This window comes from Arachis hypogaea, chromosome 6, assembly GCF_003086295.3.
Source record: "Arachis hypogaea cultivar Tifrunner chromosome 6, arahy.Tifrunner.gnm2.J5K5, whole genome shotgun sequence".
Taxonomy (NCBI): Eukaryota; Viridiplantae; Streptophyta; class Magnoliopsida; order Fabales; family Fabaceae; genus Arachis; species Arachis hypogaea.
In genome coordinates, this window is record NC_092041.1 from 72,584,527 (window position 1) to 72,656,615 (window position 72,089).

The 72,089-nt window shown below is 38.0% G+C and overlaps 2 protein-coding genes across 3 annotated transcripts; both read left to right on the forward strand.

Annotated features, from left to right (window-relative positions):
• Positions 1-21,043: 21,043 nt before the first annotated feature.
• Positions 21,044-27,992, forward strand: LOC112696700 (rho GTPase-activating protein 4). Its single transcript, XM_025749533.3, has 5 exons — positions 21,044-24,518; positions 25,493-25,613; positions 25,846-25,965; positions 26,209-26,439; positions 26,975-27,992. Exons 1-5 carry the CDS (start codon positions 24,085-24,087, stop codon positions 27,608-27,610), a joined length of 1,542 nt encoding a protein of 513 aa, XP_025605318.1. The 5' UTR covers positions 21,044-24,084; the 3' UTR covers positions 27,611-27,992.
• A 227-nt stretch (positions 27,993-28,219) lies between these two features.
• LOC112696699 (signal recognition particle subunit SRP54, chloroplastic) lies at positions 28,220-33,688 on the forward strand. Of its 2 annotated transcripts, none has more exons than XM_025749529.3 (15): positions 28,220-28,760; positions 28,880-29,012; positions 29,327-29,394; positions 29,481-29,582; positions 30,017-30,169; positions 30,276-30,353; positions 30,529-30,654; positions 30,763-30,865; positions 31,044-31,144; positions 31,515-31,652; positions 31,734-31,877; positions 32,090-32,165; positions 32,566-32,651; positions 32,780-32,905; positions 33,225-33,688. In XM_025749529.3, the coding sequence occupies exons 1-15, from the start codon at positions 28,560-28,562 to the stop codon at positions 33,666-33,668; spliced, it is 2,079 nt and encodes a 692-aa protein (XP_025605314.1). In that variant the 5' UTR covers positions 28,220-28,559; the 3' UTR covers positions 33,669-33,688. The 2 variants fall into 2 exon arrangements, with proteins under 2 accessions (XP_025605314.1, XP_025605315.1); XM_025749530.2 differs by having other exon boundaries at positions 33,230-33,645.
• The last annotated feature ends 38,401 nt before the right edge of the window (positions 33,689-72,089 follow it).

A 72,089-nucleotide genomic window follows, 5' to 3' on the forward strand; every position in this document is an offset into this window, starting at 1 on the left:
TCTTATTTCACTACTATAAGTATAAGTATACATTGTTTTCATGTATAGAATATATAGAATAATACTACACATTCAAATTTTTTTATAAACTAAATTTAACCAAGTTAAATAATAAGATTTAAAATAATATTAGTCATAACTAATTTTTATTATAAACTATCAGTGCTCTTTAATTTAATATTATTTTAAACTATAAATTTTTATTATTTATAATTTTATTGTTACTTATAATTAATTTTTTATTTATTTTGTCTTTCTTAATAAGATCACAATTTATATTATACAAAAATTTGATAATAAATGTAGTATATAATAATTACAATTACAAAAATTTTACAAAATCAAATAAAAAATAAAATTTTTTATACAAAACAAAAATATAGTAAATCAAAGAATAAAAAAAAAACTCATACAAATAAGAAACAATAAAAATTTTATAAAACCAACAACATATATCATATAAACAAAAAATATGAAAGAGAGTACTAAAAATAATAAAGAAAATTAAAATATTCACCTTATTAGTGATTGAAACAGATTTTGATGAAAAAAATTAGAACGAAGAACTACGAAGACCAGTAATGGTTACTGGTATTTTTTTTATAGAAGAAAATGAAGGGTAGAGTTGGTAGAAAAAAAAATAAATTTCTCATCTAATTTTTCAACAGTAACCAGCCATCATGAACATTAACGTAGAAACAACAAATTTCAGCTTAACGTGAACGTGGAATTAGAGGTGGCGTTTAGAGGAATAAAAAGTTGCCAAACATAAAGATGAAGCGTTTAAGAGACGTACTTCTCTCTTCTCCATGGCATTTGCTAAACACACCCTTTAGTTAATAAAAAAAATAGCATGTGAGTGAATCGGACAAAAAGAAAGAAAACGTATAGGTAGGCAATGTGAACAATGGATATGTTGGAGGTTCAATTTAATAGGTATGCATGTGATTATGTTCATTATTTTTAATTGGATTTACTCATGCACAATTAACAATGATTGGATGTTCAATTCATTAGGCGCGTAGATGGTTATTCTAATGTTAAGGTTTAGGAGATAATTTAGAGTAGAATATTTTTTTACTTTATTAGGTCAATTCTAAAACTTATTGTTCACATTATTTACAAAAATCAATGTCTACCTAACAAAATCGAAATAAAAAATCAATAACAAATTGATAAACTAATTGAACTATTAGTAGTTAATAAATTTAAAATAATAAAATCTAAAAATAAATGTTTTTTGAATATATATATATTTTATATATAAATATATTATTTTATTATATTCATTGGATTGGATGTCAGTTAAAGTTTTAAATTTTGAATTTGTAACATTATTTATTTAATAATCAATAAATTATAATTCAAAGGAAATAATTTTTTTATTTCTATTTAGAGGAATTTACTTGTTGCACAAAAAGTTTAGCAACGAATATTTTAAATATAAATTGAAATCCCCCAATAAGTTATTGTGATTTTGGTTTATATGTTAAAATCCTCCTTACTTGGTGGGATTAATTTGTAATTTTTAAAATTTTAAATTACATTTATTTAAAAATTAAGACCTATAAATACAAAAAGTAAAAATACAATGAAGTGTCTTCTTTTTTCTTTCTTACTTATAGATCTTATAAAAAATATTTTTAATATATTAAATATATTAAAACAATTTGTTATCATTATACTATTAAATTATATTTCTTAAAATACAAAATAGTTACTTTTTTAACAATTTAATTATGATACAATGTTAATTAAATCGATTTTATATATGTATCCAATTACGTAATGTCATATCAACAAAAATAATTATTTTTTATATTAAATGCGTTTATTATATAATTAAACAAGAGTTCAATCTTAATATATTAATACTGTAAAATATTCTATATAATTATTCAATTATATTCGTTATTTTAAATTATTATTTATATAATTAATATAAAATAAAATTATTTTTGTTAATATAACATTATATAATTAAACATATATACAATTTTTTTTCTAAAAGACAGTGGATTATTTTATTTCAAATGAAAGAACATATTTTGTCCAAAATTTAGGACTACACAAAAGAAAGTGTCTCCCATCCTTCGCTTAAATATTAGCGAGGCATAATAAAAGAATGAAACTAAGAAGAAAGCAAAGTTAGAATTAGGTTGGGGTTTCAGTGGATAAGTGGTGCGGTATTTTATAACCCACAAACTAATCAGCAAGTGCACCGGGTCGTACCAAGTAATACTTTACGTGAGTAAGGGTCAATCCCACGAGGATTGATGGACTAAGCAACAATGGTTAAGTGATTGGTTTAGTTAGACAAACAGAAAAGAGTGTTTTGGTATTCAAAGAGCATTAAACAGTAAATTAAAAATTTCAGAAAGCAAGTAGCAATGAGTTGGGAATAAAATATGAAGAAAACAGTTAAGGCTTCAGAGTTATCTATTTTCCGGATTAATTTTTCTTACTAATTATTTTAATCATGCAAGATTTAATTCATGGCAAACTATATGTGACTAGACCCTAATTCCTTAGACCTTCCTAGTCTCCTCTAAAATTCATCAACTGTCAATTCCTTGGTCAATTAATTCCAATTAGAAGGTGATGATCAAATTCCAGTTTATATGCCACAAGAATCCTAATTATCCAAAAATAAGGGGATTATATATCACGTATCCTGTTAAATACAAACAATTAGAAATTCAGGATAATATGTTTTCAAGCTGTTGTTCAAATATAGAACTTTTCCAAGTTATACAAGAACTCAATGAGAACATGGGTCATACTTCCGTTCCACCCAAATTCATAAAATAAAGAACAAAAACAATTATTGAAATATAAATCAAAACACGAATTAAATTAGAAAGATCAAACGAATCAATCCATACAAATAGACAGAGCTCCTAACCTTAACAATGAAGGATTAGTTGCTCATGGTTCAGAGAAAAAAACTAGGATTGTAAATTGGAATGGAATAATGTTGTGTTGGAATCACCTTGTTGGTATTCCTTTTATAATTAAACCTAATCAATTTAAAATCTATCTAAAACTAAAATAGTATCTTTTCCTAAAATAAGATTTGAGTTTAAATTCAAATTAATTAACAAGTCTTCAGCTGATGGGTGGGGACCACTTGTTTTGTCCATTATGCAGTTTTTAATCTGTGTTTTCTGAGCTGAAAACTGGGTCAAAAACAGCCCAGAAAATCGCTCCCAGCGTTTTTTGCATTTTTTTACACGTGACGCATGTCACGCGTACGCGTTAGTCATGCGTACACATCGCTAGTCTTCTTCTCAAGTCATGCAGACGCGTCGGTCACGTGTACGCATCGTTGAGAAATCTTCAAATCACGTGTACGCGTCTCTCCAAATCACGCGTACGCGTCGCTCCTTGCTGCCATCTCCTTTGATTCTTGTGCTGCAGAAAGTCCATCAAATTCTGCCGAATGCTACCTAAAATAAACAAAATTGCAAAAGACTCAAAGTAGCATCTATATTGGCTAAAAGATAATTAATTCTTTATTAAACTCAACAAATTAGATGCAAATTCACTAGGAAAAGACAGGAAAGATGCTCACGCATTAATAAGTTTACAAGTTCCTGATTTTGTTTGGTAGCTTTGCCAGAAGTTCTTTAGGATTCATAGAGTGGCGTTCGAACATCCTCCTACAACTTTCTTTTCATATATGCCAGGCAATAATCAATGCAAAATAGGCCGAGTTCTTACTCACAGATCGGTTATCCGGGGCAACAATTTGGAATCTCCACCAATAAAAAAAGGAGATGAAGTTCGGATTTGGGGTCAGGTGCGCTATTGGACTCTTGCTCCATGTTTTTGAAGCATATAGACAGTTGAAGATGCAATGTAACAAGGATTCTAGTTCATCATTGCAAATGGGACAAGTTGGTGAAGTATTTGGGAATCACTAATTTATGAGTTGCATGACGGGGAGTTTTCCATGGAGGGACTTCCACCTGAATACCTGAATCTTATGTGGGGATGTCAGACTCCAAATGAAATTAAATATTTTCGGTTGTTGCATGATATTTTGACAAAATTCTAGAGAAACATGGTGGAAAAGGTAAGCAACTCTATATCCTGAAGCTACATCATATATCTTGAATCTGTTGAGTGTCCATTAAATTTCATCCTCCCCTTCTACCGGTACTGTAGATAGAATTCTCTGAGCAACATCTTGGGAGAATATTGAATTAATTAGGGAATTAGGGACTGATTCCATTGCTTATGTGTAGAGAACAGATCACGAACTAGGAAGATTGAATGTCCAGTTTGGGACTGACTTGGAAGAGCTGGTACTGAGAATGGATACGGAGGTGGGAGCCATGGATCTCTAAAGAATCGGATTGCTGTTCCAGAACTAACTCTCCAATTTAACCCCTTTTCAACGACACTTCTACCTGCAAGGATACTCCTCCATTCCCAAGAAGGTAAGGACCCCAACTCTGCATCTAGAATAGAATTATATCTGAAATATTTTTCTTTTAAGATTCTAGATAATAAAGAATCAGGATTAGTGGTAATTCTCTAACATTGTTTACCTAGGAAAGCCAAATTTTTTGCAGGTAGGTCTTTAAAGCCAAGCCCTCCTTCTTTCTTAGCCCTTGTTATTGTATCCCAACTAATCCAAACCATACAACATTCCGCAGCTTATTGACCCCACCAGAATTGATTAAGAATGCCATGGATTTCTATGATTAGATTATTTGGAAGTCTGAAACAAGATAGGGTATATATCGGGATCGCTTCTCCTACTGCCCTTAGTAATACTTGTCTTCCTCCATTAGACAAAAGACATCGTTTCTAGCCTTGGACCTTTTTGATAACCCTTTCTTTGATAGCAAAAAAGGTAGCCTTTTTCAATTTAATTACTAAAGAAGGTAGTCCCAAATACTTGTCTTGAGCTTTAATGTGTGAAATATTCATGGTAATAGCAAGTGATGTGCGTATATCATGAGGAGTGCTATTACTGAAGAAGATTGCAGATTTATTAAGGTTAACTTTTTTGCTACTGAAACTTTCAAAGTCCCTTAATAAATCTAAGATCCACCCACAATTGTCTTCTGATGCCTTACATAATAATATAGAATCATCTACAAAAGGTAAATGATTAACCTTCGAACATCTTCTAGTAATCTGGATCCCTTGAATGTGCTAATTTTGCTCTACTTTGTGTAGCAAGAAGGAGAGGCCTTCTGCACAAAATAGAAAAAGAAAAGGAGATAGAGGGTCATCCTGATGGATGCCTCTATTTGGTTTAAAAAAAACTGTATGGTTGGTATTTCACAACTGGTGCACGAAATTGCAATCACACTTTTGCAATCCGCACAACTAACCAGCAAGTGCACTGGGTCGTCCAAGTAATACCTTACGTGAATAAGGGTCGATCCCACGGAGATTGTTGATTTGAAGCAAGCTATGTTATTTTATTATTCTTAGTTAGGAGATCAATTATAATTATCAGTTTGAATTACAAAAAAAAAAATAGAAGAGCGTGAAATAATTACTTGTTGTGCAATAATAGAGAATATGTTGGAGTTTTGGAGATGCTTTGTCTTTTGAATTCCTGTAATGTAATATTCAACTCATGCAAAAGTGCAAAGTTCCTTCCATGGCAAGCTCTATGTAGGGTGTCACCGTTGTCAATGGTTACTTCCCATCCTCTCAGTGAAAATGGTCCAAATGCTATGTCACAGCACGGCTAATCAGCTGTTGGTTCTCGATCATGTCGGAATAGAATCCATTGATTCTTTTGCATTTGTCATCACGCCCAACACTCGCGAGTTTGAAGCTCGTCACAGTCATCCAATCCCAGAATCCTACTCGGAATACCACAGACAAGGTTTAGACTTTCCGGATTCTCATGAATGTCGCCATCAATTCTAGCTTATACCACGAAGATTCTGATTAAGGAATCTAAGAGATAATAATTCAATCTGATATAGAACGGAGGTGGTTGTCAGACACACGTTCATGAATTGAGGAAGGTGATGAGTGTCACGGATCACCACCTTCTCTATAGTTAAGCGCGAATGAACATCTTAGATAGGAATACGCATGTTTGAATGGAAAAATATAAATAATTGCATTAATTCATCGAGACGCTGCAGAGCTCCTCACCCCCAACAATGGAGTTTAGAGACTCATGCCATCAAAGAGTATAAAATTCAGATCTAAAAATGTCATGAGATACAAAATAAGTCTCTAAAAGTTGTTTAAATACTAAACTAGTAACCTAGGTTTACAGAAAATGGATAGACTAAGATAATTGGTGCAGAAATCCACTTCTGGGGCCCACTTGGTGTGTGCTGGGGCTGAGAATTAAGCTTATCACATGCCTGGGCTGTTTCTGGAGTTGAACGCCAGATTGTAACGTGTTTTTGGCGTTGAACTCCAACTTGTAACCTGTTTCTGGTGCTAGATGCCAGACTGCAACACGGAACTGGCGTTGAACGCCAGTTTACGTCATCTATATTCATGCAAAGTATGAACTATTATATATTGCTGGAAAGCCCTGGATGTCTAATTTCCAACCCAATTGAGAGCGCGCCAATTGGATTTCTGTAGCTCCAAAAAATCCATTCCGAGTGCAGGGAGGTCAGAATCTAACAGCATCAGCAGTCCTTTTTCAGCTTAAATCAGATTTTTGCTCAGCTCTCTCAATTTCAGCCAGAAAATACCTGAAATCACAGAAAAACACACAAACTCATAGTAAAGTCCAGAAATATGATTTTTGCTTAAAAACTAATAAAATTCTATTAAAAACTAATTAAAATATGCTAAAATCTATATGAAATTACCCCCAAAAAGCGTATAAAATATCCGCTCATCAAAACACCAAACTTAAACTGTTGCTTGTCCTCAAGCAACTAGATAAATAAAAGAGGATAACAAGAAATCAAGAAGCAATAATATCTCAGAGTTTTAAGTGAAGCTCAGATTCTAATTAGATGAGCGGGGCTAGTAGCTTTTTGCTTCCAAACAGTTTTGACATCTCACTTTATCCTTTGAAATTTAGAATGATTGGCATCCATAGGAACTCAGAATTCAGATAGTATTATTGATTCTCTTAGTTTAGTATGTTGATTCTTGAACACAGCTACTTTATGAGTCTTGGACTCTTGGCCGTGGCCCTAAGCACTTTGTTTTCCAGTATTACCACCGGATACATAAATGCCACAGACACATAACTGGGTGAACCTTTTCAGATTGTGACTTAGCTTTGCTCAAGTCCCCAATTAGAGGTGTCCAGAGTTCTTAAGCACACTCTTTTGCCTTGGATCACGACTTTAACCACTCAGTCTCAAGCTTTTCACTTGGACCTGCATGCCACAAGCACATGGTTAGGGACAGCTTGATTTAGCCGCTTAGGCCTGGATTTATTTCCTTGGGCCCTCCTATCTATTGATGCTCAAAGCCTTGGATCCTTTTCACCCTTGCCTTTTGGTTTAAAGGGCTATTGGCTTTTTCTACCTCTTGCTTTTTTTTTTCGCAAGCTTGTTTTTTTTTTCACTGCTTTTTCTTGCTTCAAGAATCAATTTCATGATTTTTCATATTATCAATAACATTTTTCTTGTTCATCATTCTTTCAGGAGCCAAAAATTTTAATATTTAAAAAATTCAATATAAAAAAATATGCACTGTTCAAGCATTCATTCAGAAGACGAAAAGTATTGCCACCACATATAACTAATTAGAATTTTTCTTATTAAGAACTCGAAAATTAAATTGCCTCTTTATTATAAAAATCTACTATTTTATTCATGTTTGATGATGATGAGAAAAATAAATTATAACTTAATTAGAAATAAAATCAAAATAGAGATACTAATTACTACTACTAATATATAACTTCTAAGGTAAATTCATAATAAGAACAATTATCACAGAGTTAAGGCAAGGATTAGGACTCAACAACCTTTATTTTAGGAAGTGGATGTTCCTCTAGTCTGTGGGGTGCTTGGTCATTCAATAGATAATTTCTGATGCTTCAGTTCCTTCAAGTTAAATCCTTGCTCTTCCTGTTCCCTTAGGTGCCATGATCTTGATGAGTTTTAGCTCAGTGATCATGGCAAATCACACCAAACTTAGAGGTTTGCTTGTCCTCAGGCAAAAGAAAGGAAATGAGAGGAGTAGAAGGAGAGGCAATTTCGAAATTCAAAAGATATGATGAGTTGAAAAAGATATGAGAAGAAATTAAAAAGAATTGAAAAGAATTTAAAAAGATAGATGAGTTTTGAAAAAGATTTGAAAAAGAGTTGAATTGGATTGGAAAAAGATTTGTGTTTATGGATTAAGATACATTTGATATTTTTTTTAAAAAGGGATTTTAGAAATTAGGATTAAAATTTTTGGAATTGAAGGATGAGAGTTTGTAACATGTTTATGCAAGAAATCATGAATTGAAACATAAAAAATTAAAAATTAAAAAATGTGAAGTAAAAACGATTTTGCCTCCTCCCTACCATCCTGGCGTTAAACACCCAAACGCTGCATGTTTTGGGCGTTTAACGCCCATGTGCAGCTTCTCCTGGGCGTTCAACGCCCATCTATTGCTTCTTTCTGGCGTTGAACGCCAGGAACTCCTTTGTCACTGGGCGTTTTTCTGAATGCCCAGGACGCTGCAAATCTGGCGTTGAACGCCCAGAAGGTGCTTCTTTCTGACGTTCAACGCCCAAATGGCTATCCTTACTGGCGTTGAACGCCCAGTAGGTGTTTCTTTTGGGCGTTCAACGCCCAAAACAGCTTTTACTGGCTTTTTCACACCAGTGAGCTTCCTTTTTTGCTATTTTATCCCCTGATTCTTTCTGTAACTCTGTGAACTTAAGCAGTTGCTATTTTGCCTTGAAGATACTTGACATATACCTGTAAAAATTAATTAATTAACAAATAAGCTTTGTAAATGGCTGGGTTGCCTCCCAACAAGCACTTCTTTATTGTCTTTAGCTGGACTATTACTGAGCTTTATTTAAGTCTCAATTTTGAGCATTCTTACTCAAAATTGCTGTCAAGATAATGTTTGACTCTTTTTCTATTAACAATGAACTTTTTGTTAGAATCATTATCCTGCAGCTCTACGTATCCATTTGGTGACACACTTGTAATCACATATGGTCCTCTCCACTGGGACTTCAATTTCCCGGGAAATAATGTGAGCCTAGAATTAAACAGCAGAACTTTCTGCCCTGGCTCAAAGACTCTGGATGACAATTTCTTATCATGCCATCTTTTTGCTTTCTCTTTGTAAATTTTTGCATTCTCGAAAGCATTGAGTCTAAATTCCTCTAGCTCATTTAACTGGAGCAATCGTTTTTCTCCAGCTAACTTGGCATCAAGGTTTAGGAATCTGGTTGCCCAGTAGGCCTTATGTTCTGGTTCCACTGGCAAGTGACATGCCTTTCCATACACAAGTTGGTATGGAGAGGTCCCTATAGGGGTCTTGAATGCTGTTCTGTATGCCCACAGAGCATCATCCAAGCTTCTTGCCCAATCCCTTCTACAGTTAATCACAGTTCGTTCCGGGATTCTTTTAAGTTCTCTATTAGAGACTTCAGCTTGTCCATTTGTCTGTGGATGATATGGAGTGGCCACCCTGTGGCTAACTCCATATCGAACCAAAGCAGAGTAAAGCTGTTTATTGCAGAAATGAGTGCCCCCATCACTGATTAATACTCTAGGGATACCACATCTGCTGAAGATGTGTCTTTGGAGGAATTTCAGCACTGTCTTAGTATCATTAGTGGGTGTTGCTATAGCTTCTACCCATTTGGATATATAATCCACTGCCACCAGAATATAAGTGTTTGAGTATGATGGTGGGAATGGCCCCATGAAGTCAATACCCCATACATCAAACAACTCGATCTCCAAGATTCCTTGTTGAGGCATGGCATAACTGTGAGGCAAATTGCCAGATATTTGGCAACTGTCACAATTGAGTACAAATACTCGGGTGTCTTTATAGAGAGTAGGCCAGTAGAAGTCACATTGGAGGACTCTTGTTCTGTTCGCTCACTTCCAAAATGTCCTCCATACTGTGATCTATGGCAGTGCCAGAGGATCTTCTGTGCTTCTTCTTTAGGCACACATCTACGGATTATTCCGTCTGCACATCTCTTGAAGAGATATGATTCATCCCAAAGATAGTACTTTGCATCTGTGATCAATTTCTTTGATTGCTGCCTACTGTACTCTCTGGGTATGAACCTCACTGCCTTGTAGTTTGCAATGTCTGCAAACCATGGCACTTCCTGGATGGGAAAGAGTTACTAATCCAGAAAGGTTTCAGAGATCTCAATAAGAGGGAGGGACGTCCCTTCTACTGGTTCTATTCGGGACAGGTGATCTGTTACTTGGTTCTCTGTCCCTTTTCTGTCTCTTATTTCTATATCAAACTCTTGCAGAAGCAACACCCATCTTATGAGTCTGGGTTTTGAATCCTGCTTTGTGAGTAGATATTTAAGAGCAGCATGATCAGTGTACACAATCACTTTTGATCCTACTAAATAGGATCTAAACTTGTCAATGGCGTAAACCACTGCAAGCAACTCTTTTTCTGTGGTTGTGTAATTCTTCTGTGCGTCATTTAAAACACGACTGGCATAGTAAATGACGTGCAGAAGCTTGTCATGCCTTTGTCCCAACACTGCACCAATGGCATGGTCACTGGCATCACACATTAATTCAAATGGTAATGTCCAGTCTGGTGCAGAGATGACTGGTGCTGTGACCAGCTTAGCTTTCAGAGTCTCAAACACCTGCAGACACTCCTGATCAAAGATAAATGGCATGCCGGCAGCTAGCAAATTACTTAGAGGTTTGGCGATTTTTGAAAAATCCTTTATAAACCTCCTATAGAATCCTGCATACCCCAGAAAGCTTCTGATTGCCTTAACATTGGCTGGTTGTGGTAATTTTTCAATTACCTCTACCTTAGCTTGATCCACTTCTATTTCCTTGTTCGAAATTTTGTGTCCAAGGATAATTCCTTCAGTCACCATAAAGTGACATTTCTCCCAATTTAAAACCAGGTTAGTCTCTTGGTACCTCTTTATAACAAGTGCTAGATGGTCAAGACAGGAGCTGAATGAGTCTCCAAATACTGAGAAGTCATCCATGAAGACTTCCAAAAATTTTTCTACCATATCAGAGAAAATTGAGAGCATGCACCTTTGAAAGATTGTAGGTGCATTGCACAGACCAAATGGCATCCTTCTGTATGCAAATACTCCAGATGGACATGTGAATGCTATTTTCTCTTGATCCTGGGGATCTGCTGCAATTTTATTATAACCTGAATATCCATCCAGGAAGCAGTAGTATTCATGACCTGCTAGTCTTTCTAGCATCTGGTCTTTGAATGGTAAAGGAAAATGATCCTTTCTGGTAGTTGTATTGAGCCTTCTGTAATCAATATACATATGCCACCCTGTAACTGTTCTTGTAGGAAACAGTTCATTTTTTTCATTATGGACCAATGTCATGCCGCCTTTCTTAGGGATGACTTGGACAGGGCTTACCCAGGGGCTATCAGAAATGGGATAAATAATCACAACCTCTAGTAATTTAGTGACCTCCTTTTGCACTACCTCCTTCATGGCTGGATTCAGCCGCCTTTGTGGTTGAACCACTGGCTTAGCGTCACCCTCCAATAAAATCTTGTGCATGCATCTAGCTGGGCTAATGCCCTTAAGATCACTAATGGACCACCCAAGAGCTATCTTGTGTGTCTTTAGCACTTGAATTAGTGCTTCCTCTTCCTGTGGCTCTAAGGTAGAGCTTATGATTACTGGAAAGGTATCACCTTCTCCCAGAAATGCATATTTCAGGGATGGTGGTAATGGTTTGAGTTCGGGTTTAGGAGGTTTCTTCTCTTCCTAAGGGATATTCAGAGATTCTATTATTCTCTCTGATTCCTCCAGAACAGGCTGAACACCTTTAAAGATATCCTCCAGCTCTGATTTGAGACTCTCAGCCATATTGACTTCTTTTACCAGAGAGTCAATAATATCAACGCTCATGCAGTCATTTTGGATGTCTGGATACTGCATGGCTTTGACAACATTCAACTTGAACTCATCCTCATTGACTCTCAGGGTTACTTCCCCTTTTTGAACATCAATGAGGGTTCGGCCAGTTGCTAGGAAAGGTCTTCCCAGAATGAGAGTTGCACTCTTATGCTCCTCCATTTCCAGCACCATAAAGTCAGTGGGAAAGGCAAATGACCCAACCTTGACAATCATGTCTTCAATCACGCTTGATGGGTATTTAATGGAGCCATCAACAAGTTGGAGACATATCTGGGTTGGTTTAACTTCATCAGTCAACCCAAGCTTTTTGATAGTAGCTGCAGGTATTAGGTTAATACTTACCCCAAGATCACATAGAGCTTGCTTGGTACAAGTACCTTCTAATGTGCATGGTATCATGAAGCTTCTCGGATCTTTAAGCTTCTCAAGTAAGCTTTTCAGAATGACTGCACTGCATTCTTTAGTGAGGTAAATTTTTTCAGTTTCCCTCCAATCCTTCTTATGACTTAAGATCTCTTTCATGAACTTAGCATAAGAGGGTATTTGCTCAAGTGCCTCTGCAAACAGAATCTTTATTTCAAGAGTCCTGAGATAGTCTGCAAAGCGGGCAAATTGCTTATCCTATTCCGCTTGGCGGAGTTTCTGAGAATAAGGTATTTTGGCTTTGTATTCCTCAACCTTAGTTGCTGCAGATTTATTGCCTACAGATGTGGGTTGAGAAGCCTTTTTAGATGGGTTATTATCAGCACTTGTATATGTCTGATCCCTCACTGGTATTTGAATGCCAGGGGTGGAAGCTGGAGTGGCGTTAGACGCTAACTCCTTACTTGCTTCTGGCATCTGAACGCTAGAACTGTGCTCCCTTTGGGCGTTCAACGCCAACTCTTTGCTTGTTTCTGGCGTTGAACGCCAGGACTGAGCATGGTTTAGGTGTTCAACGCCAGCTTTCCACCCATTTTCTGGCGTTTGAGTGCCAGAATTATTCCTCTCTGGGCTCTTACTGTCCTCAGATGGATTTTGGGTAGTTTGCTCATTCCTTGGCTTCCTGCTACCTTGAAGTGAGGTATTTAACGTTTTCCCACTTCTTAATTGAACTGTTTGGCATTCTTTTGTTATTTGTTTTGATAACTGCTGTTCTGTTTGCTTCAATTGCACTTCCATATTCATATTAGCCATTCTTGTTTCTTGTAATATCTCTTTGAATTTGGCTAACTGTTTTGTTAGAAAATCCAATTGCTGATTGAATTCTATAACTTGTTCTGAAGGGCTCATTTCAGCAGTTACTGTTTTAGCCTTTTCTTTCATGGAAGGTTCACTACTTCGGTACATATGTTGATTTCTGGCAACTATATCAATGAGCTCTTGTGCTTCTTCTATTGTCTTTCTCATGTGTATAGATCCACCAGTTGAGTGGTCTAGAGAAATCTGAGCTCTTTCTGTAAGCCCATAGTAGAAGATGTCTAACTGCACCCACTCTAAAAACATTTCAGAAGGGCATTTTCTTAGCATCTCTCTGTATCTCTCCCAGGCATCATAGAGAGATTCATTATCTCCTTGTTTGAAGTCTTTGCTGATTGAATTCTGTAACTTGTTCTAAAGGGCTCATTTCAGCAGTTACTGTTTTAGCCTCTTCTTTCATGGAAGGTTCACTACTTAGGTACAGATGTTGATTTCTGACAACTGTATCAATGAGCTTTTGTGCTTCTTCTATTGTCTTTCTCATGTGTATAGATCCACCAGATGAGTGGTCTAGAGAAATATGAGCTCTTTCTGTAAGCCCATAGTAGAAGATGTCTAACTGCACCCACTCTAAAAATATTTCAGAGGGGCATTTTCTTAGCATCTCTCTGTATCTCTCCCAGGCATCATAGAGAGATTCATTATCTCCTTGTTTGAAGCCTTGGATGCTCAGCCTTAGAAGTGTCATCCGTTTCGGAGGAAAATAGTGATTTAGAAATTTTTCTGACAGCTGTTTCCATGTCTTTATACTATCCTTAGGTTGGTTATTTAACCACCTCTTAGCTTGGTCTTTTACAGCAAATGGGAACAGTAATAGCCTGTAGACATCCTGATCTACCTCCTTATCATGTATTGTGTCAGCAATTTGTAAAAACTGTGCCAGAAACTCTGTAGGTTCTTCTTGTGGAAGACCAAAATACTAGCAACTTTGCTGCACCATGATAATGAGCTGAGGATTCAACTCAAAACTACTAACTCCAATGGAGGGTATACATATACTACTCCCATATGAAGCAGTAATGGGGTTAGCATATGACCCCAGAGTCCTTCTGGACTGTTCATTTCCACTTATGTCCATGTTGGAGTAAAGGAGATGATATGGATGTAAATATTATTTATTTTATTATATATAAAATTTATTTTTGAAATAATAAAATAAAATAAAATAAGATAAAATAAAAACGAAATAAAAATAAAAAATTTTAAAATGTTTTGTGAAGATTTTCGAAAAAATTGAGGAGAGAGAAAGTGGTTAGGATATTTTTGAAAAAGATAATAAAATATTATTATTATTTTTTTTAAATCTTAAAAGGATAAGATTTGAAAAATTTTGAAATTGAAATCTGAATTTTTTATTAAAAAAATTTCGAAAAAGTAGTTTAAAAATAGTTAGAAAAGATATTTTTTTAAATTTTGAATTTTATGATGAAACAGAAAAACACACAAAAGACACAAGACTTAAAATTTTTAGATCTAATACTCCTTGTTTTCGAAAATTTTGGAGGGAAAACACCAAGGAACACCAAACATAAAAATTTTAAGATCAAAACATAAAGAAGACTCAAGAACACTTTGAAGATTCACAAGAACACCAAGAACAAAAGAAAGAACACCAAACTTAAAATTTTTGGGAAAACTAAAATAAATTTTTGAAAATTATAAAAAGATTAACAAGAAGATACCAAACCTAAAGTTTGGCACAAGAATTAATCAAAGAAAAATTATTTTTGAAAAAGTTTTAAAAAGAAGATACCCAATTGCCAAGAACATAAGCCAACGCTCTAGCCAACTGAGCTATAAATATAACGTGTTTTAAAGATGTATTATTTTTATAGATAAAAATAATTTTTTTTAAAACTAATATTTTGAAAAAGCACAAGAGAAACAAGAAAAGACACAGAACAAGACAAACCAAAGATCAAATAAGAAAAATTGACAAGAACAATTTTAAGATCAAGGAAAAACAAAGAACACTAATTCGAAAATTTAAAGGAAAATACAAGATATGCAATTTACACCAAACTTAGAACAAGACACTAAACCCATGAAAAATTAAAAATTAATAAGGACAAGTAATATTTTCGAAAAATTTTTGAAGAGAAATTAAAGGACTCAAATTTAATGACTCTATAGCATCAATACTATTGGTGCACGAAATTGTGATCACTACAACTTCGCACAACTAACCAGCAAGTGTACTGGGTCGTCCAAGTAATAAACCTTACGCGAGTAAGGGTCGATCCCACAGAGATTGTTGCTATGAAGCAAGCTATGGTCACCTTGTAAATCTTAGTCAGGAAAACTCAAATGGATATGAATGATGAATAAAACATAAAGATAAAGATAGAGATACTTATGTAATTCATTGGTGAGAATTTCAGATAAGCGTATGAAGATGCTGGGTCCCTTCCGTCTCTCTGCTTTCCTACTGTCTTCATCCAATCCTTCTTACTCCTTTCCATGGCAAGCTGTATGCAAGGGTTTCACCGTTGTCAGTGGCTACCTCCCATCCTCTCAGTGGAAATGTTCAACGCACCCTGTCACGGCACGGCTATCCATCTGTCGGTTCTCAATCAGGCCGGAATAGAATCCAGTGATTCTTTTGCGTCTGTCACTAACGCCCCGCCCTCAGGAGTTTGAAGCTCGTCACAGTCATTCAATCATTGAATCCTACTCAGAATACCACAGAAAAGGTTTAGACCTTCCGGATTCTCTTGAATGCCGCCATCAGTTCTAGCTTATACCACGAAGACTCTGATCTCACGGAATGGCTGGCTCGGTTGTCAGGCGATCAACCATGCGTCGTGTATCAGGAATCCAAGAGATATTCACCCAATCTAAGGTAGAACGGAGGTGGTTGTCAGGCACACGTTCATAGGTGAGAATGATGATGAGTGTCACGGATCATAAGATGAAAATACAAGGTGTGTAGAGCTCCACACCTTAATCTATGGTGTGTAGAAACTCCACCGTTGAAAATACATAAGTGATAGTGTGATCATTGGCCTCGGCCCCAGAGAGGGAACCAGAAGAACCAAGATCTGATCTAAGAACTAGCTGTCCAAAGATCCAAAGATGATCTAGAGATCTAAAGTGATCAAAAGATGAAAATACAATAGTAAAAGGTCCTATATATAGAGAACTAGTAGCCTAGGGTTTACAGAGATGAGTAAATGACATAAAAATCCACTTCCGGGCCCACTTGGTGTGTGCTTGGGCTGAGCATTGAAGCATTTTCGTGTAGAGACTCTTCTTGGAGTTAAACGCCAGCTTTGGTGCCAGTTTGGGCGTTTAACTCCCATCCTTGTGCCAGTTCCGGCGTTTAACGCTGGAAATTCTGAGGGTGACTTTGAACGCCAGTTTGGGCCATCAAATCTTGGGCAAAGTATGAACTATCATATATTGCTGGAAAGCCCAGGATGTCTACTTTCCAACGCCGTTGAGAGCGCGCCAATTGGGCTTCTGTAGCTCCAGAAAATCCACTTCGAGTGCAGGGAGGTCAGAATCCAACAGCATCTGCAGTCCTTTTTAGTCTCTGAATCAGATTTTTGCTCAGGTCCCTCAATTTCAGCCAGAAAATATCTGAAATCACAGAAAAACACACAAACTCATAGTAAAGTCCAGAAAAGTGAATTTTAACTAAAAACTAATAAAAATATACTAAAAACTAACTAGATCATACTAAAAACATACTAAAAACAATGCCAAAAAGCATACAAATTATCCGCTCATCAACTATATTCCTAATCTAAGCAACAAAATAAACCTTTAGTTGTTCAAACTCGAACAATCCCCGGCAACGGCGCCAAAAACTTGGTGCACGAAATTGCAATCACACTTTTGCAATCCGCACAACTAACCAGCAAGTGCACTGGGTCGTCCAAGTAATACCTTACGTGAATAAGGGTCGATCCCACAGAGATTGTTGATTTGAAGCAAGCTAAGTTTATTTTATTATTCTTAGTCAGGAGATCAATTATAATTATCAGTTTGAATTATTAAAAAAATAGAAGAGCGTGAAATAATTACTTGTTGTGCAACAATGGAGAATATGTTGGAGTTTTGGAGATGCTTTGTCTTCTGAATTCCTGTAATGTAATATTCAACTCATGCAAAAGTGCAAAGTTCCTTCCATGGCAAGCTCTATGTAGGGTGTCACCGTTGTCAATGGCTACTTCCCATCCTCTCAGTGAAAATGGTCCAAATACTCTGTCACAGCACGGCTAATCAGCTGTTGGTTCTCGATCATGTCGGAATAGAATCCATTGATTCTTTTGCGTTTGTCATCACGCCCAACACTCGTGAGTTTGAAGCTCGTCACAGTCATCCAATTCCAGAATCCTACTCGGAATACCACAGAGAAGGTTTAGACTTTCCGGATTCTCATGAATGTCGCCATCAATTCTAGCTTATACCACGAAGATTCTGATTAAGGAATCTAAGAGATACTCATTCAATCTGATATAGAATGGAGGTGGTTGTCAGACACACGTTCATGGATTGAGGAAGGTGATGAGTGTCACGGATCACCACCTTCTCTATAGTTAAGCGCGAATGAACATCTTAGATAGGAATACGCATGTTTGAATGGAAAAATATAAATAATTGCATTAATTCATCGAGACGCTGCAGAGCTCCTCACCCCCCAACAATGGAGTTTAGAGACTCATGCCGTCAAAGAGTATAAATTCAGATCTAAAAATGTCATGAGATACAAAATAAGTCTCTAAAAGTTGTTTAAATACTAAACTAGTAACCTAGGTTTACGGAAATTGAGTAGACTAAGATAATTGGTGCAGAAATTCACTTCTGGGGCCCACTTGGTGTGTGCTGGGCTGAGACTTAAGCTTCTCACGTGCCTGGGATGTTTCTGGAGTTGAACGCCAGGTTGTAACGTGTTTTTGGCATTGAACTCCAACTTGTAACCTGTTTCTGACGCTGGACGCCAGACTGCAATATGAAACGGGCATTGAACGTCAGTTTACGTCATCTATCTTCACGCAAAGTATGAACTATTATATATTGCTGGATGTCTACTTTCCAACCCAATTGAGAGCGTGACAATTGGACTCCTGTAGCTCCAAAAAATCCATTCCGAGTGCAGGGAGGTCAGAATCTAACAGCATCAGTAGTCCTTTTTCAGCCTATATCAGATTTTTGCTCAGCTCCCTCAATTTCAGCCAGAAAATACCTGAAATCACAGAAAAATACACAAACTCATAGTAAAGTCCAGAAATATGATTTTTGCTTAAAAACTAATAAAATTCTATTAAAAACTAATTAAAACATGCTAAAATCTATATGAAATTACCCCCAAAAAGCGTATAAAATATCCGCTCATCAACAACCACAGAGTAAGAAACCGTCGTTACCAATTCATGAATCCAACCTATCCACGTAGAATCAAATCCCATCTTCTTCATGATAAACCACAAAAACTGCGACTCAACCCTGTCATATGCTTTACTCATGTCAAGTTTAAGGGCCATCTTATACTCTAAACCTCTCTTTTTCTGCTTGAGATAGTGCATACACTCATGTGCTATCAGGATATTATCTAAAATAAATCTCCCCTTTAAGAATGTGCTTTGATTAGGGCTAATAAGTTTATTCATACACTCTTGTAATCTATGAACCAGTATCTTAGAGATGATTTTGTAGAATACATAGGATAAACTAATGTGTCGTACTTGGGACATATTACAAGCATCAGAAATCTTAGGGATGAGGCAGATGTTAGTGTAGTTGAAACTCCTTAAAATGCGCCCTCCTCGAAAGAAACCTCTAACTGCTTTGAATACATCCTCACCTACAGTATCCCAGTAAAATTGGAAGAATTTAGCTATTATCTCATCTTCCTTTGGAGCACTCTGCTAGTGTACACTAAAGGTAGCTTTCTTTACTTCCTCAAAAGAGACCGAATGTTATAGTCTACGGTTCATGCTAGTTGTAATCTTAGGCTCAAAGTTTAAGAAAAAAGGCCCAGGATCCCCCTAATTGGTGAAAGTAAAGATGTCATTGAAATACTCTTCTGCCACCCCTACGATGGCTGCATTAAAAGTAGCCCACTCTCTATTCTCAGTCTTGAGTCTCCAAATCTTGTTCCTCCTAGATCTAGCCTTAAATTATCGATGGAAGAAGCTAGTGTTTCTATTTCCTTCTTTTAGCCATTTAATTATAGATTTATCCTTCCAATAGAGCTCTTCATTCAAGTAGGTCCTCTCTAATTTTTGCTCAAGTTCCATCATTTTAGGACCTCACATTAAACCTGATGCCCTAATTTCTTCTAGCTTCCCTGTAATTTTATCAATCTATTTTTAGAGTTTGAACGACTACTCCTCTGCCATATGACCAGCCGATGTCGAACGAGTTTAAGCTTTTGAGCTAGTTGAAACATGGGAGAATCTTTAATTTCTGTGTTCCAAACCTCACTAGTTCAAATTTGGATTGACTCCTCCTCACACCATCGGGTCTGAAATTTAAATCTTCTTTTTGAACGTTCAGTTTGTGGATTAGTGTAAAAAAGGAGAGGGGCATGGTCTGAACCTGTCTTGGACAATCTAAGAACTGTTGGATTAGGGAACAGTTGCAGCCATGTTTCTCCCACTAAGATTCTATCCAATCGTTCTTGAATTAATTCCCCTGCTTTCTGCCTATTACTCTAAGTGAAAGGTCTACCAATCATTCCTAAGTCAAGTAAAGCATTATCACCAATAAAATAATTAAAATCTGCTATAGAAGAATGTAATTTAACACTACCTTCACTTTTTTTCATATTGATCAATAATAGCATTAAAGTCTCCCAAAATATATGTTACCTTGTTGCTGCTGTAAGATTACTGACACCTCTTGAAATTGTGTTGAACGGATCTGTTCATGGCTGTTGAAATGAACACCAACGAGATTCCATTCCACATTAATGGATGTGTCTTTCATTAAAGCCACGATAAAAAAATCTGAACTATCAATTATTTGCACTACCACATAGTCCCTCCAAGCTAGTGCCAAGCCTCCGACGCTACCCACTGGATCAATAATCTTTCAGTTTGTAAAACCACATGACCTCAACTTCATTTCCACTTGTCGAGATTGGTTTTTAGTTTCGCATAGAAAAACCATCCCGGGAGAGTGGGATTGTGACATCTCTTTGAGATTGTGGATTGTCAGGGGTCTCTCCAAACCCCGACAATTCCACGTAATGAGCTTCATATCTCTTCGGGTGCCATTGAACGACTGGCACCCTCCACCCTCGTTTCAGCAATCATATCATCAACCATACAGATCTTCTTAGCCTCATTTTTATTTTTCTTCCCTTGATTTCTTCTTTTTATTCCTCCAAACAGCTTACTTGAATCAGTCACTTGTCTAGCAAGTTGTTTCCATTTAGAACTCCTGCTGATTATTCCTTCATTAGGTATGTTCTGTGGGCCAGATGTATCAGTGTTCATAGTACTAGTAATATCTTGTAGGACTAACGCCTCACTAGTCTTCTCAATTGACTGCCAAACCACTTTCGAAAAATTATCATCCTCCTTATTACCTCTAGGTGTCTCTATAGAGTTATTTTTTGTCCCTTTGACACTCAAGCTGGCAAAATTATCTATCAACCAGTTTGGGGTTGGCTTTTTTCTCGGTTAGAGAGTGCTTGAGTTTGAGTTATTGAAACTGGAGTTATCACCAGTACCTCCACATTCGATCCTCTTGCCCACTTGATATGCTTTGACCCACTCGCTAATATGATCTTGTTTAATAGCGCCCGCTGATGAATTCTCCAAGAATTTAGAACAGTGTTTGGAATCATGTCCTAAATGAGCACAGTAGGTACAGAAAATTCTAATCCTCTCGTATCGCAATCCAATTTCCAGCACCTTACCATTCAGTTTAGCCATACGAATGCTGTCTTTCACCCTTTTATCACCATCCAGCCAAACTTTGGTCTTGAGAATTTGAGATTCTCTTCCATGAACAGAGAAAAAATCAATGTCTATCACCTCTCCAATTTTTTTTCCAAGTCTTTTTTCAACCTGAATAGTTTTGAACTGCTCAAACAGACCCAGAATTGGATCCAGATTAGAAAACAAGTAATGCTTTTCTGGTTGTGTTCATCCGATTCAATCCATCTTCTCACATGCACGATATAATCCTTAAAGAGTCAAGGAGATCCTTTTTCAATTCTAAGAACTGATGCGTGAGCATCTTTCCTATCTTTTCCTAGTGAATTTGCATCTAATTTGTTGAGTTTGATAAAGAATTAATTATATTTTAGCAACAATGGATGCTATTTTGAGTTTTGTGCAATTTTATTTATTTTAGGTAGCATTCGACTGGATTTGCTGGAGTTTCTGCAACACAAGAATCAAAGGAGATGGCTGCGAGGAGCGACGCGCACGCGTGCTTGACGCGTGCGCGTGAATTGGAGGTATCCATGGCGACGCGTGCGCGTGACCAACGCGTACGCGTGATTTGAAGATTTGCTCAGCGATGCGTACGCGTGATCGACGCGTCCGCGTGACTCGCAGAAAAGACCATCGACGCGTACGCGTGACTGATGCGTACGTGTGACATGCGCCACGTGCAGAAAACGCAGAAACCGCTGGGGGTGATTTTTGGGCCCCATTTTAGCACCCAAGTTAGGCGCGGATCCAGTGAAGCAGAGTGGTCCCCATGTTATAAGATGCAGAGTAGTTAGTTAATTCTGATTTAAATTCAAATTGATTTTAAAATAGGAAAAGATATTATCTTAATTGAAAATACTAGATTTTAAATTAATTAGGATTAGTTATAAAAAGGGCAGACTTCTCTTCTATTAAGGACATTCCATTAGGGGGATTCCATTAGGGAATTCTATACAAATTTATATTCCGCATTCCATGAGCAACTAATCCTCCATTGTTAAGGTTAGTAGCTCTGTCTATTTGTATGGATTGATTTTATTGCTTTGTCTATTTTAATTAATGCATGTATTTATAATTTAAGAATTGTTTTCGCTCTTTATTTTATGAATTTGAGTGGAACGGAAGTATGACCCTCTTTCTAATTGAGTTCTTGTATAACTTGAAAAAGCTCTATACTTGAACAACTGCTTGAACACAAATTCTCCTAAATTTTAATTATTTGGATTTAACGGGATACATGACATATAATCTTTTTATTTTTGGGTAATTAGAGTTTTTGTGGCATATAAACTGGAATTTGATCATGCAGCTTCTAATTGGAATTAATTGACCAAGGAATTGGCAGTTAATAAATTTTAGAAGAGACTAGGAAGGTCTAAGGAATTAAATCTTGCATGATTAAAATAGTTAGTAAGAAAAATCAATTCAGAAAAATAGATAACTCCGAAGCCTTAACTGTTTCTCTCATATTTTATTTTCAATTTATTTACTTGCGTGCTTGCCTTCTGATATTTTCGAATTTAAACCTTTTGAATATCTCAAAACACTATTTTCTGTTTGTTTAACTAAGCCTATCAAACACTATTGTTGCTTAATCCATCAATCCTCGTGGGATCGACCCTTACTCACGTAAGGCATTACTTGGTACGACCCGATGCACTTGCCGGTTAGTTTGTGGGTTATAAAAAACCTCACCAAGAACGTCAAGATCATCCTCAAAGAAGAATTGGAATTGATTAGGACCTCTCTCAATCGATCGGAACCTTCCGGTTTACCCCATATCGCCCTTAGGGTATTGTGAATTGTGCCAATTGAAAACACCTTATCTCCAAAGAGCCTCTCCGAGAGACTCTTCATACAAGCCTCAAACCCTGAGAATAATCTTGCATCTCCAATACCACAATATTTTCCTCATCATCCTCACTACTTGGATCAATTTTAGAGTACCTCCATCCACCGAAATTTATATTAGATTGAGAATGCTAATTGAGGAGAAGTTGATTATAAAGTAACGAGCATTAGGAGTACAAATTGATGTGATCGAAGAAAAAGATAGAAATAGAAAAGTAAAAAAGAGGTAGAAAGATCAAAGTTCTAAACAGAACACTAATAACACCTTAACATAACACTATAAGAGAGTCTAATATATTAAATATATATATGGACTTATTTTATACTAAAAATACATTAAAATTAAATTTATTGAACAAAGAGTGGCTGATTTTTTTCTAATATGAAAAATATATTGGTGTTTTTGTTGAAAATGGAATTATTTAGTGTAATTATAGGTAGGTGAATTTTGCAGATAGAAAGTCAACAGGTGGAAGACGTATTGAATAACTTCAACAATATTATAATACATTTTAAATATCAATACCATCTCTATTTTCATATTAAAAATAATTTCTAATAAAGAGTTTGGATAAAATTATTTTTTATGTGAAAAACCCTAAAAAGTTAACCCCCCTCCCAAAATACCGTACAAAAATAGTAAAATACATACCTTCTCTCTTGCAAACCGGACTCATACTCCATCGTCATCATAATCATAATCATCATCTTCAGTATAATCCCAACCAACAACCAATCTCTTTCTGTCTCATATGCTATGATTCTTCCTTCTATAACTCTCTCTCTCGATGTACAGTGATTAATGATAGTCCCATCTCACCTTCCAGAAGCCCTTTTCTTGAATCAAACTCTACTCCACCACCACCACCACCGCCAATTTCTATTCTTTCTTTAATCTAATGTCCAAAAATATTTGCTTTTCGTTAGGAAATAGAACAACAATAAACATATATTAAAAGTGGGGTTTTGTTTTGAGAGAGAGAGAGAGAGAGAGAGAGAGAGAGAGAGAGATAGGAACCCCTGAAATCAATTTTTCAATCAATTAGTTCCCAAAAATGACGGAAGTGCTGCAATCCCCATCTCAGTTACCTTCACCTTCAAGCTGTTCGAGCAATAGTCCCTGTGGTGGGTCGCACCAAACTGCCCTTATTAACAGCCCCAACAACACAGTGGAAATTGAAGGTGTAGTGCTTCAGTCCCAATTGGATTTGGCAGAAGAAGAAGAAGAGGGAGAATGTGAAAAGACAGAAAAGGACAGAGAAAGAGATCAGCTTTCTATTTTGACTCTCTTGATTGAAACTTTCAGGAAATCTTTGATAGGTTGCAGTGCTAGCAGCAGCGCTGGAGACCTTTCTTCTTCTTCAATGGAGATTGGGTGGCCTTCTAATGTGAGACACGTGGCACATGTAACCTTTGATCGGTTCCATGGCTTTCTTGGTTTGCCTGTTGAATTCGAACCTGAGGTTCCCAGAAGGCCTCCAAGTGCAAGGTCAGTTTCATGCTTTCGTTCTAAATCTCAATCACAATTATTGGATATGTTCATTCATTACTTGCCATAAATTTCTTTTTCCTCTTTTATCTTTGTGCGTGTCTTTTATTTGTGTTACTATCATATTATTTTCCCTTTTATTGCTCATCTGGTTCCATTCAAGTTCATGCAATTGGTAAAAAAAAAAAGGTCTTTTCTTGGATAACATTCCTTTTTAGAATCCACACATGATTCTTAATAAATCTCAAATTAGTTCCTTATTTTAGATATGAAGTTAATATATTATGTTGATTACATTACTAGTTGCACAATTGTGGTGGTTCTTAAGTCATTGTAGATTTGGAACCCTTCTTTTCCTTCTTCCAAATCGGTTGTTGTTCTGTCCATGTTGAACTTGAAGTTGAATATAGAAATAGGGCGTACAATTGAAGGATCTCTATAACTCATGGTTCTGAATTTTCAGTAAATGGATCGACTTCCATGCTTATGCTGAGTCATGTTATCCACTCCCCTTCTATGCTCTAAAAGCCAACCTACTGGTAGAATGATATTTGCCACCTTGCCAATTATCAAATTTACAAGTGAACAATGGCAACAACAGTGTTGAATTGTAATATAAGGTGCCTTAATTTGCTAGCATGAATCATGCCAATGGTAACCAGTGATGGGAGAAAAATGAGCAGCAGGGAAAAATTGTTGATCTAGGGTGATTTCTTCTCTGAAAATCTGGGGTGCCTCACACTGCCACGGGTTTAGTTTATCGTCATAAAACAATCGATTATCTTTTGCATCTGAGATGGTGCACAATAATATTACAATTATACATACCTTTTGCCCCTAGTTCAGCCTATCTATTTGTTGATCTAGTTTTGATGATGTTCACGTATCTCCTCTACCATATTAGATGTCTGATAGATTCATTCTGAATTATATCTTCTTGTATAATTTTGATATATTTTATTTGTTTTCTACAGTGCAAATGTTTTTGGGGTTTCAACAGAATCTATGCAGCTTTCTTTTGATGCCAGAGGAAATAGTGTACCTACGATTCTGCTTTTGATGCAAAGACATTTGTACGCACAAGGAGGTCTGCAGGTAATTTTTTAGATCCTATATGTTCTTCCCTTCTCAGTTTGTTCATGGGAATCTAAATGTGATTCAGATTTCAAATAACATTACTTGCTTGAACAAAAAATGTGATGTTGTGGATGAACAATCTGTAGTCCCCCTACCCCTGCAGGCATCTGTTTTTTTTCCAGAAACATTTTGCTTGATTTGCTATTTAATTTCAATCTACTTGGAGTTAAAATTTTAAGTGTACATCCAGGCTGAAGGGATCTTCAGAATTAATGCTGAAAATGGTCAAGAGGAGTCAGTGAGGGAACAATTAAACAGAGGAGTTGTACCAGAAGGCATTGACGTGCATTGTCTGGCAGGTCTTATAAAGGTATTAGTACGATTCAATATTTGCTTCCTTTTTTTTCACCATTCAGCACTACTTTTTGTTTCAAATATTTAGAGATTCATCTGAAATCAGGCTCTTGGATGTCAGTTCTGTTCAAACGTTCTATTTGGAAGTTATCTTGGTGATAATCAATGCATTTATGCCAATTGTTTTCCATTTATCTACTTTGGAGTGGAATGGTGGATACATTAACGAAACCACTAACTAATCAATGCTCCTTTGCAGGCTTGGTTCAGAGAACTGCCCACTGGGGTATTAGACCCACTTTCGCCAGAGCAGGTGATGCAGTCTCAGTCAGAGGAAGAATGTTCTCAGCTTGTGAGGCTACTTCCACCGACAGAAGCTGCTTTGCTAGATTGGGCAATAAACCTAATGGCTGACGTTGCTCAACTGGAACATCTGAACAAAATGAACGCACGCAATGTTGCAATGGTTTTTGCACCAAATATGACTCACGTAAGTTTTTGTTAAAAAGTTCCTACCCTCCAGTTTTTTTGCTTGAAATATTGAATGCTTGCCAACTTCACCTTTTGTTTTGCATTTCTCTCCTTTCTTCCATGTGGTTTGTTATCTGTCTTCTATGGAAGTAACCAGTGTTATGTAGTTGAAACTTTAAAATAGCGAACATAATCATCCTAAGCACAGCCCTTTAGATGATTAGTGTTTCCTAGGGCTGACATACTGTGTTCAAACTTGAAAAGTGTATTTTAAGTTAGTAAAATTGTAATTTTCTTTATATATAGCACTTCGTACAAAAATGTATAGCATCAGTCAAAGAATCCGGTTGATCTATTCTACCATAACCGCTTTTCTGATTGGCTATCGTATGTTGTCTGCATATTACTCTCTTGGGTGCAGCATTTTCCCGAGCCCTATGCGGATGTTTGTGCATCTGGCTTTCCTTGTTTGCAGTATGATATGTAAAACTATAGTACTAGTCTGAGTTTATGAATTTGATGCTAGAATTACATTTCTGCATTGTCTATTTCAGATGGCAGATCCTTTGACTGCTTTGATGTATGCAGTACAAGTCATGAATTTCCTCAAGACACTTGTCGTGAAGACACTGAGAGATAGAGAGGAGTCTATGGTAAATTCCAATCCTGTTTCCAACCTAAATTCTTTTGATGACGATGGGCACCACAGCACTTCACAACTGATCCTAAAAGATGACAGTGAAAGTGAAAAGGATTGTAATGAAGAGGATAAAGAATTTGTTACTGAAGAACCTTCTCAACAAAGCCCTAGTCATGGTACAGAAGACAGCTGTGAAACTGAAAGTGGATCCAAAATTTTAGACAGCTGTGAAACTGAAGGCGGATCCAAAATTTTGACGACATCCACTGAAAATTTCATTTCTAGAGAAAATAGGTTGCTAGTTGATACTTGTCCGTGCAATCTCGTCTCGCAGCTTTGTTCTATGGCAATCGGACTTCAGGACTCTAACAACCTTGCTTCTGCTGAGTGTAAGGAGGATCAATCAAATATCTGCAAGAGCAAAAGCCTTCAACTGAATACTTCTAAGTTGATTGACCTTCCAGCAGCAGGATCCACAGAGAAGAACCTTGGAACCTCAATTATTGGCCGTATAAATTCAAGAACGGAGTTGGCCGAAGCTTGGCGTTGAGCCATTGAATGCCATTTGATTTTCTTGATTTGCTGCCTGTGGAACAGATAGCAGAAGATAAATAGTACTCCCAAGGATAATTGAGAGCATTCGCATTGTTGGAGTACTCACATAAATTCCTTCGGTGAAGAGATTAGAGGGTGGATGGGATAACCACTTGTAAAGAGGTCTGTGTGTGTTTTTCTACGTTTGGAACTGTAGTGTTTTTCCTGTTATTGTTTTTGGGTGAGGTTCTTAGCCATGTTTGTTCATTCTATTTCATTAACCAAGCAGAGTTCTAACACACTATTTTTTCTCTCCTCTCTCAAGTATAGAGTTTAACGAATTCTGAATTGCTACATGCTCCTCATTTGGACCAATTCATTACTATTGATCACTAAAAGACTGCATGTTCTTACTTTGGAGCCATGCTTATCCTCTTAGGATAATGATACTATTACCTGACAATCTTGAAATATTGGGATAAAAACGTTGGGTAAGAATGTAAACGAGATTACGAGAATAAGGAGCCAAAAAATCATAATCAACGAATGCAGCCAATTGCATCGTAAAAATAAGTGTCACAATGTAGAATTCATTTAAGCAAGAATTTTCCCAAATCTGATTGGTGTGTATCTTCAAACGTTTCTCTTCACAAGATAAATAGATAGTGATCGCGATTTCATAATAAGAATATGTAATGGAGATATAAAAAACTATTTGGAATAATAATAGTGCCCCATATTCTCAAATATATTAGAAAAATAGGGATTTCATTCCCAGAGTGATAAGGTCATCTCGTGCATGGCACGGGAGTTGAACTAAGCCAAGAAGTAAGAAAAGAAACCACGTAGAGAGAGAATGAAGAAAAAGATCGTTGTGGATAAACAAGATAGAGAGAGAAATAGCAACTAGCACTAGCAGGCACCAGGTTGAGCCTCTCAGCTTCTGCCTTCTGCAGTGAACAAACATGGAGGCAGTACACTTGTCTGCTGTTGCCTCCTGCCATTTCTCCACTTCTTCCTTCTCTCACAACCGAACCTTGTACACTTCTTCTTCTTCTTCTTCTTCTTCTTCTTCTTCTTCTTCTGTCAAACCAAATACGCTATGCTCTCCTTGGATTGGTTCAACCACACCCACTACTTCCTTTTCCACCCGAAACTTGTTCACGGTAAGTTCCAGAAACAGCAATTAATCTCCGAGTATTTCGAAGCAAGTTTGAAACTTTCATAGCATTCAGCTAAAAGAGAATTCGCTTGTGATTGATTTGGCCAAATGGGTCACTTGCAGAATGAGATATGGAGTTGGGTGAACTCCAAAAGCGTTACTGTGAGAAGGGACATGCGCGGAGTGGTGAGGGCTGAGATGTTTGGGCAATTGACCAGTGGCCTTGAGGCTGCGTGGAGCAAACTCAAAGGGGAAGGTTGGTTCTCACTTTCCATTTTTGTTTCTCAAGGGTTATTAGATATTCGTTGCTTGCATACTATGTTGCACATACAAAATACGATAGCGGAAAATTTTATGGAAAAAAATGGTCACAAAGTTAAGTAGTTTAGGTAGAGCAATATTTTATGTAGATACCCATACCATACCATATAGATGAGCAAAAACAAAGTATTTGTTTATCATAGTTCACATGTTATTTAGGGCCCCACAACGGTTTGTGGAGTGTTTAATGAGTTAATCAATTGTGTTATGGATTTCGTTCATTGGGGTGTGTTTGGTTGTGGTGTGCAGAGGTTTTAACAAAAGAGAATATTGTGGAGCCTATGCGTGATATCAGGAGAGCTCTTTTGGAAGCAGATGTAAGATGCTTTTGAGAGTTTGGTACTTTACATGATCCTTTGTGCAAATGGTGTTTATTAGGTAAGGTGAGTTTTGTTGTTGGCAGGTTAGTCTTCCTGTTGTAAGAAGGTTTGTGCAAGCTGTCACAGATCAGGCTGTGGGTGTTGGCCTCATTCGAGGAGTGAGACCAGATCAGCAATTGGTTAAGGTAAAATTATTTATTTATGATTGGAAACTCGTGCCAAGAGAAAGTCTAGGATTACTAGCAATTTTTCAAAGTTTAAATCACCGTGTTACACACATTCAAATTCAGTAGTCTAAAAGTTGTTTTCAAATTCAACTACTTCTACATAAAATTATATGTCAAAATGCATTTGAAATTCGCGGCAAAGAATAAGTCATATGAGCAATTCACCAGTGCTAGTAGATTGTGTGGACAAAGCACCACATAGGAATTTCTGGTGTTCTTCTTAAGTTCTGTGTATAGTTCACATGTAGGGAAGCTAAGAGAACTCTTTTGGACAAGATATTTATATAATAATCTCATTTTAACGGTACTATAGAAATTAACGATGCATCTATATTTTGAGTACTGAAATTCTATACAGGTACGAAGTTGGTGTTGATCATTGGGTTTTGCAGATTGTACACGATGAACTAGTAAAACTGATGGGTGGAGAGGTCTGTGAACTGGTTTTTTCCAAATCAGGGCCCACTGTCATTTTGTTGGCCGGACTCCAGGGAGTTGGGAAAACAACTGTTTGTGCAAAGTTGGCCAACTATCTCAAGAAACAGGTGAATTTGCAATCTCGCTCCTACTACTTATTATTCTCTTTTCTGGTAGCTATTAGTTCCTTGCGTTATTGAAGCATCCTTTATTAACACGAGCACCTATTCTCAGGGGAAGAGTTGCATGCTAGTTGCTGGTGATGTTTACAGACCTGCTGCTATTGATCAACTGTCTATTTTGGGCAAACAGGTACTGGAATTTCATCTCCTCAAAGTCGACAAGTTGTAATCTCGAAAGAAACGCTAGCAATTTCGTTTTAAATTTTCTGTGTGCTGTCTTTGCCAATGCTTGGTGGTTTGATTGTAGTGTAACTCTCAATTTTGTATCTATTCACATTTTTGTAATTAGTTTTAGCTTGTTTCAGGTGGATGTTCCTGTCTACACAGCAGGTACTGATGTTAAACCTTCAGAAATTGCTAAACAAGGTTTGGCAGATGCAAAGAAAAAGAAAATGGATGTGGTTATTGTTGACACTGCTGGCAGGCTGCAGGTAAATCCTTTCTAGGACTGGTAACGTCAAAATAATTATTTCATGGTTCAGTTAATAATTGGAAGAATTATGTTACATTGATCAGGATTGTTATTTCTTATTAAACAGATAGACAAAACAATGATGGACGAGTTAAAAGAAGTGAAACAGGCACTGAATCCAACAGAGGTTTTGCTAGTTGTGGATGCCATGACAGGACAAGAAGCAGCAGGTAGAGAAGTGAATTTTTAATTTTCAGATAATATGAAATATGGTTTACTTTATATAAAATAAAATGAAAATAACACATTGATTAATTGATTCTAAATTTGTGGCTGTCACGTGTTAATGATCTTTTTCTTTGGTTTTGGAATACTGTTTTACCTGACTATGAGATTTTCTGTGAACAGCTTTGGTGACTACTTTCAATCTTGAGATTGGAATAACAGGTGCAATCTTGACAAAGCTAGATGGTGATTCAAGAGGTGGAGCAGCCTTGAGTGTCAAAGAGGTTTTCTTGCATTGGACTTAGCTTTTAGAAAGTGTTTTATTATTTATTAAATAAATATAATCGATACCAATAACTTCTGGTATTAAAAGAAAAGGACACATGGTTTATTGGAATTGAAATGTATGATTCATCTTTAGGGTACGTTGTGAGTCAAGGTCTTGCTGAAGCAAGGAAAGGAAGGGTTTGAAAAGTAACTTGAGCCCATTTTACTCTTCAATCCCTTTCCATACCCCCCTTTCACTCCAAAACTTGAACTGATAAATATTCCCACAGATAGTGTATCTGGATTTCTAAAGTGATTAACATAGTCCACCATGTTTAAGTCATGTCCTCTTGTGTTTTGCTTGATTGGATAGTTCAATGATGGCAGGTATCTGGTAAGCCAATCAAGCTGGTAGGACGAGGGGAACGCATTGAGGATCTTGAACCTTTCTACCCTGATCGAATGGCAGGACGCATATTAGGAATGGGAGATGTCCTTTCATTTGTAGAGAAGGCACAAGAAGTTGTAAGTCTCAACTATGTTACTAGATTGTTATTGTCACATAATGAACTTAAAATATTGAGCTATTAACCACATTCATTATAGATGCAACAAGAAGATGCTGAAGAACTGCAAAAGAAGATTATGAGTGCAAAGTTTGACTTTAATGATTTTCTAAAGCAAACCCGTGCTGTTGCAAAAATGGGTTCTGTGTCCCGTGTCATTGGAATGATTCCTGGTATGGGGAAGGTATGAAATCCTTAACATTAGATTTCCTGGATATTTATCATTATTCATTTCATTTTGTGTTGTCCTAATGTCCAATAATAGCAAATTAGCAATTGGCAACCTTTAAGTTTATATTGAGCATCGCTAGTTGTTGCTACTATCCTTCTATGCAAGTATTTAACATTTCGAATAGATATAGTAAAACTCATGTAATCTCATTTGCAAGCATACAGGCTACGCCTGCTCAAATTCGAGAGGCAGAGAAGAATTTGAAGGTCATGGAAGCAATGATAGAAGCAATGACGCCGGGTAAGAACCTTCGACAGCTCAGTAGTTAGAGTCTATATTTTTCATTTAGATTTTAGCTAGAATAAAATTCTTGGTTTTAACAATTAGTGCTTCAATAGTTATAGTTTTCTCCCCCCTTGTATTTTGCTGCTGCTGCTTATGATTACTTAAGGGTAAGTGTGTCATCAATGGCAAATGCTTGATTCCCATAGTCAGATAAAGTTCTTAAGAAATAAAATTGAAAGGACTATTTGAACAAGATAATGATGTCAAACACTGTTAACTGTTTTGCTATCACAATAATAATGTTAAATTTTTGCACTGTCCCATCGACGATTGTTGCTTTTTGCCAAAGTCCTTGCAGTTCTTTGAATTTGGATTAAGTGATTTTGTTAAACCAGCCCTTTATTTTTATTTCCAGAGGAGAGGGAAAAGCCAGAACTATTGGCCGAATCACCGGTCAGGAGGAAAAGAGTTGCTCAGGATTCAGGGAAAACAGAGCAGCAGGTATGTAGAATAATTTTCTGTAAGAATTTAATTTATATTCTCGAAATATCCTTCAAAGTAGCTGTTTCTCTAACTGTCCTATATTTTGGTATTTCCAAACTTTGTGGACTGCACTACAATAATGTCAGGTAAGCCAACTTGTAGCTCAACTGTTCCAAATGCGTGTTCGCATGAAGAATCTGATGGGTGTAATGCAAGGTGGATCAATTCCAACACTTAGTAATCTTGAGGAAGCACTGAAAACAGAGGAAAAGGTGATTTTATTTTATGTGCAAACAATTTTTAACAATTTCCAAGGGAATTTTTTATAGGTGCCTCCTATGGTACCTATGTTATGGTAGTTATGGTGTCTTAAAAAGTATTACCAAAATTAAAGTAACACTTTTTTACTATTTAACAACGCTTTTTAATTTTAAAAAAGCGGTTACTATAATGTAAAAAAAGTGACTTTAATTTTAACAACACTTGTATAACCATTATAGTCACCATAACCATAGGAACTGAGCACGGTAGACTCCACCTTTTTTAAGGGGAAAAACTGAGCATGCTTTGTGGTTTCTGCATTGTACCCAGTTCAGGTTCCACCTGGTACTGCAAGGAGGAAGAAGAGATCGGAATCAAGGAAACAATTTGTGGAATCAGCAAGGCCAGCGCCTCGTGGTTTCGGGAGCAAAAACTGAACCTTCTAGAGGTGATCAGGGGAGATTGGATAAGAGACCGTCGGCGATGAACTTGTTTGATGTAGCTTTTTTCGCCCGAGACAATTATGTTCCCCAAATTATTAGATCAATTCATATAGCAATGAAGTTTGTTCAGGACCAAGAGTTTGATTTAACTCGGGAAGAAATGAGTAATATATTCGGACGTGCAAATATAAGATATAGGGGTATCATTCTTGTACAAACTCAACTTAGCCATGTTATTATTCTTGTAATCTGCGTTTCACATTATTCTATCTTTTTCGAGCTGAAAATATACAAACATTTAACATTTATTCGAACTTTCCAATTTCCATAAAGGAAAATTAGCATGTAAAACTCCTTGGATTATCACCTATTCAAATAGGTACAGTTTTTTAATTTATTTTTCTTTTTCTTTTGGGTATATTAAAGAAAATGTTTAGCATGGTCTAAACAAGCATATCGGTAAAATATGAGAACAGGAATAAGCCACCAGATTAGTTAGGACTTAGGACCCATAAAACACTAACAAACTCGGCATTTGGAACACTGGCACGTGTCAATTAATTTCCAGCAAAACTTCGACATTGAATTGGCCAGGAAAACTTGATCATGAATGCGTTTTTTTGTTATCATCTTTCCTCTCGTTTGAACTGAATAACACGGTTACATTACAGAATACAAAGTAATATGGGAACAGACGAAACTTTTCCAGCGGCAGACGTTGCTGCGGAGCTAAATCCCGGAAATAATACACGGGTTCAAGTTGATCCGGTATCATCCGAGGTGGCGGCCGCCAAGGAAATTCAGGTGAATAAACAAAGAACTCAATTTAGAAAAAAAAATGCATAGTTAATTATATTGTTATATTTTGTACTGATTGTGTGTTGTGGGATGTGTTTGAAGGAACAAGCTGAGGCTGAAGATAAGAAGAAGGAAAGGCGAAAGAAGGAAGCGTTGCAAAAGCTGAAATCAGGCATTATAATCTCTGCGGTAGTTGTGGCTGTGGCAGGTGCTGCCTTTGCCATTGCCAAGAAGTTGAGAGAGAAATGACATCACCTTCATAGAGATTTAATTTTTCTAGGTTAGTTTTACATTAGTTCACATTCTTCCTTTTTTTTTTTTTAATTCTCAATAAATTCCCAGCCCCCAACATTATTATTCCTATTGAGATGATCATCATCATGTATGCTTTTTTGCGATGTACTTGATGATTGATGTCAAAGTTCAAGAGGTAGATCAATTTAAGATTTCATTTTCATGATGAGCAATGGGCTACAACAACGTTACTAGGTTTCATCGCTCATCTTTGTTAATATGGGATACAAGTTAAATATGTTCGCATCAACCTACACATGAAAATGCAAAACTTGGTGATTTTCTTAATGAGATTGGTGTGCAGTTTAATTACAGCCAAACCTAATTTGTCAATGGGTCATGATACGAAATTTAATGTGTTTTTATGATATAATAGTGGTAAGCTTATTTGATTTTATGATCATCTTGTTTTATTCTTTAAACGTTTCCTTTTCTCTTCACTTCTTTTCTAAACCTTCAACTCAGAAGTAAACACTGCAACGGAGCAATTGAACCGTGTGGCTTAAGCACACTGCATCTAGGAATCATAATACACTAGTGCTATGAGGATTACTTGAAACGTTGATTTGGGCTTGAGTGTGAGATCCAGATTTTTTCTGGAGCAGCGTCTGACTTGTTCCCGTGTCAAGGTGTTGTCGTTCGAATTCCTTGTGAGAAAGTGGGGCAGTACCTGCAACAGATTCCAATACTTAAGTTAGCAAGGACTTTAGGTAGGTTTTTAGTAGGTTAGAACGTAAATATACCTGAGGAATGTTAGTGTATTTATAGTAGAGCTAGTAACCACCTTTTTTCGGAGTAGTTCCACTTTTTTAGGTGAATGACCGTTCCCCTGATTTTAGGAGTTTGTTGGGGTCTATCTTTTAGTTGAGATAGAGATAATGTGAGAGATCCGGAGAGACAGTTACTTATTTGGATAAGTAATGTTGGGTCCTTGTCGACGTGTTCGACTATTTTAAAGAGGTCGGGTAAATGGTAGAGGCTACCCTTTTTGGACATGACTTTATCCTTATTGGACATGACTTTAGTTTTTGAGCCAAGATATGAACAATGTCCTTGCTTGAGTCCGAGCTGTTGAGGAGGTCGAGTTCAAGCATTTTGTGGCTTCAGTCTTCATCGTCGAGTGTGCCGCCTTCAAGAGGTCGGGTACTCGACATATTTTGAAATTTTGAACGTTACTACTTTAAATAAGGGACGATCGTAACGTAGTAGTTTTCTTGGAATCTGTGCATAGCTTTAAAGAGGGGTGCAAAATGTCCCTTTTGCCCTTTCACTCTTATAAAAGCTTCGCACCCTTCTTCTTCTTCCTTTTTCCATTTCTGAAAAGCTTTCTACGTTGCCTTGTTTCCTTCTACTTTCAAAAGACTCTTCACTTCACCTTTCCCTTTTCGTTCCTTATTCGTCGTTTCGACCTAAGATTCCTCTGTCTTGGACTCTTTGAAGGTCTCCTTGTCACCTTTTGGAGAGGAATGTTCGTGCTTGCTTACTGTGAGTCGTGCCCTTCCATTTTCGCATCTCATCAAGGTTGGTACTCTTGACTTTATTTTGCGTAACTGTTATGGGATTTTTGAGTCTGTTTCTTGTATTTGGGTGGCCTTTTGGGTAATAGCGGAGATTCTTACATTGTTGGTTTTGTGTCTTGAAAACTTTTTTAGAAAAGGTTGTTGACTATTGCTGTTTTGTCTACCAGAAACCCTTTTTGAGATTGTTTTTGTTGTCTGATATTACTATTGTGAATTTTGGCTTGTCTCTTGGAACTTTAGAGAATTTTGTTGCCATTTATTTCTTGTAGAATGTAATGGTGTTGTCCCCCAATGGTGTCGCTGTTGATGGCGCAGGAGTGACGCCATTGCTATTCTTTCTGTTTTGAAAAGATCTTTTGAAATCGCGTTTTGTGCTTTGTTGCTTTTACCCGACTTTCTTTGGATAATGACCGAGTTCCTTAGTGACAATTTTTTTGTTGCGTTTGTAGGTATAGCTGTATGTCTCGATTTGTTGTTTACGATATGCCGACAAAAGTCCCTCCTTTCCTTTTAGCTTAAGTAGATTCTTCTGTCTTTACTGTCATTCCTGTAGTTAATAAAGAATACGTTGATACTTTTCGTAGGCATCATAGACTTTGTGAGAACCGGGAGGATGAATGAAAAATGAGATAGTGGTAGCCGACCTCGAGAAGAATCCAGCTACACCCGAACTCCAGGACTTTCTTGAAAATATACCAGCTCCTATGTCGGGAGTTGGATGTTCAACCTTTGCTAAATGTATTCTTCTATCTCTGTGTTGACAAAACCTTTTAGTTCTTTAAAAAAATCGGGTTGGGTTTCTTTCCAGGTTGTTCAGGGTAGGAAGGTTTTTTCTATTTTTGATGAGTCATTTCACGATTTCAAAAATTTCTTCAAAATTCGAGCTGTAGAGGGGTCCGACCTTTCTTTCTGGATGAGAATGATGAGCCTAGTTTTTCCTTAAATTGGGAAGAGAACCCTGTGGTAGCTAAGTATAGTGTAGATTCTTTAGATGAGCTTGAGAAATGTGTAGTAGATTTCTTCCAAGAGTGCTGGGGTCGAGCTCCACACTTGGACACAAAAAGGTTCTTAGGGGGATCCCGGTCAGCTTCGGTCCGAGTTAGGTAGTTTTCTCACCTTTAGCTTATTTATTTTGTATATGGTTTATGTTTGGTATTAATGGACTTTTGCTTTTGTTTTGTAGGAAAAATGGCTCTGACATCAGTGGCCATGAAGACTCTCTGAAACACTCGTACGAATGTTGTAGCTTGCAGCATACAACAAAAAGAAACTGGGAGTGTTTCTGTCCCATCTACTTCAAAGAAGCCGGACTCGGGTCCTTCGGCCCTTAAAAAGGTTATCCCTGTTCCATTAAGTCGGCTTATCGCTCCCGAGTCTCCTCCTATAAGCTCAATCGTCCCTCCTTCCTCTTCATATTCAGAACCTTCCCTCAAAAGACAAAAGACTGCTGTGGTGGGGGGGGAGTATATACAACAAAGATTTTAATGCTCTTGTTTGGAGCGAGAAAAGTATAATCTCATTCAACTCATGGCTCAAAGTGGGATTCAGACAGTAAGAGTGTGTGTGTCTTTAGCCAAGGAGTTGTAGAAGTCTCCTCTCAGCACCACTCATAGTTTTTTAGTGGCTACCAGACTTGAGGTGGAGAGATTTGAGGGGATAAAAAAGGTGTTGGAGGAGGAGAAGGTCAGGTTGACGTCCGACCTGGAGAAAGCTCAGTCCAGAGTGAACAAAGCGAAGGCAGATACAGCCATGGTGGAGGGGATGAAAAAGAAGGCAGAGGAAAGTTATACTCGAGTTTTTAGGGAGAAACTCGACCTTGAGGAGGAGTTGGAGAAGACCACGGAAAGGTATGCCACACTGGAAGAGTCTATGGCTGAGGGGATGGACGAGATGTTCGCCAACCTGAAGGCCCAAATTCAAATTTTGGCCCCCGAGGCCGACCTTTCCTTGTTTAGCCAAAGATAACATAGTGGTGGACGACAAGATCGTCCCGACCCCTGAAGATGACGAGGAAGAGCCTTTGCCCGACCCGAAGTCTTCGGGTGCAAGGGTTGGTCAGGCTTCTCAGACTCCCGAGGTCCTTCCCAAAGCTGCCAACGTTGAACTCCCTCCTTCACCACTTGGTGCTATCCCGGCTGTGCCGATATCTGAATATGACTTGACCCTCTCTATTCGAGGGAAGGACGTTGTGACTAGGGACAACCTCAACCTTTTATTGGGTCCTTCTTTGTAGTTTCTGTTTTTACTTTTTTCGGATGGTCCGACTTGAGGGTCTTTATGAAAAATTTAACTTGTAATGATTGGTAGTTTTTTAGCAAACATACTTTTCTTTAAAGTTGTTTTCAAACAATTTTAGAACCTCTCTTCATTCTGATAATGATTTTGGATCTTTCAATGATTGTTTTAACCCTTTGGATTATATAGGTATTTAGTTGGGGATTATACCTCGACAACTTTTAATGTTGTTTGTTTGCTAAGTTTGAGTGGTAAGCTTGTTTATATAGATTCCCTTTTATAAGTTCTGACTTCATGTAATCGGGCTTTATTAAGTTACTTTTACACTTCACTTTTATTCCTCCTTGATTCTAAGGTTGGTATTCACAAGTTTTTTGTATAACTTCTTACATTAACTTGTTTCTCGTTGCTTCATCTTTGCCGACCTTTATAGGACGGGCAATGATTTTTGCGGTTTATCGAGATTAATTTAATGTGTTTTTAAAGAAAACTTTTGAAGAAGAAACAGGATTATTATTAATGAAAAATACCTTTATATAGATTTACTACTAAGGGCTTTTGGCTACCCTTAGTCCTTGCTATGATGCCTCGTTAAAACCTCTTTAAGAAAAAATCATTTTTTGAGGGAAAAAATCTTAAGGTTAGAAAAAAGAGTAGACTAGGGAACAAGGTACGCTACCTAACTGTAGTACTTCTTCAGGTTACATGCGTGCCACGACCTCGGGAGCTCTCATCCTTGCAGGTCGGACACTTTGTAGCAGCCCTTTCCTAAGACTTCGACAATCTTGTAGGGTCCTTTCTAGTTTTTTTTTTTGGTGACTAAATAGAAAAGAAAGAAAAAAAAGAGACAACCAAATTAATTGGCTAGGGTCATATCTAAATCTATTAGATGTTGAAGCTCACTCCATGCTTGGCTCCAATTCGAGTGAATGTCCGCGACAGAAGCAGCTGCTTTAGCCATACAATCTGCAACACTATTTGCAGTCCTCTGAATTAAAAGAATAGAGACTCTCCAATTCCAATTCATAACCTCCTGAATATGCTTTGCCAAATCCCATTCCGGAATATCCTTACTAAGCATTCTTTGGTTTACCAAGAAAAGAGCTTCTAAACAGTCCGTTTCACAAATAACCTCACGAAATCCACTCTCCCAAGCAAGAAGTAAACCTCTCCAAATTGCATACAATTCAGCAAAAAGAACACTGCACACGTCGACTTTTCCAGTGCAACCTTTCAACCAACATCCATCAGGATTGCGAATAATACAACCAAAACCAGCATAGCCAGAAGGAGCAAACCAACTAGCATCACAATTCAATTTAACAGAATGAACTGGAGGTGGAACCCAATGCAAACAAAGTGAAGGAGGAGACAGAGATTGATGCATAGCAAAAATAGTGTGAAACTCCCTTACTGAACTACGAATCAAACTCACCACTTTACTAGCACTCCATGAATCATCTATATTAAATAAGTCATGATTCCTGCTTCTCCAAATCCACCAGATGGTCGAAAAGAAAAGAAAAACATCACTCCTTGCACCTCTGTAGAGCCAGTCATGTAAATTCGAGTTATCTGAATACAGGCCTAAAAGGGTCCAGATCTCCTTGGCACTAGGGCACTCCCGAAGACAATGAAGAATGGATTCAGAACCATTCTGACACCGATGACAGGTGCTAGATAAAGCTAAACCACGACCCAAACGAAACTCTGCCGTAGGAATAGCATTATGAAGACTGAGCCAAATCAAGAACTTATACTTCTCAGGAATATGCAGACGCCATACCCACAACCAATTATCATGCTCATTCCAGTCAAACTTTCTTTTGGCTAGCCAACTGTACCCACTCCTAGCTGAGTAGAGTCTAGAAGATGCCACACCCCACGACCAACCCGAACTCTCTCCAGCATTCAAATCCGGATTATAAGCATTCAAACGCTGTTTGACATCTTCTGGAATGATAGAGAAAATATCATGGAGATTCCATTGACCATCTTTCCAAACGTCTCTAATAGTTAAATCAGAGTCAGATATATGTACAAAAGGGACATCTTGAGCAATTGGGCCCTCAATACTCCAATTATCAAACCAAAAAAATTGATCAAGTGACCCAACGCACCAAGAGAAGGCATCCTTAAGAGCACCAAAAGCCTTTGAGATACTCTTCCAAACATGAGAAGCATTGCAAGGGACAGGGCCATCTAAAACTCCCTCATTCCTCAGATACTTCACCTTCAATAGAGCAACCCAAGGCTTGTCCTGACAATGAAAAAGTTGCCACACCAATTTACCAAGTAAAGATATATTAACACACGCAGGGTCTCTAACACCCAGGCCACCAATTTTTTTTTGAGTGATCACGGTCCTCCAATTAACAAGAGAAAGACCTCTACCATCAACTTGACCCTTCCAAATGAACTGTCTCATCATAGAAGATAATTTATCACAAACCCAATTTGGAAAAAAAGATACCTGCATATGATAGACAGGAATGGATGCTGCAACAGAATTGATCAGGCAAAGTCTCCCTGCTTTATTTAGAAGCCTTCCTTTCCAATTAGCTAATCTTCCCCTCACCTTTTCAATCACCGAATGAAAAGAAGCCCTACTAGTACGGGAATGATTAAGGTTAACTCCAAGATATCTTCCTAAGTCCAAAGCAAAACGTATTGAAGAAACACTAGTAAAAATATCTCTTCTACGAGCAGTCACATTTTTAGAACAAAAAACTTTAGACTTTTCAAGATTCACTTTCATGCCAGATGCCTTGCAAAAAATGTTAAGAGAATGCATGACCATTTGGACCTGACTTTTTGTAGCTTGGCAGAAGAGTAAGAGATCATCTGCAAACATCAAATGAGAAAATTTTGGGCCACCCCTAGTGACAGAAACTGGTTTCCACACACCCTCGACCACCTTATGAGATATATAGCAGGCAAGTCTTTCCATACAAAGCACAAATAAGTAAGGAGACATTGGATCGCCCTGTCTAAGCCCCCTTCTAGGAGCAAAACTATCCAATCTATTCCCATTCCACATAATAGAAAGAGAGGATGCACGGACACAAGTCATAATCAAATTAACAGTGATGATAGGAAAACCAAAAGCAATGAGAGTACTCTCCAGAAACCTCCAATCCACCCTATCATAAGCTTTTTCAAGATCAATTTTAAAAGCAAGAGTACCTTTCTTGGATTTTGTGTGCTTCATGAAATTCAAAATTTCTTGGGCCACAATAATATTATCAGGAGCACCATGACCCGGAATAAAACCTCCTTGTAAAGGACTAACAATATCTGGAAGAAAAGGCCGAAGTCGGTTAGTCAATACTTTGGTGATAATTTTATAAACAACATTACACAAGCTAATAGGCCTGAAATCCTTCATAAAGGTAGGATTATCAATTTTAGGAATAAGCACAATCAGAGTTTCCATGATGCTAGGATTTAAGAACTCTCCCAAAAAAGCGCTCCGGACATTATTCCAAATCTCAGTGCCTACTATCTCCCAATATTCTTTAAAAAAATAAGCTTGAAAGCCATCTGGACTAGGAGCCTTAAAAGGGCTCATACTGAATACTGCTGACTTGACTTCCGCAAAAGAGACAGGGTCAATTAACCTAGCACAAGCCTCAGTGCTTAGAGTGGGCATCGGAACATCCCCTAAACAATCAACCTCAACCTCTTCCGTTGTACCAAAGAGATTCTTGTAAAAAGAGAGGGCTTCTTCCTAGAGAACATCTGGATCAGTAGACCAAGACCCATCTCTAACATATAATCCATGTACTCTATTATGGTTTCTACGCACCAAAGTCTGAAGATGAAAGAATTTAGTGTTTTTATCCCCATACTTGACCCACTGCTCTCGAGATTTCTGGTACCAAAAAAGTTCCTCTTGCAATAAAAGCCTATTATAATCTTTTCTCAGTTCAGCTTCTTTAATTCTCAGAGATAACACATCGGTAACCTCCAAACGCCGTTGAATCTGATCAATCTGATATTCCAGCTTATTTTTTCGCACAAAAATATTTCCAAAAAATCTTTGAGTTGAAGTCCAAAGAAGCCTGTTGAACCATCTTATTCCTTTCTAGTTTGCAGCTAGCTTTCCTTCACCGGATTTCTGAACTCCAATGTCATTTCGGATCAGTATGAGTTCGTTTGTGGCAAATTTTCTTTTAATCACCTTCTGATTGTACCTTAGGACCATCCTTTGCTTTAGTGCTTCCTCTTTGATCCGAGCTTTCTCTCGGACTTCTGGGAGGAGGCCGAGTTCTTCCTTTTGCACTTGGGTATTAGCCCCTTCATTGTAGATCACAACCCTAGGTGACTTTTCAACAATTTCTATGGGGATCATAGCTTTCATTCCGTAAGCAAGTCGGAAGAGTGGCTCCCTGGTTGTGGAATGGGAGGTTGTTCAATATGCTCATAAGACATGACGGAGCTCTTCTGCCCATGCTCCCTTTGAGTTTTGTAGTTGGCGCTTCAGTCTGTGCAATATAACTTTGTTCGCAGCTTTAGTTTGTCCATTAGCCTAAGGATGTTCCACAGATGTGAATTGGTGCTTTATCTTGAGGTCAGCCACCAAATTTCTGAAGGTTGAATCGGTGAATTGAGTCCAATTGTCCGTGGTGATAGAGTGGAAAACCCTAAACCTTGTGACAATATTTTTATAGAGAAACTTTCGACTTCTCTGGGCAGTGATAGTTGCTAGTGGTTCCACCTCGATCCACTTAGTGAAGTAGTCAATCCCACTATGAGGTATTTGACTTGTCCTGGAGCTTGAGAAAAGGGTCCGAGGAGGTCAATGCCCCATTTTGCAAATGGCCATGATGCTAATAAGCTCTTCAAGAGGTACCACATGAAAATTGGCGCGCTTCTGACATGGTGGGCACTTTTTAACGAACTCGACTGCCTCTCTTTGTAAGGTCGGCCTAAAAAGGCTAGCCCGTATCACTTTCTTAGCTAGTGACCTAGCTCCCAAGTGGTTCCCACATATGCCATTGTGTACTTCCTCTAGGACCTCCTTTGTATTGGAGGTCAAGACACACTTTAGGAGATGTGTTGATATTCCTCTTTTGTATAAAATATTGTAGACCAAGGTGTAATTTTGTGAGTCTTCGAGCCTCTTTTTTGTTTTCAGGGAGGAGATCAAATTTAGGATAGTTGACTTTGGGGTGATCCATCCTAAATTTTGATTGGTTATGGCCATTACGTCCGAGTTGTCGTTTCCCTTTGATATTGATGGCACGTAGAAAGTTTCCTAAATGAGACTTCTATTGTTCCCCTGGCTTGGTGCTGGCAAGCTTGGAGAGGGCATCTGCTTGGGCATTTGATTTTCGAGTTATATCTTGGACTTCACCTTCTGAGAACTATGCCAATTGTTCTCGTGCCTCATCTAAGTATTTATTCATGTTGGGATCTTTGGCTTGATAAGTGCCATTAATTTGTGAAGTTACCACTTGAGAGTCACTGAATACTATCAACCTCTTTGCTCCCACCTCTTTAGCTAGCTTCAAGCTAGCAAGTAAGACTTCATATTCTACTTGATTTTTAGAAGCTGAAAACTCGAACCTTAATGATAGTTCTATCCGAGTTTCTTGCTCACTTTCCAAGATAGCCCTTGCTCCACTGCCGGCGTTATTGGATTATTCATCCATGTATAGGCTCCATGTTGTTAGACTTCCCTGACTTTCAGTGTATTCAGCTATGAAGTCAGAGAGATATTGAGATTTGATTGTTGTCCGAGCTTCATACTTTAAATCAAATTCGGACAGTTTTACAGCCCACTACAACATCTTTCCTGCTAGGTCCGTCTTTTGTACAATGTGTTTCATTAGTTGGTTAGTATTGACCTTCATGGTGTGAGCCTTCGGGAGGTAAGGATAACGGCATATGTGAATTTTTCTATCTTTTGATCGTTTAACTCTACTCCTTGTAAAGCTTTGTTGACAAAGTAGATAGGTTGCTGCCCATTTTTGTCCTCTCGGATCAAGGCTAAAGTTATAGCTCGGCTCGCCACTCCCAGCTAGAGGACGAGCTCTTCTCTTGCGAGAGGTCGGGCGAGTATGGGTGGTTGGCCCAAGATTGCTTTAAAGCCTTGAAAGGCTTGTTCACACTCCCGGGACCATTTAAATTGCTTTTCCTTTTTGAGGATTGAATATAAGGGTAGGGACTTCAATGCTTATCTTGTCAAGAATCCAGATAGTGTTGCCAGCCTTCTATTTAGCTGTTGGACTTCCTTGAGACAAGTCAGGCTCTTCTTCTCTAGTATGGTGGAGCACTTGTTCGGGTTTGCTTCTATGCTCCTTTGGGTTAGCATGAAACCTAAGAACTTTTTCGCTTCCACTGCGAAGGTGCATTTGGAGGGGTTTAGTCTCATTTCATATTTTCTGATTATAGAGAACACCTCAAAGAGATCAGACAAAAGGTCAAAGTCGTCTTTAGTTTTGATGAGCATGTTGTCCACATAGACTTCCATGATTTTCCCTAGGAGTTCTACTATCCTCACCGACTTGGTACACCTCTTTAAGATGCCTTTTTCATGACAATTTCAAGATTCCTCCTCCATCAAACCCCCATTTATCTTGTGTATGTGTCGTTCTAGAGTTTGAGGTGGACGCTCTTGTCTACTTGTGCACAAAATTTAACTCCACACAACTTAACCGGTAAGTGCACTAGGTCATCCAAGTAATAACTCATGTGAGTGAGGGTCGATCCCACGGAGATTGTCAGATTGAGTAAGCAATGTCTATCTTTTAAATCTTAGTTAGGCAATTAGAAAAGATGGTTGTTTGTTTGAAAGAATAAATGAATTAATAAGAACGAGATACCAGATTATTGTAAAAGCAATGATGGATAATTAGTTAAGGCTTCGGAGATACGTATTTTTTTCGAATTAACTTTTCTTACTATCTACTTCAACAACAAACGATTCATTCAATGGTAGCTGTAATTGACTAACTCGTGTAGCATCCTCATCAAGTCAGTCTCTTCTGAACTATAGCAGTCCACCATATTCGAGCAACTCATTAACATCCTCATCATGTTAACTTATGGCTTCCCACCATAGTCGAAGGTGAAGACCTAAGCAATCCACTCCCCTTCGCAATCCTACTCAAAACGCCACAGACAAGGTCGGATCTTCCGGATCAGGAAATGCTGCTTATCATACTCTAGCCTTGACACCACAGAAACCTCAGTAACCCACAGTCAACGGTATTATATGTCACATATCCAAAGTTGCCCAGGCACGCTCTTGGAATCTGCAGTGCATTCTCATGCTTGTGGTTCAATACTATCTGGGCAGGACTCACACAGAACCCATGTAGAACAAGGATGGTTGTCACGGGTCATCCTTGATTCATGATATGAAGAAAAAAAATGCACAAGAGAATGGAATCAAACGTGTATTGAAATAAAACAGTAATATTATTAATCCATGAGAATCAGCAGAGCTCCTAACCCTAACTTAGGAGCTTTAGTTGCTCATGCTTTTTACAGAAAAATAGTATAATGTTCGAATGGGGTTGGAAATGGATCAAAAAGTCTAAGAGTTCCTAACATGGGTGAACTCTTGCCTATATATAATAACCTAATAACTAAGAAGTACAAAAAATATGATAGAATAGACTAGAGGTGCGAAATCTATCCTTGGGCCCACTTAGGTTGAATGCTTGGACTGAGCTTGGCGTCCAACGTTGAGGAATGGGCGTTGAACGCCCATTAGGGGGTGATTGGTGCTTCCTTGTGTCTTGGTGGGCGTTGAACGCCCAAAAGGGGGGGGGGGTGATTGGTGTTCAATGCCAGCCTCGGTCTCTTTTGGGGTGTTGAACGCCAGCCACAAGGTAGCTCCTTGGCGTTCAACGCCCATTATGGACAGGCTTCTTCGAATAAAAGTATAGACCATTATATATTGATGGAAAGCATTGAAAGTTATCTTTCTAAAGCTGTTGAGAATGCGTCATTTGGAACTTTGTAGCTCCAGAAATACTCGTTTGAGTGCACAGAGGTCAGATCATGACAGCATCTACTATGCTTTCCTTGCCTCTGAACCAGACTTTGCCAAAGCTCCTCAATTTCAGCCAGAAATTACTTGAAATCATCATAAAACACAAAAAATGAAAGTAGAATCCAAAAATGAGAATTTTGCACTAAAACCTATGAAAACATAGAAAAACTTGAACTAAACATAACTAAAATGATATGAAAATGATGCCAAAAAGCGTATAAAATATCCGCTTATCAGAACACCAAAATTAAACTGTTGCTTGTCCCTGCAACCAAAAACAAAGTAGAAAGAGGAAGAAGGGAATGATATAATGGATCTCAGAGTTTTTCAATGAAGCTCAGTTCCAATTGATGAGCGGGGCTTGTAACTATTCACTTCTGAACAGTTTTGGCATGTCACTATCCTTTGAAGCTCAGATATGTTGATGTCTTTAGGAATTCAGAATCTGGATGATATTATTGACTCTCTTCGTTTAGTTTTTTTAATTCTCAAACACAACTTCTTTTAGAGCCTGGCCGTGATCCTAAGTGCTTTGTTTTTCAGTATTACCATCGGATACATAAATGCCACAAACACTTAACTGGATGAACCCTTTTGGATTGTGATTCAGCTTTGCTAGAATCCCCAGCCAGTGGTGTCCAGAGTTCTTAGGCACACTCTTTTGCTTTTGGAATCATGACTTTAACTGCTCAGTCTCAAGCTTTTTACTTGACTCCTTCACACCACAAGCATTTAGTTAGGGGAGGAGCTCATTTGAACTTTTTAGGCTAAGATTTAGTTTCTTTAGACCCTCATAACCATTGATGCTCAAAGCCTTGGATTCCTGCTCTTGCCTTTTGGTTTAAAGAGCTATTGGATTTTTCTTTTTCTTTCTTTTTCTTGCTCTTTCCTTTTGGTTTAAAGAGCTACTGTCTTTTTCTCTTTCTTTTCTCTCTCTCTCTTTTTCGTTCTTTTCTCTTTTTCTTTCTTTTTGCTACTTTTTCTTACTTCAAGAATCATTAATTAGATTTTTCAGATTACCAATAATACTTCACCTTTTCCATCATTCTTTCAAGAATCAACATCCTTTACTCCAACATCAAATATGTACTGTTTATTCATGCATTTAGCAAGTAAAAGTAATGCCACCACATTAATTAATTGGACTATTCTTATTATAACTCGAGTTCATGCATCTTACTTCTCTTTTTTAAATAAATTTTTTTTAAGTAAGGTGAGAGATGTCTACTTTCCAACGCCGTTGAGGGCGCCATTTGGAGTTCTATAGCTCCAGAAAATCCATTTTGAGTGTAGGGAGGTCATAATCCAACAGCATCAGCAGTCCTTTGTCAGCCTTCTATCAGAGTTTTGCTTAGGTCCCTCAATTTCAGCCAGAAAATACATGAAATCACAGAAAAACACACAAACTCATAGTAAAGTCCAGAAATGTGAATTTAGCATAAAAACTAATGAAAACATCCATAAAAGTAGCGAGATCCTACTAAAAACTACCTAAAAACAATGCCAAAAATTGTATAAATTATCCGCTCATCACAACACCAAACTTAAATTGTTGCTTGTTCCCTAGCAACTGAAAATGAATTAGGATAAAAAAGAAGAGAATATACTATAAACCTCAGAATATCAATGAATATTAATTCTAATTAGATGAGCGGGACTTTTAGCTTTTTGCTTCTGAACAGTTTTGGCATCTCACTTTATCCTTTGAAGTTTAGAATGATTGGCATCTGTAGGAACTTAGAATTTTAGATAGTGTTATTGATTCTCCTAGTTAAGTTTGTTGATTCTTGAACACATCTACTTTTATGAGTCTTGGCCGTGGCCCTAAGCACTTTGTTTTCCACTATTACCACCGGATACATAAATGCCACAGACATATGACTGGGTGAACCTTTTCAGATTGTGACTCAGCTTTGCTAAAGTCCCCAGTTAGAGGTGTCCAGAGCTCTTAAGCACACTCTTTTTGCTTTGGATCACGACTTTAACCACTTAGTCTCAAGCTTTTCACTTGGACCTGCATGCCACAAGAACATGGTTAGGGACAACTTGATTTAGCCGCTTAGGCATGGATTTTATTTCCTTGGGCCCTCCTATCCATTGATGCTCAAAGCCTTGGATCATTTCTACCCTTGCCTTTTGGTTTTAAGGGCTATTGGCTTTTTCTGCTTGCTTTTTCTTTTTCTTTCTATTATTTTTTTTGCCACTTTTTTTTCGCAAGCTTTTGCTATTCACTGCTTTTTCTTGCTTCAAGAATCAATTTCATGATTTTTCAGATTATCAATAGCATTTTTCTTTGTTCATCATTCTTTCAAGAGCCAACAATTTTAACATTCATAAACAACAAGATCAAAAAATATGCACCGTTCAAGCATTCATTCAGAAAACAAAAAGTATTGTCACCACATCAATATAATTAAACTAAATTCAAGGATAAATTTGAAACTCATGTACTTCTTGTTCTTTTGTATTAAAAACATGTTTCATTTAAGAAAGGTGAATGATTCATGGAATTATTCATAGCTTTAAGACATAGTTACTATACTCTAATGATCATGTAATAAAGACACAAACATAGATAACATAAAGCTTAAAAATCGAAAAATAGAGAAATAAGAACAAGGAATGAGTCCACCTCAGTGCTGGTGGTGCTTTCTTCTTGAAGAACCAATGATGTCCTTGAGATCTTCTATGTCTCTTCCTTGCCTTTGTTGCTCCTCCCACATTGCTCTTTGATCTTCTCTAATTTCATGGAGAATGATGGAGTGCTCTTGATGTTCCACCCTTAATTGATCCATATTGTAACTCAAGTCTTCTAGAGAAGTGTTGAGTTGTTCCCAATAGTTGTTGGGAGGAAAGTGCATCCCTTGAGGCATCTCAGGGATTCCTTGGTGATGAGCTTCCTCATGCGTCTCTTGGGATCCATGAGTGGGCTCTCTTGTTTGCTCCATTCTCTTCTTAGTGATGGGCTTGTCCTCTTTAATGAGGATGTCTCCTTCTATGATAACTCCAGCTGAGTAGCATAGATGGCAAATAAGATGAGGAAAAGCTAGCCTTGCCAAGGTAGAGGGCTTTTCGGCTATTTTGTAGAATTCAAGGGAGATGACTTCATGAACTTCTACTTCTTCTCCAATCATGATGCTATGAATCATGATGACCCGATCCACAGTAACTTCAGATCGGTTGGGGATGATGGAGCGTTGGATGAACTCCAACCATCCTCTAGCCACAGGCTTGAGGTCCAGTCTTCTTAATTGAACCGGCTTGCCTTTGGAGTCTCTTTTCCATTGAGCTCCTTCCACACATATGTCCATAAGGACTTGGTCCAACCTTTGATCAAAGTTGACCCTTCTAGTGTAGGGGCGTGCATCTCCTTGTATCATGGGCAAGTTGAACGCCAATCTCACATTTTTCGGACTAAAATCTAAGTATTTCCCTCGAACCATTGTAAGATAATTCTTTGGATTCGGGTTCACACTTTGATTATGGTTCCTAGTGATCCATGCATTGGCATAGAACTCTTGAACCATTAAGATTCTGACTTGTTGAATGGGGTTGGTCAGAACTTCCCAACTTCTTCTTTGGATCTCATGTCGGATCTCCGGATACTCATTTTTCTTGAGCTTGAAAGGGACCTCAGGGATCACCTTCTTCTTGGCCACAACATCATAGAAGTGGTCTTGATAGGCTTTAGAGATGAATTTCTCCATCTCCCATGACTCAGAGGTGGAAGCTTTTGTCTTCCATTTTCCTTTTCTAGAGGTTTCTCTGGCCTTAGGTGCCATAGGTGGTTATGGAAAAACAAAAAAGCTATGCTTTTACCACACCAAACTTAGAATATTGCTCGCCCTCGAGCAAGAGAAGAAAGAATAGATGAAGAAGAATAAGATATGGAGAAGATGGAGAGAGGGTTGTGTTTCGGCCAAGGAGGAGAAGAGAGGGTTGTGTTGTGTGAAAATGAAGAAGAATAGAGGGGTTTATATAGTAGAGGGAGAGGGAGTAGGTTCGGCTATTTATGGTGGGTGATAAACCACTATTTTATGGTTTATATTGTGTTTTATTGAGTGGTTTTATCAAGCTTTTCACCCACTTATTCTTATGATTTGCATGTATTTACAATTTCTTCCTAAAAATATCCTATGATTAATAACTTGCTTCCTTAGGACCTTTTTGTTGTATATTTTTATCTTCCTTCCTACCATTCGATGCCGTGATCTGTATGTTAAGTGTTTCAGGCTTCATAGGGCAGGAATGGCGTAAGGAATGAAGAGGAAGCATGCAAAAATGGAAGGAACACAAGGAATTGAGGAGATGACCAGCGAGAACTCACGCGGTCGCATGGCTCACGCGACCATGCGAAATTGAAGGCATTACCGTGACGCGCTCGCGTGCCTGATGCAACCACACGGATTGGAAGCTGCACGAACGACGCGAAAGTGTAGATGACGCGCACGCGTGGTACGAGAAATGCTGAGTGACGCGAACGCGTGGACGACGCAGACGCATGACGAGCGCGATCTGCAGAATTACAAAAGTCGCTGGCACAGATTCCGGGCTGTATTTCAACCCAGTTTTCGGCCCGGAAACACATATTAAAGTCCAGGAACATGCAAAGACTCAGGACATCAATTCATATCAGATCATAATTGAATTTTAGATTTTATATGTAGTTTTTAGAGAGAGAGGTTCTCTCCTCTCTCTTAGGATTTAGGATTAGGATTCCTCTTAAAGGATTTAGGATTTCAACTCTTCATCAGGTTCAATATTCCTTTTACTTTATATTTCTCTTTTATTTTCAGATACTTTAATGCTTATATTACATATGTTGCCTATTTGGCTTATGAGCCATTCATGTTAGGATTTTCTTTATTTAATATAAATTGAGGTATTTCAGACTTATATGTTATGGATGCTTTAGCTTTATCCAATTTATTTTCATTCGAGTAGATTTTCTTTCCTTTTGGCTTTGGTTGATTAATTGGTAACTCTTGAGTTGTCAAACTCATTGTTGACTGAAAATTGGGATTCTTCAAGAATTAATTCCAGTTCCAATAACTCCAACCTTTCCCAAGTGGTTGACTTAGTGGGAGAAAAATCCAATTCATTCACTTGACTTACCTTCATAGTTAGAGGTTGACTTAGTGGGAGAAAAATCCAATTCTCATCACAATTGATAAGGATAACTGGGATAGGACTTCCAGTTCTCATACCTTGCCAAGAGCTTTACTAGTTATCTTTTTGACAACTTGTTATTTTATATTACTTGTTCAACCCTTTTGAAAACCCTAAAATATACTTTTCCATAACCAATAATAAATCATACTTCCCTACAATTCCTTGAGAAGATGACCCGAGGTTTGAATACTTCGATTTATAAATTTGTTGGGTTTTGTTACTTGTGACAACCAAAACGTTTGTAAGAAAGGTTGATTGCTTGGTTTAGAAACTATACTTGCAACGAGAATTTATTATAACTTCTAAACCATCAATCCTCAGTTCTTCAAAATGGCGCCGTTGCTAGGGAATTGCAAACGTGTGCCTTATTATTGGTTATTGTAAATATTTTTCTTTTACTTGTTTATTTGTTTTTGTTCTCCCTTCTTATTTCTGATAACTACTATGAATTCTCACCCCTCTCGCTTTGAGTTTGGTTCTACTTTTATTGCAAGGAATGGAAGCTATAACAGGAATATACATCAAGGTTAAAGCAATCAAAGATGGACGGAGCCAAGAGGATCTGATCAACCCTTTAGGCAACAACACCCTCCTAGATATCACAGACAAAGACTATTCTACAATGCATACCAAGCTGATAGATATGGTGGACTGCCTAGTAGCTACCAACAAGCCCCTCCGTATGCTCAGATACCATCGTCACAACATAACTTTGAACTACCATACTCACAAGCACTTTACCACAAAACACCCTCATATGACCCTAACCCATATCCACCATACCAACCACCTTATGAGCCATATGAACCATATATAGAACCACCCCAATTACTCCCAAGGACCACCACCTCCATATGCACCATGTCCATATCCATCGACCCAAGACTCACAGGCTCGCCTCAAGGAAACAGTAGATCAATTTCATGCAACCCTTCATCAACTGGAGCAGGCAATAAATCAATTACCTTCCAGATGTTCAGGCGCTCAAGGAACCCCCATGGCCTCATGTGGAGAATCTAATGAAGAACGTAGCATGAAGGAGACACTAGAAACTCCAGTGGACAATAAGGAGCGTGACTTTGTACTGGAACAAGTGGAGGAAGTCGAAATCATTGAAGAAGAAGAAGTGGTCAAAGACTTAGGAGATGCTGAGCCTCCATTGGAAATTCAAGTCATAGAGCCTTTTTCAAAGACGTCTAAAATTGATGTTGAGGAGGGTGTACAACCTCCAAGGCATCTCGTGGTTGAAGACTTTGAAAGGGATGATCAAGAGATGGATTCAATCATTGATGAATTCTTATCTACGTTTGAATCCTCTTCCATTGGACTTGATATGGAGTTTATAGAAGAAAAAGCACAACCTCCCATGCCCTTAGTGAACAATGAAGAAGAAATTTAATTGGAAGAAATCTACCAAGAGGAAGAGGTTGATATTAAAGAATCTTGCAAAGAGGTGGTAGTTGTCAAAGAAGAACACAAAAGAGTGGAGCTTGCAAGTTCATTAGAAACCCCTCCCCCTAAGTTGCCATCATCCTTCACAACATTCAAGTGGGTAAAATTCATATCCCTTAGCTTTCTAATTCCACTTGAATATGGGCTACTGGAGACGGATGGTCAACTTAGAGCTCTTTGTGGCATTAAGCGTAAGAGGGAGATGGTCAGTGGTAGAAGTTGTCAAGCAAGGTTCAACATGGTTGTATGCTCAAGGTTTAAATGCAATGGTTGGTGTAAAGCTCAACTGAATGGGTCTAGGAAGTTGTTTGGCCGCTTTAGTGAGAATTCAGATTGCCTGCCACCCAGTTGGAACACTGATGATCAACTTGAAGACGGGTGTAGAAACAAGATTTGGGATCCCGGAGGCTATTGGAAGTACAAACATTGGTGGGGATTCCTGGATCAGTACAAGCATAAGCCACCATAACAGGAAGCTCACCAAATGTCCAACTTAAGGACTTTAACTAAAAGTGCTAGGTGGGAGACTGATGACAAGTCATCATATACCCATTTTTCAAGCTAATTTCACTTGTTTTATTAGTCTTTATGCACTTTCTTGCATCCTAAGTAAGTGATTTGGAGTGAAAATGCATAACTTCTTTAAATCAAACAACCACCATGAAATTAAAGTTAACTCATGAGGTTTAAGCTAATTTTAATTGAATTTTAATTGATTTATAAGCCTTGTGAATTTAGTGATACTTGGAGTGGTTGTTTTGGTTTATTGTAGGTGAAGAAAAGAATAAAAGAGAAAGCGTGGCCTAAGAAAGTGTGGCCAAGGGAGAAAAAGGCGTGGCTTATAATGGAGGAAGCAAGCATTGCCTTCCACAAGGGCACACTGCCCTCTAGGAGGGCAGCATAAGGGAACAAAGCTTGAAAGGCAACTCTGCCCTGCCCACTACAAGGGCAGAGCACAAATCTATGCCTTGGAATCAAGAAGAACAAAATGTTGCCCTGCCCTCCTCAAGGGCAGTATCGGGCCTTCATGGAAAATAAATCAAAGGAAAATGCCTACCAATGCTTGCCACAAGAGTTGAACACGGGACCATGAGGAAGCAAGGAATTAAGCCTCACTTGGGTACCAAGAAAGCCAAGGAAAATGGGTAGCGTGTGTAGCATCCAAGTTTCGAACACGGGGCTTCAAGGTGGAAACACTGCCCTGCCCTCCGCGAGGGCAGGGCAGCATTTTGTGGTGCACAGCCAGCGCACCATTCTGGCGCACCAAGGGAAGGCTCGGCAGCACCAGCAGCACGCATAGGCACCAATCTGGTGCACCAAAAAGTTCTGCCCTGCCCTCCGCGAGGGCAGGGCAGCATCCTGCAGCATCACACACCAAGCACGCAAGCACCAACACGCACCATTTTCTGCCCTGCCCTCCACAAGGGCAGGGCAGCCTCCTGGAAGCAATTTTTCATGGGCTTAAAAATTGGATTAAAAATCCAATTTAACTCATTTCTTCACCAAATCAAAAGCCCATCCAAATCCCAAGATCCAAGAATAGAAAGTGTATAAATAGGAGATAGTTTGATGTAATTAGGACCTTGAACTTTTTGCTTGACTTTTAAATTTTGCACTTTCTTTGAGCTTTGAATTTTTGCAACTTTTCTTGAGAGACTGAACCGAGATTTCAGAGAATTGGGAAGGAGAATTGATCTCTCTTCTTCCTCGTTCTTGCTTGGGCATTTTTCATTTCCTTGTTTTGAGTTTTGGGTGTGAAGAATTGAGGAAATTCTGTCTCAATCTCCATTCAAAATCTCTTTAAACATTTTTCTGCATAATTGAGTTCAATTTACATTCCCTTTACTGCTTCTTCTTCAATTTCTTGTCAATTGCTTTGAGAACTTGGATCTAGGAAGGCAATTGAGATCTAGGCTCTGCTACCTAGTCTCTGGAGTCCTGAGATCCCAATTTCCTTTTGGTTCTTCTGTGAACCTTTGCTGCACTTAATTTCTTTACTGTTTGAGTTCTAATTGCTTCTAATTCATCTTCTACTTTATTAATTGTTGCAATCTACTTTCTCTTGCTGGAATTCTGAATTCCCAATCCTTAATTCCCCTTTTATATTCAAGCAATTTACATTTCTTACACTTTAAGTTATTGCAATTTACATTTCTTGCACTTTAAGTTTCAGTCATTTACATTCTTGTTCTTTGCAATTCAGCAAGTTTACTTTCCTGCTCTTTAATTTACTGCAATTTCCCCTTCTCCCTTTACATTCCAAGCAATTTAGCTTCTGTTAAATACAACCCACTCAACCAAAACGTGATTCGTTTGACTAAATCAACCACTAAACTAAAATTGCTCAATCCTTCAATCCCTGTGGGATCGACCTCACTCATGTGAGTTATTATTACTTGATGCGACCCGGTGCACTTGCCGGTGAGTTTTGTGTTGGATCGTTTTCCACACATCAAGTTTTTGGCGCCGTTGCCGGGGATTGAAATAGATTGACAATGATTAAGTAAGGTGGTGGTCTAGATTAAGCATTTTTTTTTCTTTTTAACTAAGCACATTAACTGTTTGACACATTGTGTCGCCTAACCTTCTAACCACATTCTAGCATTAGAATTTCCATGTTTCATTTGGTTTGTTTGTGATTCTTGCAAGTCATGGAGGCTGAGGTGCGTGAAGAGGGAGTGAGCAACAATACCCAGCCTGCAAGAAGGGTGTTGGCCTCTTACACTATCCCCAATGCAAGAAACTGCGGGAGTAGCATACTCACTCCCTATGTTCATGCAAATAATTTTGAGTTGAAGCCTCAACTTATCACTCTGGTGCAGAACAATTGCTCCTATGGAGGAAGTCCACTTGAAGATCCAAACCAACACTTATCCATCTTCCTCAGGATTTGTGAAACTGTCAAAACAAGTGGTGTGCATCCAGACATCTACAAGCTACTACTGTTTCCATTCTCTCTGAAGGGTAAGGCCACTCAATGGCTAGAGACATTTCCCAAAGAAAGCATCAATAATTGGGAAGACTTAGTGAGCAAATTCCTAGCCAAGTTCTATCCTCCCCAAAGGATTATCAAGCTGAAAACAGAGGTGCAAACATTCATTCAAATGGATGGAGAGTCGCTGTATGATGCCTGGGAGAGATACAAGGCCTTAATCAGGAAATGTCCCCCAGAAATGTTTAGTGAGTGGGATAAACTCCAAAACTTCTATGAAGGATTGACCCAGAAAGCTCAAGAAGCATTAGATCATTCAGCAGGAGGCTCATTGCAGCTAATGAAGACAGCAGAGGAAGCCCAAAACCTCATAGAGATGGTGGCAAACAATCAATATTTCTTTGCTCATCAAAGACAACGCCAACCAGCCCAGAGAAGGGATGTGCTGGAGCTTGAAGGTGTTGATGTTCTCTTGGCACAAAACAAACAGATGCATCAACAACTTCAGCAACAAATAGAAATGATGGCCAAGAAAATTGATGGACTGCAAGGTGTTGCAGTAAACACACAACGCCAATCTCAAACCTCACATGGGTGGAATCAATCTGAAGAAAGTCTTGGGACATTCAATTTTGAGCAACAAAGCCCTGAGCAGGTGCAATGCATGAACAATACTTCAAGTTCATTTCAACACAATTTTCATGGTGATGCACACAAGACACCCTGGAAGACTCATTCTAATTCAAGGTGGGGTGAGCATCAGAATCAAGGACAAAGGGACTTCAACTCTGGCAGCCTCAGCAACACAAACAACCATAACCATTCATCCAATAATACTGACCAATTCAAAAATTCACAAAACACATATCACCAACCCCATAATAACTCACAAAACCATCAGAATAACTTTTCCACATCCACATCCCACCCACAAAGTACCCCCACAGTTAATTCAAACAACTTCCAACAACAACCATCTCATTTCACACAACCACAACCAAATTCAGACTCTCAAAGAATCTCAAGTCTAGAGAAAATGATGGAGAAACTCATGAAAAATCAAGAGATGGCAAGACAAGATCAGGAAGCTGCAAGGAAAGATCAGACCCTGGCATTCAAAAACCAAGAAACCTCAATCAGAAACCTTGAGAGACACATGGGGCAAATGGCTAAGCAAATTTCAGAAATGGATGAGAAGAGAGCAAATGCCTTCCACAATGTCACTGAAGAACACCCAAGGGACAAAGGAAAAGCCACAAAATGGGAGGAGTACAAAGCAATCACAGTGGGAAGTGAGAAGACTATGAAGAAGGAAGCCATCAATCAGGACAAACACAATAGAGAAGTTCCACAAGTAGAGACAGAAGGGAAAAGTAAAGAGGATCTAGAAACCAAAAATGCAAAAATTTCTAAGGGATACAAGAACACCCTTGAATCACAACTACAAGAGAAGAGGGAAGGAGTGAATCCTTGTGTCCCCAAACTTCCATATCCTCAGAGGTTTAAAAAAGAAAATGAGGATAAGCAATACTCAAAATTCCTGGACATATTCAAGACACTTAGCATCAATATTCCTTTCTTGGAAGCACTTAAACAGATGCCACTATATGCCAAATTCATGAAGGAAGTGCTGCAAAGAAAAGATCCCTGAAGAAAGGACAGATTGTTGAGATGACAAAGGAATGTAGTGCTATCCTCCAAAGAGAGTTGCCAGAGAAGAAAGATGATCCTGGGAGTTTTTACATACCTTGCACCATAGGGGACATAACAATTGAGAAGTCATTCTGTGACCTTGGTGCAAGCATAAACTTGATGCCTTTGTCTCTAATGAGGAAACTCCGAATTTGTGAGCTGAAATCCACACGAATACTTCTGCAAATGGCTGACAAATCCATCCAGCAAGCACTTGGAGTTGTAGAGAATGTACTGGTAAAGGTGGGGAAATTCCTTCTCCCAGCTGATTTTATCATCCTGGATATGGAGGAGGACCCTAACACTCCCATCATTCTGGGGAGGCCTTTCCTGGCTACAGGCAGAGCATTGATAGATGTTGAAAAAGGGGAATTGTTGTTGAGAGTGCATGATGAGCACCTAGCATTCCATGTTTTTAAAACCCTGCATGAACCCACTCAAGAAGAAGATTGTACAGAGGATAAAGGCAGGGATCATAGCTTGAAAGAGGCATTCAATGAGTTAATTCCAAGACTTCCAAATCCATGCTTCAAAGAAGTAGAGATGGTGCAACAGACCAAAGAAATCAAGGAGGAACTAGATCCAAAACCCCCAGATGGGAGCCTCAACACTCCAGATAAAGAACCACCAAGGCATGAATTATCTCCTGAGAAAGAAGAAAAGAAGAAGAGGCCAAAAGGGTGGAGAAATAAGAAAATTCCCACTGAAGGCTTCTCACCAGGGGATAAAGTGATGTTAAACACCCAACCAATGAAGGTGTCTCCACAATCATCTGAGTGCTATACTGTGAACCGGATCCTTTCACTTGAACACCTAGAGATCATCAAAGAGGAGACTGGAAGGAAGTTCACAGTAAGAGGAGAAAAGCTGAGGCACTATGATTTTCACCCCCCATGATCAAAGAGTAAGATGTCAAGCTAGTGACAATAAAGAAGCGCTTGTTGGGAGGCAACCCAACCGGAGGTAGTTTTCTTTTCATAGCTTTTTCAATAAAAATGTTGAATAATTGGTATGCATTGCAAGGAGCTAAGTTTGGTGTTGCACACCAAAATAATTTAAGGGAGAATGAAAGATTCTAAGTTTGGTGTTCCACCAAAATCTCATTTAAAAACATTCTCACTTCCTGCATGATGCTAGCTCCAAGCAACCAAACACATTATTCAACTGTTTAACTTCTTTCTAGCTTTAATTTCATAACCTTTAGCAAGGACACAAGGTTTCACATATGGTTAAATTGTTGCATAAGAGGCAGTGGCAAACAATTAAGTTTGGTGTTCCCACACCAAAATAAACCCAGAAACCACACTCAGTTTATGCATACTAACCATACAATTAAGGGCTTGAGAAGCAAGCAACTTTGAGGATTATGCAAGACATGAGTCGACAATTGAAGATATTATGCATCTCAACTCAAAGAAAACACAACAGAAGGAAGAATCAAAGGGCTGCAACTTCAAAGGTTGTATCTAAACTTAATCCTTGCTGCTGTGAAGTATTTTGAATCTGGAAACCATTGTATGTCATGCTAAAGTGTTTATCTAGTTGCAAGTGAAATTGTTTGTTAAGAATGCTAAATCTGCACAATGTTTGTTATCCATCACTTAGCTAAATTTTGATTTGTTTCCCACGTGCTTGAATAAAAGAGAATTGTTTGAATTGAAAAGTGAAATATCCAATGTTGCATAAGTAAGAATGGAAGTTAATGGTGGTATATGTGTTTGATTAAATGCATAACTCATGAAATAATTGTTGCATAATATCATTTTCATTTAAGTGTGAGTTAGCTTGCTGTTGTAAAGATTCTTATCAATAAAGAAAAAAAGCCCTTGGAAACAAAAACAGAAAGAAAAGGAAGAAGAAAAGGCCAAAGTGGCAAGAAAAACAAAGAATAAAGGTTGAACACCAATAGCTTGGACCCTAGGACATATGCCTGTGGTGTTCTTGTACTAAGATATGCTTGGATGAGTAAATTCTAAGGGGTATTTTAAAACCCGGTCACTTAGATCAACTGATTTGGGATGGCCAATTGAAAGTCCACAATAAAGAGCAACTTAGATACAGAACATTTAGTTATCCAAAGAGATGCTGGGCATCAATGATCCTAGGAAGAAATAGTGAGCCATGTGTCTGTGGTGGAAAGATGTTGAGTAAAAGAAAAAAAATTAAAGCCAAAGGCTACTACTGCAACATTAGACACCAAACCTCTAAAAGAATAATAAGCTTGTTAAGCATTATAAGCCAAGAAAAGTTAGCAAGGGAGTAATTAAAAAGTGAGTCTTATAACAGCAAGTTTAGCAAGCCTTTGAGGAAAGATGTATATTATGTAACAGCAACAATAATTGAGTTATCATTGTCTGCATAAAGATCCCATAAATCAAGTTCTGCTATATGCCTAATAAGGATATGTGTTCTTTTCTTATTCATTTCAATTGCTCTTAAATTTGATGCTTGCTTGGGGACAAGCAAGATTTAAGTTTGGTGTTGTGATGACAAGTCATCATATACCCATTTTTCAAGCTAATTTCACTTGTTTTATTAGTCTTTATGCACTTTCTTGCATCCTAAGTAAGTGATTTGGAGTGAAAATGCATAACTTCTTTAAATCAAACAACCACCATGAAATTAATGTTAACTCATGAGGTTTAAGCTAATTTTAATTGAATTTTAATTGATTTATAAGCCTTGTGAATTTAGTGATACTTGGAGTAGTTGTTTTGGTTTATTGTAGGTGAAGAAAAGAATAAAAGAGAAAGCGTGGCCTAAGAAAGTGTGGCCAAGGGAGAAAAAGGCGTGGCTTATAATGGAGGAAGCAAGCATTGCCCTCCACAAGGGCACACTGCCCTCTAGGAGGGCAGCATAAGGGAACAAAGCTTGAAAGGCAACTCTGCCCTGCCCACTACAAGGGCAGAGCACAAATCTGTGCCTTGGAATCAAGAAGAACAAAATGTTGCCCTGCCCTCCTCAAGGGCAGTATCGGGCCTTCATGGAAAATAAATCAAAGGAAAATGCCTACCAATGCTTGCCACAAGAGTTGAACACGGGACCATGAGGAAGCAAGGAATTAAGCCTCACTTGGGTACCAAGAAAGCCAAGGAAAATGGGTAGCGTGTGTAGCATCCAAGTTTCGAACACGGGGCTTCAAGGTGGAAACACTGCCCTGCCCTCCGCGAGGGCAGGGCAGCATTTTGTGGTGCACAGCCAGCGCACCATTCTGGCGCACCAAGGGAAGGCTCGGCAGCACCAGCAGCACGCACAGGCACCAATCTGGTGCACCAAAAAGTTCTGCCCTGCCCTCCGCGAGGGCAGGGCAGCATCCTGCAGCATCACACACCAAGCACGCAAGCACCAACACGCACCATTTTCTGCCCTGCCCTCCACAAGGGCAGGGCAACCTCCTGGAAGCAATTTTTCATGGGCTTAAAAATTGGATTAAAAATCCAATTTAACTCATTTCTTCACCAAATCAAAAGCCCATCCAAATCCCAAGATCCAAGAATAGAAAGTGTATAAATAGGAGATAGTTTGATGTAATTAGGACCTTGAACTTTTTGCTTGACTTTTAAATTTTGCACTTTCTTTGAGCTTTGAATTTTTGCAACTTTTCTTAAGAGACTGAACCGAGATTTCAGAGAATTGGGAAGGAGAATTGATCTCTCTTCTTCCTCGTTCTTGCTTGGGCATTTTTCATTTCCTTGTTTTGAGTTTTGGGTGTGAAGAATTGAGGAAATTCTGTCTCAATCTCCATTCAAAATCTCTTTAAACATTTTTCTGCATAATTGAGTTCAATTTACATTCCCTTTACTGCTTCTTCTTCAATTTCTTGTCAATTGCTTTGAGAACTTGGATCTAGGAAGGCAATTGAGATCTAGGCTCTGCTACCTAGTCTCTGGAGTCCTGAGATCCCAATTTCCTTTTGGTTCTTCTGTGAACCTTTGCTGCACTTAATTTCTTTACTGTTTGAGTTCTAATTGCTTCTAATTCATCTTCTACTTTATTAATTGTTGCAATCTACTTTCTCTTGCTGGAATTATGAATTCCCAATCCTTAATTCCCCTTTTATATTCAAGCAATTTACATTTCTTACACTTTAAATTATTGCAATTTACATTTCTTGCACTTTAAGTTTCAGTCATTTACATTCTTGTTCTTTGCAATTCAGCAAGTTTACTTTCCTGCTCTTTAATTTACTGCAATTTCCCCTTCTCCCTTTACATTCCAAGCAATTTAGCTTCTGTTAAATACAACCCACTCAACCAAAACTTGATTCGTTTGACTAAATCAACCACTAAACTAAAATTGCTCAATCCTTCAATCCCTGTGGGATCGACCTCACTCATGTGAGTTATTATTACTTGATGCGACCCGGTACACTTGCCGGTGAGTTTTGTGTTGGATCGTTTTCCACACATCAGAGACAACCCACCATGGTATGATCGTTCCTTTTCCATTTCAGTCTGTTTTTGAATTTTTATTGAACCTGGAATCATGCATAGCATTCATATTAAGAATTGCATTCTGCATACTGGATTAAAAAAAAAAGAGAAAAGGGCATGCGACGCGCCCGCGTCCCCTGTGCCTTAGGAAGAAAAGAGACTTTACAAAGAGTCACGCGAGAGCGTGGCTGGAGGCGTGCCTTTGGCACAAATTAGTCCATGCGACCGCGTCAAGTGGGAAAAATGCCTCCCATGCGTCCGCGTCACCCACGCGAACGCGTGCCTCAACATCGACGTAAAAAGGGTGTATGGCCAAAACTTGAGCTAGAATTGGGCTGGACTCGTGCTAGAAGCTTCTTTGAGAATTCCAAGGCCATACCACCCGGATGGAATAATGATGATCATTTTAAGGACGGGTGTCAAAACAAAGTGTGGGATCCCGGATCGCACAATGAAAATCAAATTTAGGAGCTCATGGTTTGTGGAGAGCTCCATCAAAACTTGAAGATATTGAAATTGAAGAATGGAGCTTATTGGAGATTCAAGCATTGGTGGAAGTTCCAAGATGAGTACAAGCACAAGCCCCCTTGAGAGGAGCTCCCCATAAGTCCAACTTAAGGACAATAAACAAAAGTGCTAGGTGGGAGACACCCCACCATGGTAACATCTTTTCATTTTCTTTCTTTGTACATATTGGTAGAATTAGTTTAATTTCATGTTTTTATTGGTTTGTTAAGGTTAGTGAGAAGTATAATATGATAAATAAGGTTTTAGGGTGTTTTGGTAGCTGTTTGGAGGATTGAAAGGCATGGATTGGTGCAAGAACTTAGAAAAAATTTTGAAAAACAGAACACCATCCACGCGTGCGCGCACCTGAGCATTTTTCGACCATCCACGCAGACGCGCACTGTACGCGTACGCGTGGATGCAAAATTTCACCTCCAGCCAAAAACCCGAGAGTTAGGCCTGCACTGTGCGAACATTGGGCCTAAGGCACAAGTCTGTGCACGCGTGCGCGCACTTGGCGCGTACGCGCACATGATCTTAAAATTGACAATGCACGCGCACGCACACTGTGCGCGCACACGTCGATTGCACGATCCACACTCCTGGTACTTTTACCCGAGAGTTGTGCCAGACTTGGGCCGACATTATGCCTCCGGCCTAACTCGATGCACGCGTGCGCGCACCTGGCGTGTACGCGTCCTTCAACCAATATGCACATCAACGCGTAAGCGCGCATGACGCGTACGCGTCGGTAAAAAAAAAGAGTTTTTTTCTCATCTTCCATTTTCTTTTGTTCATTACATTCGCATACTTCTACTCTTTCCATTTTCATTTTGTTTCTATAGCATATTTTCAGTTTTTTTTTCTAAGTGTCATTTCAATAATGATGTTGAATTCTTATACTCAATTATTGAGACTCTCTTGCTTTATCTTGGTGCTTTGTGACCTGTTTAACATTAATTGAAATGTTTGTTCCACACACAAGGTAGTGCTTTAGTCCTTCCTAACTCATTATCCTTTGTTTTTGTGCTTCATCATCATTGAGTTAGGTTGGGACCAAATGCCCTCATGCTTATCACTAATCTTGTTTGTGTCAATTCTTATTTGATCTTGATGCTCAATATGTTTTTCACGCTTTAACTTTACTCTTGCATCAGGTATTAGTTGATATGCCGTGGCTTATATTGTTTTCTCTTTTACATGCTTTGCTACCATGTAGTAGGGAATCATACCTTTATTTGGCATTAGCCCCCGCCTATATTCTATTTGCTTTGATATCTTTGTTATAGGCTTAACTTTCTTTCTTTTTCTTTCCTTTTAGGTTGGCCACCAAGAAGGGGGAAAGGAAAAGCTTTTAAATGGGGCAACAAACAAGTCATCCGCACAACCTTTTGAAGGAGCTCATCAATTGTAGCAACCCATCCACCTTGCTCTTCTTTGCATGCACCGAGGACGGTGCAATCTTCGAGTGTGGGGAGGTCGTCGACCGGTCTCCATGGGTAACAATTTTCTTTTTCAACACTAATGTTAGTTAGTTATTGCATTTGCATGCTAGGCTGCATGTTAGTTAGAATTTGTACATATTTTACTACCCTCTTCTTATTAGGACTACTTGGTTAGGGTGATGATTTCTTTCCCAAGAAACCGTTTTAGGGCAACCTACCAATTTGAAATTTTTTTTTGTTGAACTTGCTTGAAAGAATTTATTTTGGAACATGGTTTTTGAGCTAAAAACACAAGCATGTGAGACTTGAGCCTATTGATGTGGTTACATTTTATAACCACTTATTTTCCATTCTTTTGTGAAATTGTTCTTTATCTATGATTGTAATCTTTGATTTGTTTGATTCTATATGTCCATTATTCCTTGTATTCATGCATTTATATGATTGAGGCCATCATTTCATTTAGCTTACTTACCCAAAAAGCCTTACCCCTTATCATCCATTGTTAGCCGATTTTGAGCCTACGCTTAACCCACTTGTTCTTTAATTTAGCACATTACAAGCCTTAAAGCGGAAAACAATGAATGTCCTTTATTTGGATCTTTGATTGGCTTAGGCTAGTGAGTGTGAGTGTCATTCAAGAGTGGGAAAACTTTGGGACATTGGTTGGGATAAAAGGGTGTTTGTGTTTTGTATTTTTATATTGGGGAATTGGTACATACTCATGTATTGATTAAATATATAGACCTTATGCATTGATGTCCTTGTGTATAGTTTGAAAGAAAAAAAGAAAAAATGAAAAGAAAAAGAAATAAAAGTGAAAAAGCAAAAAAGAAAAGAAAAGAAAAAAATGTAAATAGAAAAAGAAAGAAAAAAGAAGAGCAATAAAGGGGACAAAATGCCCCAAAGTAAAGTTCAAATAAAATCAATGCATAAGTGTTGTGAAATGAAAAGAAAATGCATGAGTATGTGAAAAAAGTGAGGAATGGGTAGTTAGATTAGTACTTAATTGTATAGGTCATTATATAGGTTAGGTGGGAAAGTTTAAGTTAATCAAAGATTCAAATCCTAAGTCCACTAGCCATATATGATCCAACCTTGACCCTAGCCCCATTACAACCTAAAGAAAAGACCTCATGATACATGTATGCATGCATTGAATAATTGTTGATTGTTAGAAGAAAAACAAATCTTGGAAAGCATGATTAGGGGAGAATTGAGAGAATCAACCCCAAACATCGAGCGACTAGAGTGCAAACACTTCCGGTGAGGGTTCAATGCTCAATTCCTTGATTCCCGGCTTTCATGAGCTTTCTTCTCGCAAGTCTACTTGAACTTCATTTTGATATTCGAATTGGTAGGATTCATGAATCGTTATATGATCTTGGCCCTACTTGTGCATGTATGACTTGGAGGATTGATTTATTTTTAACCAAGTAGGTAAAACCATTTTGCATTTAGTTGCATATAGTTTAGGTTGCATATAGTTTATTTACATTGAATAAATGTTGATACCCTTTGTTTCTCTCTTGGCTTAAGCATGAGGACATGCTTGGTTTAAGTGTGGGGAGGTTGATAAACCCCATTTGTAGGGTTTATCTTGTATTGATTTTAGGGGATTTTATAACCTTTTACCCACATTTATTCAATAAAATAGCATGGTTTTGTATATTCTCCTTTAATTGTGCTTAGATGTGAAAACATGCTTTTAGACCCTTAATTTGATGGTTTTAATCTCCCTTTGATTTCACTAGATGCCTTGATATGTTTGTGATGAGCGGATAATTTGTACGCTTTTTGGCATTGTTTTTAGTATGTTTTTGGTATGATCTAGTTAGTTTTTAGTATATTTTTATTAGTTTTTAGTTAAAATTCACTTTTCTGGACTTTACTATGAGTTTGTGTGTTTTTCTGTGATTTCAGGTATTTTCTGGCTGAAATTGAGGGACCTGAGCAAAAATCTGATTCAGAGACCAAAAAGGACTGCAGATGCTGTTGGATTCTGACCTCCCTGCACTCGAAGTGGATTTTCTGGAGCTACAGAAGCCCAATTGGCGCGCTCTCAACGGCGTTGGAAAGTAGACATCCTGGGCTTTCCAGCAATATATGATAGTCCATACTTTGCCCAAGATTTGATGGCCCAAACCGGCGCTCAAAGTTACCCTCAGGAATTCCAGCGTTAAACGCCGGAACTGGCACCAAAATGGGAGTTAAACGCCCAAACTGGCACTAAAGCTGGCGTTTAACTCCAAGAAGAGTCTCTACACGAAAATGCTTCATTGCTCAGCCCAAGCACACACTAAGTGGGCCCGGAAGTGGATTTTTATGTCATTTACTCATTTCTGTAAACCTTAGGCTACTAGTTCTCTATAAGTAGGACCTTTTACTATTGTATTTGGAGACTTTGGTAGCTATCTTCATTTTTATGCTATCTTAGATCATTGGGAGGCTGGCCATTCGGCCATGCCTAGACCTTGTTCTTATGTATTTTCAACGGTGGAGTTTCTACACACCATAGATTAAGGTGTGGAGCTCTGCTGTACCTCGAGTATTAATGCAATTACTATTGTTCTTCCATTCAATTCCGCTTGTTCTTGTTCTAAGATATCACTTGTTCTTCAACTTGATGAATGTGATGATCCGTGACACTCATCATCATTCTCACCTATGAACGTGTGACTGACAACCACCTCCGTTCTACATTCAATTGAGTGAATATCTCTTGGATTCCTGATTGCACGATGCATGGTTGATTGCCTGACAACCGAGTGCTCGCCTGACAACCGAGCCAACCATTCCGTGAGATCAGAGTCTTCGTGGTATAGGCTAGAACTGATGGCGGCATTCAAGAGAATCCGGAAGGTCTAACCTTGTCTGTGGTATTCTGAGTAGGATTCAATGACTGAATGACTGTGACGTGCTTCAAACTCCTAGCAGGCGGGGCGTTAGTGACAGACGCAAAAGAATCGATGGATTCTATTCCGGCCTGACCGAGAACCGACAGATGATTACCCATGCTGTGACAGAGCATAGGCGACGTTTTCACTGAGAGGATGGGAGGTAGCCACTGACAACGGTGAAACCCTACATGAGCTTGCCATGGAAAGGAGTAAGAAGGATTGGATGAAGACAGTAGGAAAGCAGAGAGACGGAAGGGAAGGCATCTTCATGCGCTTATCTGAAGTTCCTACCAATGAATTACATAAGTATCTCTATCTTTATCTTATTGTTTATTTTCGTTCATCACCATATCCATTTGAGTCTGCCTGACTAAGATTTACAAGATGACCATAGCTTGCTTCATACTAACAATCTCCGTGGGATCGACCCTTACTCGCGTAAGGTTTATTACTTGGACGACCCAGTGCACTTGCTGGTTAGTTGTACGAAGTTGTGTAATGCCATGGTATTGAACACCAAGTTTTTGGGGTTCATGACCGGGGATTATGAGAGTTGTGAAAAGTATTGTTCACAATTTCGCGCACCAGTTTGCTAGTGATTTCAGATTGAAAAGGGCAGGAACGGATCAAAGGAGTGAAGAGGAAAGCATGCAAAGTGGAGAACTCATGAAAAGTCAAAGAAGTTGAACTCGCCCATGGACGCGCGCGTGCACCTGGCACTTGCGCGCACCTGCGAATCACCCCATGGACGCGTACGCGTGCTGTGCGCGTACGCGTCGGTGCTGGTTTATGATTTTTTTAATGAAAACGTGACCAACGAATTCTGAAGGGTTGTGGGGCCCAATCTCAACCAACTTTGGCGCCTAAACTGCTATTTAAAGCCAAGGATTGAAGAGCAAAGGGGATTCCAATCATTTTTCACTCATTAGGATTAGTTTAGAGGTAGTTTCTAGAGAGAGAATCTCTCTCTTCTCTCTAGAATTAGGATTAGGATTAGGTTTAGTTCTTAGATCTAGGTTTTCCTTCATTCATTCTTCTACTTCTACTCTTCAATTCATTGTAGTTACATTCATTCTTCTTCCATTCTTTTGTTATAATCTCTTTTATGTTGTTCTTGTATTTTATTGTAGATCTACTTTTGTTTCTTCTACTTTCTTTCCATTCAATCCAAGGTAATTCATAATAAATGTGTTTCTTTTAATTGTTGTTGTTAATTCCTTTCAATAATTGTTGTTAGATTTCATTCTTGTTGTCAATTGACTTTGCTTTTCTTTTGTACCTTCCAAGTGTTCGATGAAATGCTTGGTAGGATTTTAGTGTAGCTTTTGTTCCTCTTGGCTTTGGTTGAGTAATTAGTGACTCTTGAGTTATCTAATTCTTTTGTTGATTGATAATTAGAAGTTGCTAATTGATTTGAATACCTCTAAAGCTAGTCTTTCCTTTAGGAGTTGATTAGGACTTGAGGAATCAAATGGATTCATCTACTTGACTTTCCTTTATCTAGTAAGGGTTAACTAAGTGGGAGCAATGGACAATTCTCATCACAATTGAGGAGGATAACTAAGATAGGACTTCTAATTCTCATATCTTGCCAAGAGCTTTGTTAGTTGTTAGTTTATTTTCTTTGCCATTTATAATTCTTGTCTAAAATCCCAAAAACCTCAAAATAACTCACAACCAATAACAAGACACTTTATTGTAAATCCTAGGGAGAACGACATGAGGTTTAAATACTTCGGTTATTAATTTTAGGGGTTTGTTACTTGTGACAAACAAAATTTTTGTATGAAAGGATTATTGTTTGGTTTAGAAACTATACTTTACAACGAGATTTCATTAGTGAAATTCTAAACCATCAAAAATCCAATCATCACCCTGCCACGCGTACGCGTGCCCCACGCGTCCGTATCATTTTTTCAAAATAGGCCATCCACGCGATCGCGTCACCCAAAGATTTGGCAATATGCATTTCAAACAGAGAGTTCCACGACCGCGAGGCTGCCCTCGCGCTAATAGCACAAATCGATCCACGCGACCGCGTGGATGACACATCCGCATCATTTCATAGAAGCGCTATCCGCGCGAACGCATCACTCACGCGTCTGCGTCGCCTGTGCTGCACAACTTATCCAAATTAGCCAAATATCTTATCTTTTCTTCCCAAATCTGAATCTTTTCTTTCCCTTCTTATTTCTTTCTTCCTTCCTTTCTTTTTTCTTTCTTTTTTCCTTTCAATTGGTGTTAGAAATTTATTTGGGTCATTATTTTGCTTGTGGATTGCTAAGAAATTGCTTGACAATTATATATTATTTTTTTAAGGGTGCTTGCATGTTCAATTTAATACTTTCCATACCTTATTTAATATGCATGCTTTGTCTTTGTGAAAAAGCCCGTATGGCATTGTGCATTCTTAATTATTCTATCCTTCTACTCTAATGCCTGTTTTTTACAAACCCCTTTTCAATATTTTATTAATTAAATATAATTGCCAATACAAACGTTATTGTTAGTTTCTCACGACTAATAATACATTATGGCTTTTAATGCTTGATTTACGCTACTCACGCCTTTACCAGCATGCCAATAAACATCTTGCATTTAATTGCCTCAAATTATCATGCTATACTTCCATTGATGTCCTAATTTCATGGAATCGCGACCATGTGTTAACGACATTCTTCTTTATTTTGGCATGATTCTTATTAGTACTGCCCTCTCCCTTGCTCTATCCCTTTGACTTCATGTCCCTTTCTCTTCTCCCTTTTTCAGGCTGGCCACCAGGAAGAGTAAAGAGAAAAACTCTACATCGAGCACCGACAGAGGAACCACATCCCCCGCCACCTGCACATCTTTGCATGCACCGAGGACGGTGCAATCTTTAAGTGTGGGGAGGTCGATACCGATCTTCACGGGTTAGTTAGTCCCTTCTCAACACCAATTTTTGTTTTTTATTGTTGCATTTGCATGTTTGATTACATGTCTGTTTTATTTTGTGCATATTTTACCACTTGGTTGAAGTAATATTTTCTTTTTCAAGAAACCTTTTATAGTATTTCACTAATTTGAATAAAATTTTTTGAAAAACTCGTATGAAGAAATATTATTTTGGAATATGGTTTAGAGCTCGAACACACAAAACCAGTGATATTTTGAGCCTATTTGATTGGTTGCATTTTATCAACCAATATATTTTATTTTTGAGTATTATTCTCTCTAAAATTGTAATTTTTGTCTTGCTTAATTCTATATTTCCACTGTTTGATGTATGTATGCACTTATATGATTGAGGCCTTGTTTCACTAAGCTTACATACCGATATGGCCTTATCCTTCCATTATCCTTTGCAAACCAATTTGAGCCTATTTTACCCATTTGTTCTTTACTTTAGCTCATTACTAACTCTAAGCGGAAAACAATGTCCTTAATTTGAATCCTTGATTAGCTTAGACTAGTAAACATGCTCATGATTTAAGTGTGGGGAAGTTGGATTTGAAAATATTTGGTTTGAGTAATTGGGTATTGTATATTTTAGTGAAAATGTGCAAAATAGTAGTTGAGCACATATTATTGCATTCAATACTTTAATCATATGCATTGAGAAAAATAAAAGAAAAATAAAAAAAGAAGAGAAAAATAAAAAAAGTGAAAAAGAAAAGAAAAAAAACAAATAATAAAAGGGGACAAAATGCCCCAAAGTAAGTGTTGGTATCAATGCATATGTACTGAACTCAAATTTAGGATGCATGAATATGTGGAAAACACAGTTAATAGGAAGTTAGATCTTGTATTGTGATTATATGGATTGTCTTAAGTTAGGTGAAAAAAGTTTATGTTAATTAAGGATTCAGATTTTAGTCCACTTGGCCAAATACAATCCTACCTTGACCTTAACCCCATTACAACCCTTAAAAGACGTCTTGATTTGTGTATTGGTGCATTAAATTTTTGTTGATTGTTAGATGAAGAGCAAGCTATAGAAAGCAAGATTAGTAGAGAATTGAGAGAGTTGACCCTAGACACTTGAGAGTTAGAATGATATACACTACCAGTAAGGGTTCAGTGCTTAATTCTATGTTCCCTGCTTTCATGAGCTATCTCCTTCTTGCAAATTATTTGTATTGTATTTTGTGATTTGAATTAGTAAAATCCAGCTCATATTTATTATTTACTTTTTCACCAAGTAGGTAGAATCATTTTAGCATGTAGTTGCATTCACATTCATAGGTTGCATTGCATGAGTCTTGCCTTTCCCTACTGATTTATTTAGTCTCCTTGAGTTTAGCATGAAGACATGCTAATGTTTAAGTGTGGGGAGGTTGATAAACCACCATTTAATGGTTTATATTGTGTTTTATTGAGTGGTTTTATCAAGCTTTTCACCCACTTATTCATATGATTTGCATGTATTTACAATTCCTTCCTAAAAGTATCCTATGATTAATAACTTGCTTCCTAAGGACCTTTTTGTTGTATATTTTTATCTTCCTTCGTACCATTCGATGCCGTGATCTGTATGTTAAGTGTTTCAGGCTTCATAGGGCAGGAATGGCGTAAGGAATGAAGAGGAAGCATGCAAAAATGGAAGAAACACAAGGAATTGAGGAGATGACCAGCGAGAAGTCACGCGGTCGCATGACTCACGCGACCGCGTGAAATAAAGATTTTTGAAATTTGATATTTGAAAAAAGATAAGATAAGATAAAAATTTTAAAATAAAAATCAATAACCTCTTAATTTACGGAAAAGCAAATAAAAATAAAAAATAAAAACAAATCAAAAAGCAAATATTTACAATAACCAATAATAAGGCACACGTTTGCAATTCCCCGGCAACGGCACCATTTTGATGAGAGAACTTTTGCGTGGTCTAGAAATTTGCGGATAAATCCTCGTTGCAAGTATAGTTTCTAAACCTTCAAAAGTCCTTTCATACAAACATTTTGGTTGTCACAAGTAACAAACCCCCTTGAAATTGATAACCGAGTATTCAAACATCGGGTCGTCTTCTCAAGGAATTGCAGGGAGGTATGTTCTTATTATTGGTTATGAGTTTGTAAATTAGGGGTTTTAGAAATTAGGGAGCAGTATGTTGCAGAAGAAGAAATAAAATAAATAAATAACTATAAAATAAACTCTTGGCAAGGTATGAAAACAGGAAGTCCTATCCTGGTTATCCTTATCAATTGTAAAGAGAATTGGATTCTTCTCCCACTTTGTTAACCTCTAACTATGAAGGTAAGTTAGGTGGATGAATTAATTCTGATTCCTCAGGTCCTAGTCTTTCCTTGGGAAAGACTAGAGTTATTGGAACTTGAATTAATTCTTGAAGAATTCCAATTTTCAATCAACAATGAGTTTGATAAC

Coding starts and splice junctions, on each gene's coding strand:
- LOC112696700 (XM_025749533.3), top strand. CDS start 24,085: ATGACGGAAGTGCTGCAATCCCCATCTCAGTTACCTTCACCTTCAAGC. Junction 24,519..25,492: donor AGAAGGCCTCCAAGTGCAAG/GTCAGTTTCATG, acceptor TGTTTTCTACAG/TGCAAATGTTTTTGGGGTTT. Junction 25,966..26,208: donor GTCTGGCAGGTCTTATAAAG/GTATTAGTACGA, acceptor GCTCCTTTGCAG/GCTTGGTTCAGAGAACTGCC.
- LOC112696699 (XM_025749529.3), top strand. CDS start 28,560: ATGGAGGCAGTACACTTGTCTGCTGTTGCCTCCTGCCATTTCTCCACT. Junction 29,583..30,016: donor CAGATCAGCAATTGGTTAAG/GTAAAATTATTT, acceptor TGGGTTTTGCAG/ATTGTACACGATGAACTAGT. Junction 30,170..30,275: donor CCAACTATCTCAAGAAACAG/GTGAATTTGCAA, acceptor ACCTATTCTCAG/GGGAAGAGTTGCATGCTAGT.